This window comes from Zea mays, chromosome 4, assembly GCF_902167145.1.
Source record: "Zea mays cultivar B73 chromosome 4, Zm-B73-REFERENCE-NAM-5.0, whole genome shotgun sequence".
Taxonomy (NCBI): Eukaryota; Viridiplantae; Streptophyta; class Magnoliopsida; order Poales; family Poaceae; genus Zea; species Zea mays.
The window spans coordinates 126,087,588-126,159,676 of record NC_050099.1 but is presented as its reverse complement, the minus strand read 5'-3'; positions in this window follow the sequence as shown (position 1 = coordinate 126,159,676).

Below are 72,089 nucleotides of genomic sequence, written 5' to 3'. Positions count from 1 at the left end.
TTCCTAGAGGAGGCCGTAGGACGTTAGCTGTGCATGCTAACTTCCTACGGCCGCCTCTAGGAAGTTAGCGGCTCGCTTGACCGCACACACGAGTCAGCATGTAAAAGCTAACTTCCTACAACTTTTATAAAATACCGTAGGAAGTTATGTTTATTTCCTAGAGCTACCAGTTGCCTCTCGGAAGTTATTTATTTCCTACGGTTTGTTATAAAAGCCGTAGGAAGTTAGAAAACCGTAGGAAGTGTATGATTTTGGTGTAGTGACCGTTGGACCAAAGGGTCAGTGCATTACCACTAACCACCATTCATATAGTGAGAGAAGATATAGCTGGGGCTTCCAAGACAAACTCGTAGTCAACATGGCCCATGGGGGACAGTCCTATCAAAAGCCATATGATAGTCGATTTGACTACAACCCATTCCCACAAGGGACAAGGATACCCGAATTTACAAAAATTTTAGGTGACTAGAGCAGGAGCACACATGAGCATCTAGGCCAATTCCTAGCCCAATTAGGGGAACTGGCTGACTAAGAAGCATTCTATGTGCTTTTATTTTCATTATCACTAACCGTTATTGCTTTCGCTTGGTACGTCCCCTTGCCACCCAACTCTATTTATTCCTGGGGACATTTAGAGCAAAAACTCCATGATCATTTTTTCTCTGAGGAATACGAGTTAGACCTAGTCGATTTAGCAGCCCTACGACAAGGAAAAGACAAATCAATTAATGATTAATGATCGTTTATCTCTAATGCATTCAAACACCCCTAACACCTTGACATCCTTGATCTTAGCGCGCGGACATCTCGATGCAGAATCCTATATATTCTAATAAGATTTATTGTTAGGTCCTTACAGGTGGGACCAAACTATTAGAAGTACCTAGCGCAAAACATTGAGACAAGCTAGGAAGGCAGGAATAGTGTTGGGGACTCGTTCTCAAATGCTATGAATTAAGAACAAGGCAACATAGAATGTTAAATGTTAATGCCCTTCGTCCGCTGAAGCATTATTCCCTTAAGGATTTAATGAACTTCGGACGAAGGTTAAGGACGGAACAATTACGAAGGTTGAATCTTCGTAATTGTATTCTAATGGATTATATATAAAATAATTCGAGATATGAAGCATCAGAGATAAATAAATTATAAATGAACAACATCACTTTCATATTGTATCAACTTAATGTATTTGAATATTAAATACATTTATACCTCTGCCTTGGCAAAGAATAATTCCCGAGTGATGCGATTGCAATTACAGGAATGCGTGAATAGTAAAGGAATACTGTTCACTATTTATAGGCACAGGACACAACCTGTGAGGAATTACAATCATGCCCCTCATAAAAGTTTACAACAACGACTCAAACACTTATGGACTAAAAGGTCATTCTACTTTTAAGTCGGTTTGTAATTCCGAAGCTTCATGAATAGCAACCTTCGGCATCACGTGCAGACAGCTTCAGCCGAAGCTGTTTCTTCCTGCAGGACCTTCAGCGACGAAGCATGGTCCCAACAAATAGTGGTTCACAATATCCAGGCGGGTTCCTTGCGGTTTCAGCACAGCAGTAAATCGAAACATTTTCGATGGTCAGGGTTATTTCTTGCAGCCTAGCTCTGGATGCCAAAAATAAGAAGCAATTTTTCATCGGCATCCGCAACCGTCAAAAATAAAGAATAAATTTTGGCTTTCCTGGTCCAGATCACGAAAAAGCTAATTTTCAACGCCCCCAATAACCACAAAAATTATCGTTTTATAAAGTGATAGTCGGTCCTTTTCACTTGCTTCTCGCTCGCTGCTACTTCGTTTGAAACCCACTCCGGCGCTCCTCTCAGCCATCATCGAGTCGTCCCGTCGGTCGTCCTCCGCCTCACCCACCCGACAACACAACCTCCTGGTGCAGGCGCATGCCGGTCCCCCATAGAGCTTCCCCTCCATGGTAGCGTGTCTCGGCTCCGCCACACATCGTCTGTGGGCCGCCACAACATGTTCCCGGCGTCGCCTCACCCCGTTCAAGCTCCGACGAAGCGCTCCGGTGTCATCCAGTTATGTGAGGTGATTGTTTTTTTTGTTTTCAGTCGTCGTTTTTCATTAACCACTGAAACCATTGAATGGTACCATATACAATTAGTCGTTGATTAGGGTTAGTTATAATTAGTGGTTGAATAGTACCACATGTTCAAACATTAATGTGTTGAAAATAGTAGTTTGATTTTATTAATATAATGTTTAACTTAAAAATTCAAGTAAACTTATTTGCTTCCATGAAAAGCTATGATCTTAAAGTCATATTTTTTTATTTACTGGTTCGAGATATTTTACTTTAATTTATATTAATATGAATTATTGTTTAGTTTTAGAAGTGTGTTATAGTAATTTTTACTCCTTATCTACCATGTGTTATAGTATTGTTTTAGTAACGTAACCTATGTCTCGCCTGTTTTAGACATGCTCGTCTCACCTGCTCGATGCATGTGAGACATACATGTCTGGAATTTTCCCCATTATAAATAGCCTCAAAGTGTCGGATAGAACATGGTATTTATGATGGCCCTTTGGTTCTGAGGGAGATTTCGATGGCATAACCATGTTGTTCTCCATAGCACTATATTCGCCATACAGCTAGAGAACAATAAGATTATGCTACCAAAATTTTCTTCGGATCCTAAAAGATTATCATAAATTTGTGTTCTGCCGGTCACTGTTGGGTGGGTTTAGGACCTATCCTTTCTATAGATGTAGGACCGATGGACCTGAGTAAGTTGAATGCTCTTTTTACGACATGGCTTGTTTTAACAGCCTCGGACATGACTAAAGATCATAAATGGATGTACAATGGTTGCACTAATACTAAACGTCATTCAGATGAGTGGGTAGCCAAGACCAAAGAGTTTGTAGACCGTGTGTTCTTCTTATCTTTAACTGGCAATGTCATATGCCCTTGCAGGCGACATGAAAACAATATATTTCTTAATATGGAAAGAGTTAGTCTAGATCTTTGTTAGTTTGGATTTATGTCTGGATATGAGGTGTGGGAACATCATGGTGAGGTAGTATCCAATATAAATGTAGAAGAGGAGGATAATGATTGGGCAGGCGGTGATGCGATGAATGAGAAGCTAGATTCGTTGCATCTAGAGTTAAACTTAGCTGATGATCCTCCCACATAAGAGGTTTTAAGATTTTTAATGTTCCTAAAAGATTTCGAAGAGCCGTTGCATGAACACATAGATGTGAGTATACTCGTTCTCGTGACCCCATAAGTTGCGTAAAGACATGTACCATTCAAAGATAATTATCAAAGGTCTTGGTATGGATTATGAAAAGATTGATGTGTGCAAATATAATTGTATGCTTTTTATGAAGAAGCATGTGGAAGAGAAATATGACTGAAATATGGACAATCGAGATTCGTCGAAGTTGTTAATGACGAGGGTGACAAGGTGATGACAGAAGTTGCCCATAAGCAACTTTGCTACTTGCCACTAACACCTCTAGTAAAACAATTGTTTCTATCCAAAAAATTTCCATGCACAAGCGATGGCATAAAGGTGTCCGTGAGAACGATGAGCTAAGGGTGCACCCTTCAGATGGGGATGCTTGGAAGGCTCTCAACACATTTGATCTAGACTTTATCGCTGAACCGAGAAATTTTTTAATCAGGCCCGTGACCGATGGCTTCACACCTTTTGGTTTAATGTCATCATCATACTCACGTTGGCCCGTCTTTGCTATTCCATACAACCTTCCACCTTCTCTTTATATGAAATATGAATTTATGTTTCTTTACTTGATCATACCTATTCCAAACCATCATGGAAAGAAATTCATTGGCATGTTATAACTCTTGATTGAAGAGTCGAAGGAGATTTGGATAGGGGACGAAGCATATCATATTTTTAAAAGGCATAATTCAACCTTTGAGTCATGTATTTGTGGTTGGTGCATGACTTCCCAACGTTTGGTATTGTTTTGGTTGAATTACACATTGTAAATTGAAATGTCTGAATTGCGGTTTCGATAAAGATTGCTTTCATCTTACTTATGGTCAGAATATCACTTACTTTGATTATCATTGACGTTGGTTGCCCAGGAAACACCCCTTTAGAAGTAATAAGAAAACTTAAAGAACATTGTGGTCACGAAAGGATCGCCAAAACGTCTAAACACACTAGCAATTTATGCTCAGTTGAATAACCTTGTCCTAAATGAAAAAGGGAACAAGTACCAAGGTTTTGAAGTGGAGCACAATTGGACACATAAATGTGGTCTATGGGAGCTCCCTTATACAATGTCATTGATTCTTATGCACAACATTGATGTCATGCAACAAGAAAGTAATGTTTTTGAAAGCCTCGTAAACACCTGCATGAATTTTGCAAAAACAAAGGACAATACAAAAGCCCGAAGAGATCTAGCTAGCAATGCTTTGTGACCGACCAACCCTAGTGCTCAATGACAACGAGAAACCGCCACATGTCGTGTTCTGTCTTACCCCTAAGGACAAGATTGAGGTGATGATATGGATGAAAAAATTGAAATTTTTTGATGGGTACGCTGCGTGCTTGAGGCGAGTTGTGAATTTGAAAATGGGAAAAATAACTGGGTTAGAGAGCCATGACTACCATATACTAATAGAGAGGATTGTCACTATAATGTTTTGTGGTTACATGCCTGACGCCATGTGGCAAGAAATAGCTGAGCTAAGCAAATTCCATAGGAACAACCATGCTAAAGAAACCAGTAAAAATATGATGGAGAAGTTAGAGAAAGAAATATAGGTGTTAGTATGCAAGCTAGAACAAATATTTCCACATGATTCTTCAACCTAATGCAACATCAACTTTAATTATTTAATTGTCGTACACTAAGTTTGACGAGAAAAAATAGACACATATCCATCAGCCTACAAGCAAATAGCTAGATACGATGCGGCGACATGGAAGACAACGAAGACCTAATTTTGTTGACTGCTTTCGGGATCATGTAAACTCTTTATAACCCTCAGTTTTATGTCATTTAACCTTTTAGTGAGGTAGTATTTGTCATTTAACTTCGTGTCATTTGTAGTGCACAAAGACTCCTAACATACATGAGGACTTGAGATAGCTATCTTATGGGACGGTGACTTGTAGAAGCTTTGGTCGATATGATGTCAATGGCTTTCATTTTCTTTCTGCTCAATTCAAAGATTCTTCTCCTCGTGCAACCACATGTAATACTGAAGTTATGAATAGGGCAATCGATGCACACAGGAGAGAAACTAATTATTATGGCGACATTCAAAACATTCTTGAGTTTTGCAAAGAACAAAACTATAAAAGTAGTATTCTTCCTATGTGATTGGTGATAGTCAACAAGAGGGGGTGAATAGGTGATGCCTGAAATTCACAACTTAAACAAAAACTTGAACCAAATTACATGTTAGTGCAAAAACATATCAAGTTAGAGTGAGAAGAAAGAGAGGTTCTTACACTTGATTTGTCTCACAAGATTGTGGAATTAACTTGAGCAATATCAAAAGTGAAGAATGAAGCAAGAACTAGAGAGAGGAAGAATAAATAACAAAGACTAAGACACACAAGACAAGATGATTTATCCCAAGGTTCGGTCAAGCCTCAAATGCTTGCCTCCATGTTGTGGTGTCCGAACGGACGAGGGTTGCACTCAACCCCTCTCAAGTGATCCAATGATCAACTTGAGCCCATAGTCTTCCTTATACTTTCTCTAAGCAAGGATTTCGACAATATGGAGTCCCTTACAGTCGTACATAGTTTGATGAGAGTTACAACTCTTAGAACAACAAGAGGGAGAATTAGAACACACTCAAGAGCGAAAGAACAACACCACAAAGTCACAACACAAATGCACGACAGTAGTATAACACTATCTCACTAGAACAGGTGCTCGGATCGCTTCGATGTGTCTCACAAATGTGTAAGAGTGAAGTACTAGCTCTTGGTATTCATGGTGTTGTGTGGAGGTCGAAATGAGGGCCTATTTATAGCCCCAAGCCTCCAAATAGCCGTTGAAGAACCTGCTAAAAATCAGCTCTACATGGCGCACCAGACTGGTCTGGTGCACCGTCGAACCGGGAACAGTAGCACGCAGCCTAGGATTAAGTTTGGTGGCTTCCTTTTCTGGCTGGCACCATACCGGTTCGGTGCACCACCAGATCATCCTCCACGTCAGCTAGCTATTGGATGCCAGTTGAAGCCCGAAGTAGCATTACTGTAGGAGTTCTGTGCACCACGAGACCATGATCCATTGATTTTTAAACTAATCCTAAGGCTGAACAGTTCACGTATGGAGGGGGTCCGATGCACAGGACTGAGGTCCATGTCACACCCAATTTTAGAAGGCAAACCGAATGCGAACCATGTACGTTCCAGGATCAGAAACTCACGTACACAACGATTACATAGCTAGACATCATCACACATTGCTCAAAATAAATAGCGAAAATAATACTTTATTACATAAAGATGAACAAGACATCCACAGATTCATTAACATAAAATAGTCATAAACATGATCAAAGTGCGGAAAACGAAACGTAGAGATAAGGCCTTCACAGGCAACTGACTAGGGGTTGCCACTAACACAACTAGAACTCGTCATAGTCCTGAAACTATTCGAAGTCCTCCATGTTGCCTGCATCTCCTTCTGAGCACTGATTGCAATGGGGACAACCTGGGGTGGGTGGTTTTTAAAGCAAGGGTGAGTACACATTAACGTACTCAGCAAATGTCCTGTTTGGCTAAAGTGGACTAGTTGTATGTGGAGTTAAGGTTAAAGCAATTGCTTTTAGTTGGTCAAGTATTTATTACTGGTAGTAAGCCAAGTTTTAGTAATAAACCCAGTTATACCCAAAAGTACTCCCTCCAAGTGGAAATACCAGAAACCACAGTTATATTAATCATCAATTACCCTCATCATAAAAGTATCCAAAGTTATTCTAATCAAAGAGGATCCCAAGGTTGCTCTTAACCACGAGCACGACTGATATACCAGTTTCTAACACTCTGCAGAGGTTGCACACTTTACCCACGAGTCATGATCCCTTTCCAGCCTAGGTTTGCAAGACCCGATCTTCACTACTGAGGTGAATGGCCAAGGATATACTACGTAGCCTTTACAAAGATTTTGCAGAGGTCATAGCCGCCTGTTAGGTTTCTCTAGCTTGATAAACACATTACTTCTCCCCACAGGAAGGGTAACTAACAAAACCAAATCGAGAGAACCTCGGCAACTAGCCTCGGCAGAGAAAGTACTGTGCCCAGACCCCATTGACGACCCTACAGCAAAGTCGACTACATCTCAAGTTCCTCTAATTAATCAGCTAAGGGCGTCCTATTCCACCCTCATGGTTGTACTGTTATCCCGGGTGGTCACTCAACAAACAGGTCCTTACGGAGAGGTACTTAGGAAACATCCTCAGTCCCCTAAAGTATCATAAGATCATCATCAAGATAACATCATCGTATCATAGATATTCACATCATGTTCGTTGATTAAAGTAAAGCAATAACATAAAGCTAACCATAATAACCCAAAAGGTAATCAAGGAAAAGGTAAATACAGACTTGTCAATCCTTAGGTTTCAATTAAGTAATGCAGGATAGTGAATTATAAAGTAAGTAGGACATAATGGGGTAGAGGACACTTTCCTTCACCAGGTTATTGCTCAGGAAGATCTTCGGCAACACACTCAGGAACCACGGACTGCTCGGTGTCTAAACAAAACGATCATGCATTCAATACATTTGGATAAAGACAAAGGAACAATACACCAAACATGTATAAACAAGTGAACACAAGCTCGAAAGAACAGTATAAACACAAGAGGTAAACTTAGGTTCTAGGGTGGACTAATACACCTAGAGGTTCGTGATTCTCTAAGTACTGCCTATCTCTGGGATCGCATAACTTAAATTCATTTAACTTAATGAATTACTAAAATTATACCAGGAATGGGTTCATATGATATTAAACTCACAACGTTAATCATCTAATTACCATTAGAGTTTTCCTTTTATTTTCCTATTAATGAATAAACCATCAATTAAACTAACCTATAGCCTAGACATAAATTAATACACGTAAATAGTGAATGATTATAACTTTAATAGATGGAGAATAATCTCATGAACATTTTGCAATTTGAATCACTCAATTTGGAGTTCATATGTAAAAGATATGAAATAAACAAGTTTTGGAATTCAAAATACAAAACTAGGTCTAATTCTGCAATAAAACAAAAGGGCGGGCGGTTTTCTGCAAATTCTTAGGGGCCTGCGCGCGAAACCTAGGGATGTCGGGTTGAATCTCAGAAAGCTGAGGGTCTCTTTAATGAAAAGACCACACGAAGGGGTATTAGTCCTGCTAGCCGTCAGGTCCACGATCGACGACCAGGATTAGATCTGGCGGTCGGGTGCTTGGGCGCGCGGACACGAGCACCTGACAGGTGGGCTCGGGGTGGGTCGAAGCACTAACACGCGGGCCCATGAGTCAGCGGTGCGCTGAGGGCGTAGGGCGCACTGGCCACTAGATCTCAGATCAACGGCTCTGGTTCCACAAACCACGCGAATCGTTATTCGCTCATCTGAGCCATCAGATTGAGGTTGGATGGTTAGGATCGGGCACCAAGGGTTTTATCTTCTTCGGCCAGCCATGGGCAGCGCTGTTCACGGTCGTGGCGTTAGGGTGGTCTGGGTAGCTAGAGAGGTTGGGGAGGACTCGACAAGCACTATGTTGAGGTCGGGGTTGCAGGAACAGGATTGAGACGGGCAGACGGTGGAGGGGGAACCTCGGGCGGACCAGAGGCCACTCCAACGAGCAATACCCATCGCGGTGAGGGATAATCTAGCGCGCTAAGGCCAGCATGGGATTCGGGGAGAGGGTAGGAGTGCTCTACACCTAGGTTTGGGCTCGAGGAGGGGCTGCGATGGCCGAACGCCGTGAAGACATGGCAGCCGGATGAGGGGCGACTTCGACGAGCCGAAATTACCCATAGTGAGACGGAATTAGCATAGAAAAGGGTTGTGGAAAGGTTGCTTACCCAAAGACGGCGGTTGGGACAGCTTGGCACGTCGTTAGAGGGCTTTGGTTGGCCAGACGACGGGGAACCGCGACGGCAGCGAACTCTGACCTACGCAGGGGAGAGGTTGAGCGCGGACCGAACAAAGGAGTCGAAGAAAGGGGAAACCACCGCAGGTTCCCAGTGCGCAAAGCTCAGGTGAAGCTCGTCGTGGCCAAGGCACTAGCAGAAGCCCAGCGACGACGGCGGAATGGCGGGGCAACAGTGGTGGTGGCGCTGCGAGCTGGGTGAGTGCGAGGGCAGGGAGAGGGCGAATGAGGGCCAGGTGTGAGCTAGAGGAGTGCATGGTGTCTTCACCTAGCGCTCGGGCGACGTGGGCGAGTCGTGGGGACGTGGGCGCGGTTGTACCGCACGCGAGGCGCACGCCTTGGGCGCGGACGCGGTGGTTGCCGGGGGGACGTATCTAACGAGCGGGACCCGTGAGCCAGCGAGAGCGGGCGCACGCGAGCGCGCAACGGCGCTGATGGGGCAGACCCAATGGTTAGAGAGAGAGGATGAACGAATGAGCGCGTGCGAGCGGGGCGCGGCGTCCACAAGTGGGACCCACCTGTCAGCGGGCGCAGGCGCACGCTCGAGTGGCTAGCTGGGCCAGACTGGGCTGAACGGGCCGAAATGGAGTTTTCTATTTTTCTGGAATTTTTAATTGCTTTTCTTTTTATTTTCTCATATTGAATTCAAATCAAATTCAAACCAAATTTAAATTCAAACTAATCCAAACATGTGCATCAAACAAAAGAATAATTTAGGCTCATCATGATGCAACATTTCATGACTCACATAGGTTTTGCTATAATAAATAAAGAGTTAATCCCCTATAAACTAGACATAGCTCTAATAAAAGAGAGAGAGAAGAAGTCTAGGGAGAGAAATAAGAGGTAACACCTGAATTTGGTAGATATTAGAGAAGAAATTTTATACTCCCAAATTCAGGGTGTTATAGTCCGATGCCCCAAGCCCTAAAGTCGTTTATCTAGGTTGTCTGTGAACTCTGTCTGGTGCACCATCGGACCGGTCCAATGAGACCCAAACTATTGTGCCCAAGTCCTTTTTAGGCCAACTTTCTGACTTGGTCAACTTTCTTGGGATCTTCCCATATATTAGAGTATAATCCAATTCACTAAGTCATAGGTACTCACGTTTTCCTTGCTCTTTCACCAATATTTCTGATTTAGCTCAAACTAAGTCCAAAACACATTTTTCTCAAGAAACTGAACTAGAGATCAAACCAAAGTGATAGAAACATTGTAATGGGCATATGTAACATATCTAAAGTTTTAAACCTCACAGTTTTACCCCTTTGCACAAAGTTGCATTTCTTGGCCTATTTTAAGCTCATTTGGACTTAGAATCTTCAAATTGCATACCAGTCAACCTGTAGTATTACACTTAGCAAATAAGTTAGTCCAGGATGTTGTGTTGGACATTCTATCACCAGGACAGGTAGAAATGGTTAACTTGCCCATTTCTCTTTCAATCTCACCCTTTTTTAGTGATTTATGCAAACAAAATCAAAGCAACTAGAATATTACTAAATCAAATGCCATATGATATAAAAGTTGTAATTTGAAGTTGAAACTAAGGTGAAATGACAAATTCTCAGTTTTTCAATGATTTGGCATATTTGGACCTTTAAACCACCACTTGTTTTTGATTTTGCAAATCAAAACATTTTTAACATGTTCTTTTTTAAGTCAAACACACTTTGGGCTTTGCAAATCAAAACACTTTTGACCTAAAGCAACTCTCTTTGATAAAAAAACTCAACTTTAAGAAATTTTTTACAATAAGAGAGCTCCTCTTTGCTATCAAGAGGGTTTTGGATAAAAAGACAAGTTTGAAATTCAAAACAGTTTTAGAAACTCAAATGGTGGTCAGTCCATTTGCTTTGGCCTCTAATTTGTCCCCCTTTGGCATTAGGAACCAAAACATAGAAATCCACATGGCCTTTTCCGTTGCCTCACCAAAAATAGAGAAATTAAGAAATAGAAGCAATGAAAACCAAGTGAATGTAGACAAAGAACCTTTGATACCGAAGTGTAGTGGAAGGGCCCTTTGAAAGTCGCCTAGAGGGGGGGGTGAATAGGCGGAATCTGAAAATTATAAACTTAAGCACAACTACAAGCTGGGGTTAGCGTTACAGATATAATCGAGTCCGAAAGAGAGGGCGAAAACAAATCACAAGCAAATGAAGAGTGAGACACGGTGATTTGTTTTACCAAGGTTCGGTTTTAGCAAACCTAGTCCCCGTTGAGGTGGTCACAAAGACCAAATCTCTTTCAACCCTTTCCCTCTCTCAAACGGTCACTTAGACCGAGTGAGCTTTCTCCTTATCTCACGGGTCACTTTTCACTGTTCCTATGCTGACGACCGTTGGTGTTGTTTAGTCGTTACTCCCCTGGCACACCGGACAGTCCGGTGCTACACCGAACAGTCCGGTGAATTATAGCGGAGTGGCTCCCAGAATTCCCGAAGCTAGCGAGTTCGAGAGAATCCACCCTGGTGCACCGGACACAGTCCGGTGGCACACCGGACAGTCCGGTGCGCCAGACCAGGGCAGCCTTCGGTTGTCTTTTGCTCTTTTTATTTGAACCCTTTTTTGGACGTTTTATTGGTTTGTGTTGAACCTTAGGCACCTGTAGAACTTATAATCTAGAGCAAACTAGTTAGTCCAATTATTTGTGTTGGGCAATTCAACCACCAAAATCATTTAGGAAAAGGTGTAAGCCTATTTCCCTTTCAATCTCCCCTTTTTGGTGATTGATGCCAACACAAACCAAAGCAAATATAAAAGTGCAGAATTGAACTAGTTTGCATAAGGTAAGTGCAAAGGTTGCTTGGAATGAAACCAATAATTATTTCTACTAGATATGCATGGACGGTTTTCTTCTTATTTAAAATTTTGGACCACGCTTGCACCACTTGTTTTGTTTTGCAAATGTTTTGGAAATTCTTTTCAAAGTCTTTTTGCAAATAGTCAAAGGTATATGAATAAGATTTCGAGAAGCATTTTCAAGATTTGAAATTTTCTCCCCCTGTTTCAAATACTTTTCCTTTGACTAAACAAAACTCCTCCTCAATGAAATTCTCCTCTTAGTGTTCAAGAGAGTTTTAGATATTAATTTTGAAAGGGGTTATACCAATTTGAAAATTCTATCAAAAATAAGCAATTGATAAAACTTTTTTAATACAAATTGAAAGACTACAAATTTTTGAAATTGGTGGTGGTGCGGTCCTTTTGCTTTGGGCTAATACTTTCTCCCCCTTTGGCATGAATCGCCAAAATGGATACTTATGAGTGAAATATAAGCCCTTTTGAAACTTTCTCCCCCGTTGGTAAATAATATAGGAGTGAAGATTATACCAAATTAGAGAGCGGTGCGGAGTGACGGTGGAGGATGAATAATTCGATGGAGTGGAGTGGAAGCCTTGTCTTCGCCGAGGACTCCATTTCCCTTTGAATCTATGATTTAGCATGAAGTATACTTGAAAACCACATTAGTCATAGCACATGAAAGAGAGATGACCAAAGGTATATAAATGAGCTATGTGTGCAAAATATCAATCAAAATTCCTAGAATCAAGAATATTTAGCTCATGCCTAAGTTTGGTAAGAATTTTCTCATCTAATGGCTTTGTAAAGATATCGGCTAATTGTTCTTTGGTGCTAACATATGCAATCTCGATATCCCCCCTTTGTTGGTGATCCCTTAAAAAGTGATACTGAATGGCTATGTGTTTAGTGCAGCTGTGCTCAACGGGATTATCCGCCATGCGGATTGCACTCTCATTATCACATAGGAGAGGAACTTTGGTTAATTTGTAACCATAGTCCCTAAGGGTTTGCCTCATCCAAAGCAATGGCGCGCAACAATGGCCTGCGGCAATGTACTCGGCTTCGGCGGTAGAAAGAGCTATAGAATTTTGTTTCTTAGAAGCCCAAGACACCAGGGATCTTCCTAAGAACTGACAAGTCCATGATATGCTCTTTCTATCAATTTTGCACCCTGCCCAATCGGCATCTGAATATCCTATCAAATCAAAAGTGGATCCCTTGGGGTACCAAAGACCAAACTTAGGTGTATGAACCAAATATCTCAAGTTTCGTTTCACGGCCCTAAGGTGAACTTCCTTAGGATCAACTTTTCCGACTTTGAAGCCATTAGCGATAAGAAAATCTCTTAGGCATTCATATCATGCTCTTGGGGCTTGCTTCAGCCCATAAAGCGCCTTAGAGAGTTTATAGACATGGTTAGGGTACTCACTATCTTCAAAGCCAGGAGGTTGATCAACATAGACCTCTTCCTTGATTGGTCCATTGAGGAAGGCACTTTTCACGTCCATTTGATAAAGCTTGAAGCCATGGTAAGTAGCATAGGAAAGTAATACACGAATTGACTCAAGCCTAGCTACGGGTGCATAGGTTTCACCAAAATCCAAACCTTCGACTTGTGAATATCCCTTGGCCACAAGTCGGGCTTTGTTCCTTGTCACCACACCATGCTCATCTTGTTTGTTGTGGAAGACCCACTTGGTTCCTACAACATTTTGGTTAAGACGTGGAACAAGATGCCATACCTCATTCCTTGTGAAGTTGTTGAGCTCCTCTTGCATTGCCAACACCCAATCCGAATCCCTTAATGCGTCTTCCACCCTGTATGGCTCAATAGAAGACACAAAGGAATAATGTTCAAAAAAATGAGCAACACGAGATCGAGTGGTTACCCCCTTTTGAATATCGCCGAGGATGGTGTTCATGGGGTGATCTCGTTGTATTGCTTGGTGGACTCTTGGGTGTGGCAGTCTTGGACCCTCATCATCTTCCTTGTCTTGATCATTGACATCTCCTCCTTGATCATTGCCCTCCTCTTGAGGTGGCTCATCTTCTTGATCTTCATTTTCATCCTCTTGAGCTTGATCCTCATCTTGGGTTGGTGGAGATGCTTGCATTGAGGAAGATGGTTGATCTTGTGCATTTGGAGGCTCTTCGGATTCCTTAGGACACACATCCCCAATGGACATGTTCCTTAGCGCGACGCATGGAGCCTCTTCATCATCTAGCTCATCAAGATCAACTTGCTCTACTTGAGAGCCGTTAGTCTCATCAAACACAATGTCACAAGAGACTTCAACTAGTCCAGTGGACTTGTTAAAGACTCTATATGCCCTTGTGTTTGAGTCATAACCAAGTAAAAAGCCTTCTACAGCCTTAGGAGCAAATTTAGATTTTCTACCTCTTTTAACAAGAATAAAGCATTTGCTACCAAAGACTCTAAAATATGAAACATTGGACTTTTTACCAGTGAGGAGTTCATATGATGTCTTCTTGAGGATTCGGTGAAGGTAGAGACGGTGGATGGCATAGCAAGCGGTGTTGATTGCTTCCGCCCAAAAACGGTCCGAAGTCTTGTACTCATCAAGCATGGTCCGCGCCATGTCAAGTAGAGTTCTATTCTTCCTCTCCACTACTCCATTTTGTTGTGGAGTGTAGGGAGAAGAGAACTCATGCTTGATGCCCTCCTCCTCAAGAAAGCCTTCTATTTGTGAGTTCTTGAACTCCGTCCCGTTGTCGCTTCTAATCTTTTTGATCCTTAAGATGAACTCATTTTGAGCCCGTCTCAAGAATCCCTTTAAGGTTTCTTGGCTTTGTGATTTTTCCTGCAAAAAGAACACCCAAGTGAAGCTAGAATAATCATCCCCAATAACTAGACAGTACTTACTCCCGCCGATGCTTATGTAAGCTATCGGGTCGAATAGGTCCATGTGGAGTAGCTCAAGTGGCCTGTCGGTCGTCATGATGTTCTTGTGTGGATGATGAACACCAATTTGCTTCCCTGCTTGGCATGCGCTATAAATCCAGTCTTTCTCAAAATGAACATTGGTTAGTCCCAAAATGTGCTCTCCCTTTAGAAGCTTGTGAAGATTCTTCATTCCAACGTGGGCTAGTCGGCGATGCCAGAGCCAACCCATGTTAGTCTTAGCAATTAAGCAAGTGTCGAGTTCAGCTCTATTAAAATCAACTAGGTATAGCTGACCCTCTAACACTCCCTTAAAAGCTACTGAATCATCACTTCTTCTAAAGACAGTAACACCTACATCCGTAAAAAGACAATTGTAGACCATTTGCATAATTGAGAAACAGAAAGCAAATTGTAATCTAATGAATCTACAAGAAAAACATTGGAAATAGAATGGTCAGGTGATATAGCAATTTTACCCAATCCTTTGACCAAACCTTGATTTCCATCCTCGAATGTGATAGCTCGTTGGGGATCTTGGTTTTTCTCGTAGGAGGAGAACACCCTTTTCTCTCCTGTCATGTGGTTTGTGCACCCACTATCAATGATCCAACTTGAGCCCCCGGATGCATAAACCTACAAAACAAATTTAGGCCTTGTTCTTAGGTACCCAAACGGTCTTGGGTCCTTTGACATTAGAAACAAGCACCTTGGGTACCCAAACACAAGTCTTTGACCCCTTGTGTTTGCCCCCAACATATTTGGCAACTACTTTGCCTGATTTATTAGTTAAAACATACGAAGCATCAAAAGTCTTAAATGAAATGTTATGATCATTTGATGCAATAGGAGATTTCCTTTTAGGCAATTTAACATGAGTGGATTGCCTAGAGCTAGATGCCTCACTCTTATACACAAAAGCATGATGAGAGCCAGAGTGAGACTTCCTAGAGTGAATTCTCCTAATTGTGTGTTCGGGATAACCGGCAGGGTGTAAAATATAACCCTCGTTATCCTGAACCATGGGAGCCTTACCCTTAACAAAATTAGACAATTTCTTAGGGGGCATTAAGCTTGACATTGTCTCCCTGTTGGAAGCCAATGCCATCCTTAATGCCAGGACGTCTCCAACTATAGAGCATGCTTCTAGCAAATTTAAAATTTTCATTTTCTAAGTCATGCTCATTGATTTTAGCACTAAGTTGAGCTATGTGATCATTTTGTTGTTTAATTAGGGCTAGGTGATCATTAATAGCATCAACATTATTGTCTCTACATGTAGTACAAATAGCAACATGCTCAACGGTAGATGTAGAGGGTTTGCAAACATTTAGTTCTTCAATCTTAGCATGTAACATGGCATTTTCATTTCTAAGATTGGAAATAGTATCATTGCAAACATTCAAATCTTTAGCCTTAGCAATTAATTTTTCATTCTCAAAATTAAGGCTAGCAAGAGAGACATTCAATTTATCAATCTTAGCAATTAAACTAGCATTATCATTTCTAAGATTGGCAATTGAATCATCACATACATTTAATTTCTCAACCTTAGCAATTAATTTAGCATTTTCATTTCTAAGGTTAGAAATAGTGTCATGGCAAGTGCTTAGCTCACTAGTCAATTTTTCACATTTTTCTATCTCCTGAGCATAACCATTTTTAACCTTAACATGTTTTTGTTTTCCTTAATAAGGAAGTCCTCTTGGCTATCTAAGAGTTCATCCTTTTCATGAATAACACTAATCAATTCATTTAATTTCTCTTTTTGTTGCATGTTAAGATTGGCAAAAAGAGTAAGCAAGTTATCCTCATCATCACTAGAATTATCCTCATCACTAGAAGTTGCATACTTAGTGGAGGATCTTGATTTTACCTTCTTCTTCTTGCCGTCCTTTGCCATGAGGCACTTGTGGCCGATGTTGGGGAAGAGGAGGCCTTTGTTGATAGCGATGTTGGCGGCATCCTCGTCGTCGGAGGAGAAGGTGGAGCTCTCGTTGGAGTCCCACTCCCGGCAAACATGGGCATCACCACCCTTCTTCTTGTAATACCTTTTCTTCTCCTTCTTCTTCCCCCTCTTGTCGTTATCCCTGTCACTATCACTAGATAAAGGACATTTAGCGATAAAATGACCGGGCTTACCACACTTGTAGCACACTTTCTTGGAGCGGGGCTTGTAGTCTTTCCCCCTCCTTTGCTTGAGGATTTGGCGGAAGCTCTTGATTATGAGCGCCATTTCCTCGTTGTCGAGCTTGGAGGCGTCGATTGGGACCCTACTTGGTGTAGAGTCTTCTTTCTTCTCCTCCGTTGCCTTGAATGCAACGGGTTGTGCCTCGGGTACGGAGGAGGCGCCTTGCTCGATGATCTTCTTGGAGCCTTTGATCATTAGTTCAAAGCTCACAAAATTTCCTATCACTTCCTCGGGAGACATTAGTTTGTATCTTGGATCACCACCAATTAATTGAACTTGAGTGGGGTTAAGAAAAACGAGTGATCTAAGAATAACCTTGACCATTTCATGGTCATCCCATTTGGTGCTCCCGAGGTTGCGCACTTGGTTCACCAAGGTTTTGAGCCGGTTGTACATGGCTTGTGGCTCCTCCCCTTGGTTGAGCATAAAGCGACCGAGCTCCCCCTCGGTCGTTTCCCTCTTGGTGATCTTGGTCACCTCGTCTCCTTCATGCACGGTCTTGAGCACGTCCCAAATCTCCTTTGCACTCTTCAACCCTTGCACCTTATTATACTCCTCTCGACTTAGAGAGGCGAGGAGTATGGTGGTAGCTTGGGAGTTGAAGTGCCGGATTTGGGCAACTTCGTCCGAATCATAATCTTCATCCCCCGGCGATGGTACCTGTACTCCAATCTCAACAACATCCCAAATGCTAGAGTGGAGTGAGGTTAGATGGTGCCTCATTTTGTCACTCCACATATTATAATCTTCACCATCAAACATGGGTGGTTTGCCTAATGGGATGGAAAGTAAAGGAGTACACATAGAAATGCGAGGATAGCGTAGGGGGATCTTACTAAACTTCTTGCGCTCATGGCGCTTAGAAGTTACGGACGGTGCGTCGGAGCCGGAGGTGGATGGCAACGAAGAATCGGTCTCATAGTAGACCACCTTCTTCATCTTCTTTTTCTTTTCACCACTCCGATGCGACTTGTGAGGAGGTGATTCCTCCTTCTTGTTGTGGGACTCTCCCGATGGAGCCTTCCAGTGGCTTGTAGCGGGCTTCTCGCCGGTCACCATCTCCTTCTTGGTGTGTTCTCCCGACATCATTTCAAGCGGTTAGGCTCTAATGAAGCACCGGCTCTGATACCAATTGAAAGTCGCCTAGAGGGGGGGGGGTGAATAGACGGAATCTGAAAATTATAAACTTAAGCACAACTACAAGCTGGGGTTAGCGTTAGAGATATAATCGAGTCCGAAAGAGAGGGCGAAAACAAATCACAAGCAAATGAAGAGTAAGGCGCGGTGATTTGTTTTACCGAGGTTCGGTTTTAGCAAACCTACTCCCCGTTGAGGTGGTCACAAAGACCGGATCTCTTTCAACCCTTTCCCTCTCTCAAACGGTCACTTAGATCGAGTGAGCTTTCTCCTTATCTCACGAGTCACTTAACCCCGCAAGGATAACCACACACTTGGTGTCTTTTGCCTTGGTTAGAAAGAACTTGAAAACAAGAATAGAGGAAGAAGAAAAGCGATCCAAGCGCAAGAGCTCAAAAGAACACAAAAGTCTCTCTCTCTAGTCACTAATTTGTTTGGAGTGATTCCAGACTTGGGAGGGAATTTGATCTCTTTGTTTGTGTCTTAGAATGAAGTCTAGAGCTCTTGTATGAGGTTTGATGGCTGAAAACTTAGATGCATTGTGGTGGTTGGGGGGTATTTATAGCCCCAACCACCAAAATGGTCGTTGGGGAAGGCTGCTGTTGTATGGCGCACCGGACAGTCCGGTGCGCCAGCCACGTCACCCAACCGTTAGGGTTCGACCGTTGGAGCTTCTGACATGTGGGCCACCGGACAGTCCGGTGGTGCACCGGACAGGTCCTGTTCACTGTCTGGTGAGCCATCTGATGCCTGCTCTGACTTCTACGCGCACAGGCGCGCACTGTAGCGTTTCACTGTTCCTTTGCAGACGACCGTTGGCGCTGTTTAGCCGTTACTCCGCTGGCACACCGGACAGTGTGGTGCTACACCGGACAGTCCGGTGCTACACCGGACAGTCCGGTGAATTATAGCGGAGTGGCTCCTAGAATTCCCGAAGCTAGCGAGTTGGAGAGAATCCACCCTGGTGCACCGGACACTGTCCGGTGGCACACCGGACAATCCGGTGCGCCAGACCAGGGCAGCCTTCGGTTGTCTTTTGCTCTTTTTATTTAAACCCTTTCTTGGACTTTTTATTGGTTTGTGTTGAACCTTTGGCACCTGTAGAACTTATAATCTAGAGCAAACTAGTTAGTCCAATTATTTGTGTTGTGCAATTCAACCACCAAAATCATTTAGGAAAATATGTAAGCCTATTTCCCTTTCACCCTTCTTTGTCGAAATTCACCATTTCTCTATCAAATGCCTTGAGACTACACACATGGTCAACTCAAAAATATTGTTAGTCTCAAGGAGGTCAACTTGTAGACTATCCTACCCCTAAATGTGTGCATACAAAGAACTTGGACTTATGAGGTCTGATGATGACTTTCTATAGATTGACCATGATAAACACATGAATATGATAGGAAGTACAACCAAATGATATAAAATACAACATGATCAAGGTATAACAAACATATGCAAGTGTGCAATACTTCAACCCACGTTCCGAGAGTCTAAGATATCAAGCTCACTCCTCAACTCACAAAATCACTTTTCAATCAACTTCTTGGTGAGGATAGCGGCCAATTGGGAATGTTTGCTCAAATGGTCTATAACAATATCTCCCCTTTGTTGGTGTTCTCTCAAAAAGTGATGTCGTATGTCTATGTGCTTAGTGTTATAGTGTTCAACCAGATTCTCCGCCATGCAGATAGTACTCTCATTGTCACATATGAGTGGGACTTTGCTAAGATTGTAGCCAAAGTCTCTGAGGTTTTGCCTCATCCAAAGTAATTGCGTAGAATAGTGTCCTGTGACAACGTACTCGACCTCAGCGGTGGATAGGGCAACAAAATTTTGCTTTTTCAAGATCCAAGGCACTAGGGATCTTCCCAAAAATTGGCAAGTCCTAGATGTAGACTTCCTATATGCCTTACATCCGGCATGATCAATATAAGAATATTAAACCAGATCAAAGCCCTTTGGATACCAAAGCCCAAAGTGAGGTGTGTGAACTAAATACCTCAAGATTCTCTTCATGGCCCTTAGGTGGCATTTCTTAGATCGGATTGAAATCTTGCACACTTACAAACAGATAACATGATGTCGGGTCTAAATGCACATAAATAAAGCAAGCATCCTATCATACACTAGTATACCTTTTGATCTACGGACTTACCACCAATGTCGAGGTCTAGATGTCCATTTGTTCCCATCGTCGTCTTGATGGGCTTTGCATCCTTCATCCCAATCCTCTTAAGGATTTCCTATGTGTACTTGGTTTGAGAGATGAAAGTGTCGTCTTAGAGTTGCTTTACTTGAAATCCAAGGAAGTAGTTTAGCTCACCCATCATTTATATTTCAAACTTCTGCACCATAATCCTCCTTAACCCCTCACAAGATTTTTTATTAGTAGAACCAAATATAATGTCATCTATAGGAAATGTTGACGCCGAAGATGGGGGAGTGAATTAGGGCTTCTAAAACTTCTTTTTAAACTAGGACACAAATAAATACCTAGAACAAAACTTATGCAAATAACTTAACTAGATTGTGCAAACTAGGTTTTGTCTATGTGTTGTTATCTTTACCGCAAAAGGGGTTATGCAACCTAAGTTCCAATCCTATACACTCTACACTAAGAATAGTAAAGATTGTAACTTAAGTAGACAGAGAGAGTAAATGCGAAGATTAAGGATCTAGTAGAGAAAATAAACTCTCGTGGATGGTGCCGATATTTTTATCATGGTATCTGAAAACCATGCAATGTCCCGACTAAATCTTGTTGGCGCCACTATGCAAAGGGTAGCCCACACGAGGGCCAAGCACCACGGATGAGTAACTCCATAGAGAGCCAAGGGCCTTCTTCACGCGCAAGTGGTGCTCCGCTTCTGGCTCCTCTCGGACGCTCCCCGTCGTCTTCACTATTGAGCTTTTGGTCAAAATGTCGCGGGCCTCGTTCCCTCCGGTACATGGTGGTCACCAGGACACAAACTCAGTTGTTACTGTCTCACAAGATTGGCTCGCACAAGAGCTAAGGGTTGTGGTGGGTTTTTTCTTACCTCACCCAACTATCTAGCATTACACTAGAGCAAGCACAATAGAGGTCTAGCTAGCCTAAGCACCTCACAAAGCACCTATACTAATCACTGGATGAATCTCTTATGCACTTGCATGTTGGAGCTCTTGGAAATGTGCATCTATGCTTGGGATAAGTTTCTTGTGCTCCGCACACCTCAAATAACCGGATAGGGGGTATTTATAAGCCCCCATTTCAATTGTAGTTGTTGAACAGAAAACCGACTTTTCTGTCTGCGAGCACACTGGACATGTACGGTGCCTCTGCCACTTCAACCGACCGTTGAAAGGAGGCGATGTCGAACATTGGGAAATTTGCTGCCGATCATTGGTGTAAAACCCGGGATCCACAAACACCCCAGAATGCTACTAAACTACACATCTAACATTCATGTATAAAATTTTGACAACATCTTCTTTGAAAATTGCATAAACAGGGAAGCAACAAAGTATAAATAGATATCATGATAAGAAAACATAATAGACATTAATAATCTGCTAGCAATAGGAAGACAACCAAAATGGCATGAACTAAATTAACTAGTGCGCACAACTAATTAGAAACAACATCCTTTGACTAGAAGTTTCTAATTAAATCATGACTGCGCCTAAGCAGCGTTATTATGAGAGTGAAGGTGGATGTGCTGCTACTTCCCTCTTCTCTTGATGAGCAACAAGCACCTGCATTAAGTAATGCAAGAGTGAGATGAAACATCTCAGCAAGCGAATTGTTTTGACGAGATATTTAAACCACAAATTGAATTAATCAACATTTTTAAAAGAATCACAATTAAGATTAGAAATACTTGTAGATATAGAACTCAGTAGTCTCAATATAACCAATACCATCTCATTTCCTCGAACAACCACAATAGGTTGTATAACACTTCCTTGCGTCAACAATACCTGCAAATATCACTTCAATGTATGCTTAGGAACGCAATGTGTAGGTGCTCTGTCTTCATACCTCTAAGGGTATAAAACCACATCATCTGCAAATATCACTTCAATGAATGCATATGAATGCAATTCATATGTCATCTGCCTTCATACCTCTAAGGGTATGAAGCCGCATCGTACCCCTCCTTTGGCAACGTACGATGCTAAGTTGTACCAGTACGGTCGGACCATAGGTCACGACCCAACTTCAGATGCAAGTGAATCATGCAATGTATATGGCATGCTGCATTTATCAATATACTTCACTTTCTTAACATACAATACAAACCTTAAATAATACTTCATTTACTTTCAGATACAATACAAACCTCAAATAATACTTCATTTACCTTCAAATACAATACAAACCTCAAATAATACTTCATTTACCTTCAGGGGTGTGAATTAATCTCATGAGTCGTACTCGAATCATAATCATCATCAATATATGATTGAGCATCAGGATAATGCAAGCAAGTAAAGCATCACCATGGAGTCCAATTATGAAGGAATCCAATAATTCTGAATATTAGAGTGTAGGCGATAGAAATAACAGGTCAGAATGGAAGCAACCACCCCTACATTCACTTGCCTTTATCGAAGAAGAAAAATGTACTAGGCATGATCTGGAGTATAGCCACCTACTAGCGGGCATAAAACTTAGTACAAATATTTTATAAACATTTGCCAACAATCAACAAATCGTTCCTACACTTGAAACCAAGACCTGGTGGAAAACCTCCCACCCTGAACTACATGCCATACATCAGCAGCGCTGTTTGTTAATTTTGTATCTTTAAAATTATAACAGTGGTGATATCAAACAAAGACTCTAGGAGTATCTACACAAAATACTCTACAACTTCGGTATTCAATAGATAATTAAATTCTGCCATCTATAAGTTCTAAAACATCTGACAAGATAACTGACTGAATCTGTTTCAGACAGCAGCATAGTTAACTTTAAAATTTCAATATCTCACAAACTACTCAACCAAAAATCATGAAATTCTTCTGGAAGTAAGAACTTTTATCTCTCTACAAAAGTCTCCATAGTTGGGAGAGCAAATTCGGCCATTTACCTGATAAAACCTACCAGTGAACAGACCCGCTCATTTTTGTCAGGCAAACAGGAACAACCACAGTAAAACAAACATAACTAAAGTTTTATAGTTTATATGAATGCACTCTTTAACAATCTGGAAATCTTATGAAATTACCTACAACTTTTCTTACAAGCCCAAGGTTTAATTCTATTGATAAAATTGCCTAAATCTTAAGAGAACAGAGTCTGCACAGAATTATGAGACTGAAAAACTGCTATAATAAAACTGCAATAACTCTCTGATCTGATGTCCTATTGAGGTGTTCTTTACGGCCACGGAAAGATCTACAAATTATATACGACTCATATATAGACTTTGTATTTTTTTGAGGCCACTAAGGCCATAGAAAACTGGCATGAACAGAAACTGTCGAATCTGCCATTCTGCAGAAAACTAAATTCGAGATCAAAACCTAACCCCACATCTAATCCAACCTCTAATCCTTTAATCCCCATGATCCACAACCTCCAAAAGAACGTAATTACAGGGAGGAACAAGGATCTCATCCATACCTAGGGTTTCTCCAAGAAATTCTGGAAGAAGAGATGGGGAAGAACATCTCCTTGATCCTCTCTTCCCCTTCAATTCAACGTGCTCCTCTTCTTGATCCTTGCTACGTGGGGGGAGATCTAGAGGGACGAGGAAGCCGTGAGAGGGGCTGCCATGGGAGGAGAGGACAGCCAGCCAAAGGGGAAAGGGGGGAGGGGCGGCCAAGTGTGGGGGGGAGGGGGTGGCGGCCAAGTAGGGGCAAAAGGGGGAAAAGGCCACCACTAGGGTTTCTTTGCGGGAGAAAAGAAACAACGCCACAAATGACTCTGACTTAGCATCCAACGGCCCACAACCCTTTTCCCACATCCACGCACCGAAGATCAACATTTGGCAACATTTTTTTGGGATATTACAGTTGGCCAGACTGTCTGGTGCTCCAGCACCCATGAGCTCTCTGCGCATGCTATCCGGTGCACACCAGACAGTCTGACGGCTTCATACCGGATAGTCCGGTGCGCCACCAGTACGCTGGCTGATTGCCCTTTTCTTGTATTCTTTAATCTTTTTCGTGGGCTCTTTTGGTCTTCAGTCTTGGACTTGTGCTTGATATTTGTTGATCTTCTAAGTATCTTTTAGGTCTTCTTTTGAGGTGTTGCATCCTTAGAGCCTAAGTCCAATCCTATTTTACATCCTGTGAACTACAATCACAAACATTTGAAGATTATTATTGCACAAGGTTATGTTGATCATCAAAAACTAAAATAACTTAGCCAAATGGCTCGAGGTCCATTTTCCTTACAATCCCCCCTTTTTGGTGGTTGATGACAACCCAACCAAAGCAAGCAAATAACAAATACTTGATGTAAAATGCAATGTACTTGCTAGGATGCATGAATATCCCCACAATGTGAGATTATGAACTTATGCCTCCCCCTAACACCATAATCCACATACTTCTTATTTTGGACCAAAACAACATAAGCAACCACTTGAAAAGATCAAAATTTTAAATTTGGTGGTTTTGGTATTTGATATACTTTTGAATTGATTTGGTGCCTAAAACTTCTCCCCCTTTGGAATCAAACACTGAAAAGGAAGGCATTAAAAGCATATAGGAATCAATAAAAATACTGACCCTATTCAAAAGAATTACTCCCCCTAAAAGAGATCTCCCCTTTGAAAGAGTATTCTCCCCCTTTGTATGAAAGAAGACATACTCCCCATATCGGAGATCCTCTATTTAAGAAAATCTCATGAATATAAGAGGAACCAAGACATGATTGAAAAGACTAACTCCCCGTAAAGTTGTTCATAGGTAAGAGATGATTTTAACAACATATGTATATAACGCAACATGGGGAGCATAAGATGAAATAATGACATAGTCTCATCAAAATTCGGAGAAGACATGTAAGTGATACCGATCATGGAATAAAACCACTTGTGAAACTTGAAAGAACTAAGAGATTTGTAGTTGAAGCTTATTGTCTTTCTCTGGTACTCCATTTTTATTCAATGAGACTACTACACACATAATAGACATGAAAACGAGTATTAATCTCAAAGACTTAGATTATAGAGTAAGCTCCCCTGAATGTGTGCATACAAGTTTTGAATACTTGTACGAGACATGCACTTTGATTTTGATATCAAGAGGGGAAAATTATCTATAATCCGAGCTTTGGCACATATAAGTCAAAATGGCACCACTTGAATGATATAAATTTGGAAGCAAAACAAAAGTGCCACTTATCTAGGAATTTAAATAAGCTATGTGCCTTGCTTAACTAAACATTTTAAACCATGTAGGTTTTCTCAAGAATTTGAATTGAAAAAGAGCATTCCTACCATATGATTGTCCTAGTATGCATGCAAATCTAATCGAAAGTGAATACCACTTGTAAAACTAGGCATGTAAGGTAAAAACTAGATACAAGAAAATAGATACACATATGTAAAAACAAGGAAATGTAATAAATCTAGTTACCTTAGTCATGGGTGGGGAATTTGGGTCCAAAGTTTTAACTAACCCATTTGGCAATAGTCTTGATCCGATGTGATGCATCCCATGACATACATCCCAATTTTGCCAAGTCTCCAAATTCTCGAAGTCCTTCGGACTTCTCACTTCCCTCTTAGAACACAAACCTTCTTAGTAGTTTTCATGGTTGAGATAATCTCCTTTGGCATCCAGATGCATTTGGCCCTCTTCCCTTTGTTGGCTTGCTTGTTGGCCCTGATGGCTATCACCTTGCCATCATTTTCTTCTTGATCAAATATGATGTACCCGCCTTTTTGTCCACCTTGTTGATATAGGTATTGGAGACTTTGCTTGTTGGCCTTTTCTTTTGCTTCTCCCTGATCTTCGCCTTGCATTGGTAAGACTTGTGGCCTTGCTTGTGACAGAGCCAAAAAAAACCACGGTTTCTCCCTCCACGGGCTTGTTCACTCCCACAACGGCGTTATCCTGAGGAGGTTGGGTTTTTTTGGCTTTTCCTTTCTTATCCTACAGGCCCTTGCTAAGGCGAGCCACCTCTTGCTTCAACAACTCATTTTCCAAAGAAACCTCTTCGAAACATGTGTCTATAACAACATTCTTTACAACAACTTGGTTGTAAGGGTTAGAATCATCAATCAAATCTAAGCAAGAAGTAGAAGCATCCTTTTAAATAATTTCAGGAATTTCAACTAAAGATGCTCCTAGGGTGCTACAATGTTTTCTAGCTTAGTAATTAGCTTATTATTTTGAATGCTAAGAATTTTCATTTTCTCTAACAAATTTTCAATATATCTTGAGAGCTAGCTAACTTTGCTTTAAGTTTTTCATTCTTTTTAACAAGACTGTCATCGACTGTTGAGGATGGAGCCTTATACTCTAATTGCTCAATTTTAGTTGTTAGCTCACAATTCAAATTTACATATGTTTCAAATTTTTCTAGCAAACATTTATAATTTGAAAGCTAAGCAACTTATTTTTCAAGGTTCTAAGTTGAGCCTTTTGTTTAGTGCAAACATCCTCAAAACATTTAACGGCATGCGCAAGTTCATCTAAGGAGGGCTTTCCCTCACCATCACACTCATGATCACTATCATCACTAGAGAATGAGATACTTTATTTACCTCTTGCAATAAGGCATTTGTGAGATGACCATGAACAGCATGATGAAGAGCGGTGGCTGCGAGTCCTTGGAGGATCATCTTCGCTTGAAGAATGATCCCATGTCTTGATACTTGTAAGCGATTTGTCGTTGCTCCTCTTCTTGGGTTTGACCGAAATCGGGCAATTATCACGGAAATGGTCCTTCTCCCCACATGCGAAGCATGATATTTTTCTTTGTTTTTTCTTGTCAATGTTAAAGAGAAGATCTTCAACCTGCAGGTGCACACCCATTCGATTTATCTTGTGAACCAACCACATTACCTTTCCAATGTGCCAGACTGTTTCTTCGTCCTCGGAGGATGAGGTTGATGCTTGATCATCTTCTTCGTCATCACCATCTTCACGTTTGTCCTCTTCTTCACTTGAGGAACTTGAGCTTGGAGCCTTCTTCTTGCCTTTCATATTTTTGTGTTCATTGCATGCAAAAGCATATGGATTTGAAGAAGTTGGCTCCTCTTCTTGACCCATTTTTTGTGACACCTCAAATGCCACAATTTTCCCAATTATAATGGTCGATGTCATTTGGCTTAAGTCCTCCAAATTGCAAAGGATTGTAATGATGCTCCCATATTTCCTTTGAGGCAATAAGGAGATGATTTTTCTCACAATGTCTACATCACCTAGCTTATTAATTCCAAAATAATTGAGCTCATTGATAATTAAATTCAAATGAGAGTACGTATCTCTAACAAGCTCATTTTCTTTCATTTGAAAAAATATTCATTCAAGGCTAGGCAATGTTTTTGCTCATGGACATTTGATGTGCCATTATGGAGCTCATGTAATTTAAGCCAAATCTCATTAGCATTTTTCAAGGTGAATACTTGATTAAAAATGTATATGCTAATAGATTCACAAGCAATTTTGGCTCTAGCATTCAAATGTATATTTTTTGTCACTCGCGGTGAGCTTCTTGTGATTCTTAGATGGTTTCATCCCGTCGTGAGTGCCTCTCCAAACACCTAGATCAACCGCTTGTAGGTAATAAGCCATTCTAGCACTATAATATGGGAAGTTAGTGTCGTTGAAGTGTGGTGGCCTATGGGCATCTATCCCCTTTCTCTAAAAATTGTTGGCTCTATACGCGGTGAAACTAAAATGTTTCAAATGAGCCAAACCAGGCTTTGATAACACTTGTAGGAAACGGTGATGCCTAAGTGGGGGTGAATTAGGTCTTCTAAAACTTTTTTCTAAACTAGGCCATAAATAAATCTCTTGAACAAAACATATGCACATAACTTAACTAGATTATGCAAACTAGGTTTTGTCTATGTGTTGCTATCTCTACCACAAAAGGGGTTATGCAACCTAAGTTCAATCCTATATACTCTATACTAAGAATAGTAAAGATTGTAACTTAAGTGGAGAGAGTAAATGCGAAAGACTAAAGAGCTAGTAGAGAAAGGAAACTCTCATGGATGGCGCCAATATTTTTATCGAGATATCCGGAACCACGCAAGGTTCTAACTAATCCTCGTTGGTGCCCCTACGCAAAGGAAAGCCCACACGAGGGCCAAGCACCACGGGCGAGTAACTCCATAGAGAGTGTGGGCCTTCTCTACGTGCAAATTGTGCTATGCTTCTGGCTCCTCTCGAACGTTCCCTGTTGTCTTCACTATCGAGCTTCTAGCCCAAACGACGTGGGCCGCATTCCCTCCGGTACACTGTGGCGGCTGTGACACAAACTCAGTTGTAACGGTCTCGCAAGACTCTCGCTCCACTCGGTACAATGTTACAACGGCTCGCACAAGAGCCGAGTGTTGGGGTGGTTTTTTCTTACCTCACTCAACTATCTAGCATTACACTAGAGCAAGCGCAATAGCGGTCTAACTAGCCTAAGCACCTCACAAAGCACCTATACTAATCACCGGATGAATCTCTTATGCACTTGTGTGTTGGAGATCTTGGAAATGAGCCTCTTTGCTTGAGATATGTTACTTGTACTCCACACACCTCAAATAGCTGGCTAGGGGGGTATTTATAAGCCCCCACTTCAATTATAGCCATTGGATAGAAAGCAGACTTTTCTGTCTACGAGCACACAGGATAGTCCGGTGCACACCGGACATGTTCAGTGCCTCTGCCACTTCAGCCAACCGTTCAAAGGAGTTATTGCCGACTGTTGGGAAAGCTGTCGCCGACCGTTGGTCAGACTATCCAGTGCACACCGAGCTCCCGAGACTCCATTTGTGGAGCTCTCTGTGGAGGCTGTCCGGTGCACACTGAACAAACTAGTGGCTTCACACTAGACAGTCTGGTGTGCCACCAGTGCGCTAGCTGACTGCCTTTTTCTTGTATTCTTCAATATTTTTCCTTCGGCTCTTTTGGTCTGTAGTCTTGGAATTATGCTAGATATTTGATCTTCCTAGTATCTTTTAGGTCTTCTTTTGAGGTGTTGCATCCTCAGTCTCAGTCCAATCCTCTTTTACATCTTGTGAACTACAATCACAAACATTTGAAGAACATTAGTTCACAAGGTTATGTTGATCATCAAACATGTAGGAAATGGTGAAGTCTAAGAGGGGGTGAATTAGGACTTTTAAAACTTTCTCTAAACTAGGCCACAATTAAATCCCTAGAGCAAAACTTATGCAAATAAACAATCTAGAATGTGCAAACTAGGTTTTTTTCTAAGTGTTGCTATCTCTACCGCAGGCTAAGTTTCAATCCTAAACAATCTAATTATAAAGACAAGATTAAAACTTAAATACTTAATATAAATGCGGAAGATAAAGAGCAAGGTAGAGATGCAAACTCTCATGGATGATGCCGGTATTTTTATCGAAGTATCTGGAACCACGCAAGGTTCCGACTAATCCTCGTTGGTGCCCCTACGCAAAGGGAAGCCCACGTGAGGGGCAAGCACCTCGATCAAGTAACTCCATAGAGAGTCACGGGCGTTCTCCATGCGCAAGTGGTGCTCCGCTTCTGGCTCCTCTCGGACGCTCCTTGCCGTCTCCACTAACGAGCTTCCAGCCAAAACGCCGCAGGCCTCGTTCCCTCCGGTACACGGTGGCGACCGTGATATAAACTTGGTTGTCATGATCTCGCAAGACTCTCGCCCAACTTGGTACAATTACAACGGCTCACGCAAGAGCCAAGGGGTTGTGTGTTTTTCTAAACTCACTCAACTAACTAAAATTCACCTAGAGCAAGCGCTAATACGATCTAACTTAACCTAAGCACCTCGCAAAGCACCTACGCTAATCACCGAGTGATTCTATTAAGCACTTAGGTGTTTGAGCACTTGGAAATGTCTACAATATGCCTTGGTATGTTGCTTGGGCTCTGACACCTTGAAATGGCCAATTGGGAGTATTTATAGCCTGCCCCCACAATTATAGTCGTTGGACAGAAGAAGCAGCTTTCTCTCGACGGGCACACCGGACATGCACTGTTCATTGTCCGGTGCCCTGCCATGTCAGTCGATCATTGGGGTCTATAACAGTCGACCATTGGATCCGACCATTATCCAGACTGTCCGGTGCACACCGGACAGTTTGGTGCTATAGCCCGAGTGCGCCCGGTGTGGGCCTCTCTGCGTAGACTGCCTGGTGTCCTATCGGACAGTTCAGTGCACACCGGACAGGTTACTGTTCATTGTCCGGTGCACCACCAATGCGTTGGCTGACTGCCCACTTCACGGATTTCTTCGTTTTTTCTTTTGAGCTTCTTTTCCTCTTGAGTCTTGGACTTCTACGCATCTTTTATGTCTTCTTTTGAGGTGTTGCATCCTCAGTGTCTTAGTCCAATCCTATTCGCATCATGTTCACTATAAACACAAACACTAGCAAACATATTAGTCCACAGGTTATGTTGATCATCAAACACCAAAACCTTTTGAGCCAAATGGTCCATGGTCCATTTTCCTTACAATCACCCCCCTTTTGGTGCTTGATGACAACACAACCAAAGCAAGCAAATATCATACATTTGAATGAAAATATGCAATCTACTTGCTATGTTGCATGAGTGCCTCCTTATGGTGAGATTATGGACTTAAGCCTCCCCCTAATTCCATAATTCACTTACTTCCTATTTTAGACAAAGAACCAAAACCACTTGCAAGATCAAAAATTTAAAATTTTAATTTGGTTATGTTTGATGTTTGATATATTTTCCATTGCTTTGGTCCCTAAAACTTATCCCCCTTTGACATCAACCACCGAAAAGGAAGACATTAAAAGCATGTAGGAAGCAAATAAAACTTGCCCTCTTAAAAGATTTATCAATTTAAGCACTAAAAGATTACTCCCCCTAAATGAGTGTTCTCCTTTTAAAAGAATATTCTCCCTCTTTGTCATAGACGAAAAAATACTCCCCCTGTCAGAGATCTTCTACTTAGGAAAAAGCATGTGAGAAATAGGGGTACAAGACATGATTTGATTAGACTAACTTTCCTTACGCATAGGTAATAGATATATTTTGACAACATATGCATTTATAGCAACATGGGAAGCGTAAGTTATGAAATATAGTCTAATCAAATATTGGAGAAGACATGTAATGATACCAATTTTAGTCTCAAAGATACCAATTGAAGTCTTGTGAGACATAAGAATACTTGTAGATCTGCAGTGGAAGCTTATTGTCTTTCTCCGGGGACTCCATTTTCCTTCAATGAGACTACTACATATAATAGACTTGAAAACAACTATTAGTCTCAAAGACTTAGATTATAGAGTAATCTCCGCTTAAAGTGTGCATAAAGTTTTGAATAATTGTAGGAGACATGCACTTTGATTTTGACATCGAGAGGGGCAAATTATCTATAATCCGAGCTTTGGCACATATAAGTTAAATGATACCAATTGAAGTATTATACCACTAGTAGTATATTAATGTAGTATATGTCATATGAAAATACCAATTGGTGTATCATTTTCTTAGAAATGTTGAATAAGCTATGTGTCGTGCTTAACTAAACATTTTAAACCATATAGGCTTGCTCAAGAGTATGAATTGAAAACGAGCAATTGTACCATATGATTGACCTAGTATGCATGCAGTTAAAATTAAAAGTAAATATCACATGTAAAACTAGTCATGTAAGGTAAAAACTAGATACAAGAAAATAGATATGCATATCTAAAAGGAAATATAGTAAATCTAGTTAACTTAGACGTGTGGGGAATTTGGGTCTAAAGTTTTTACTATCCCACTTGGCAATAGACTTGATTCAATATGATGCATGCAATGATATACATCCTAGTTTGCCAAGTCTCCAAATTCCCCGAAGTCCTTTGGACTTTTCACTTCCCTCTTGGGATCCAAACTTTCTTGTTGCTTTTCATGGTTGAGATAATCTCCTTTGGTACCCAGATGCGTTTGTCCCCTTTTCCTTTGTTGGCTTACTTGTTGGCCTTAATTGCTATCAGTGGCGGGCCCAGGATTTAGAGTGTGGGTATTCGAAAATTTTCTAGGATGATGATTTTTAAAGACTAAAGTTTTTCTACTGGCATACATAGGTAATTATTTGTATATATAACATATAATTAAGCATAAACAATATAGGCATAATTGATTCTCTGATTCAATAAGTAGTCATCATAATTTAAAATTCTAGAACATACCATAATACAAAGAGTAAAGACTAAAATAATTGTTTGATATGATAAAATGAGAAGAAAGCTTACAAATCACAATCTAACTTTCTGATCCTTCATGCTTTGAAATTGAGCAATGATGTCCTCATCTTTGACTTCCAAGAAGAATTCCCTTTCAATGAAAGTAACCAAACATCCATTCAAGAAATTTTGACCCATCTTGCTTCTTAGCTTGTTTTTTATGTAGTTCATTGAAGAAAAAATCCTCTCAACACCGGCAGTTGCAACAGGGAGAACTAGCACCAACTTAAGAAGTTTGTAGACAATGTCATACCTCAGAATCTTATCTGTTTTAACAAGCATCATAGACAACTCAGCTATGCCTTTCAAATTTTTAAAGTTTTCATCATTCCTCACATCTTCAATATAGCGATTAAGTTGAAAAGGAAGTTGTGCCTTCTCTTCAAATTGAAAATCATGAGGATAATGTCCAGCAAGTTTAACCAATTTCTCAACAAGCATCATAGACAACTCAGCCATGCATCTAAGTAACTTAGTGTTGACCTCATCAAACCTGTTATTAAGCTCAACAAGTTGCCTATCAATAACACCCAAAAACATATCAGCATGAAACCGGTGATAATTGATAGCATTTTTATAGAACTTCTTGTCTCTTTGTATAGGCTTATACTTTCCATCCATATCAACAATTTTAACTTTGTGCTTCTCACAAAAGGAATTGACATTCTTAAGAAATTCTTCCCAACCAGAATCTTTTCTTAAAACATCCAATTCTACCTTAGTGAAATCAAGAAGGTCCATTGCATTTACAATATCTTGGTCCCTCCTTTGCAAAGCATTGCATAAGTCATGGGTGTACCCAAATATTTCATTCATCAAGTGCAACATAAAAACAAACTCAAATGATTGAAACACTTGCAGCATAGTTTGAGCTCCCAAAGACTCACCTCCTTTATATTCCTTACCAATCTTGGAGAGAACTTTCTTAATTGATGGATACAAGGCCATAACATGCATTACAGTTCTATAGTGAGATCCCCAACGTGTATCACCTGGTCTTGCTAAGCCCATCTCTTGATTCAAACCTTGACCAGTTTCTATTTCACCCAACCTTAATGCTTCAATCATATATTCAGATTGAGCTACTCGAAGCATAGAGATCTTTTTACAAGACATACCAAGAACATTCAATAAATATGCAAGTTGCCCAAAGAACCAAGCACAATCAATATTCTCCTTTGCAACGGCTACAAGGGTTAGTTGAAGTTGATGGGCAAAGCAGTGAACATAATGAGCAGAAGGTGACTCTTCCATCATTAATTTCTTCAAACCATTAACATGACCCTTCATGTTACTAGCTCCATCATACCCTTGTCCACGTATCTTAGATAAGGGCAATTGCCATTCAAGAAGCAATGACTGAATTGCTTCTTTTAGTGTCAATGATGTAGTATTTGCAACTTTTACAAGACCAAGAAATCTCTCAACTGGCTCTCCTATTTTATTGACATACCGTAAGCAAAGAGCCAATTGTTCCTGCTGATATGCATCACTAGATTCATCAGCAAGAATAGCAAAACACTCATCACCAAGTTCATCCATTATTATTTTGGTAGTTTCATTGGCACAACAACAAATGAGTTGTTTTTTGAATCTTGTGATCTATCAACTGACAATTGTTAGGAGCATTTCCTAAAACCACCTTATTAACTTCTTCAAAGTTCCCTGCAAGCCATTGCAAAAGTTCTCGAAAATTCCCTTTGTTATTTGAATCCTTTCCCTCTGCGTGACCACGAAATGCTAATCCCTGACGCAACAAATATCTTATGCACTGAAGTGACCATGTCAAACGAGCTAGGTATTGAGCCTTGTACTCAACATTGTTTGATGCAATAGACTCACGAATAGATGACTTAGGTTTCATGAACAAATTATATTTCTCCTCAGCTTCACAATGAGCACTATTTAAACCACCAGCATGCCTTAAAAATCTAACTTTCATATTCCAGTTTCTAAACCCACCATTGACAAAACTATCTCCACCAGGAAATTTATTGTTATCTTTGAATAAATAACAAACAAAGCAATATGCAGCATCTTTATCCACACTATATTCAAGCCAATTGAACTCAGAAAACCACTTTGGTTGAAAGCGACGCATACCTCCACATTCATGTTGAGGGAAAACATCCTTGTTCATCTTTGGTCGACATGGTCCCAATGCAATATATGCTCTTCTAACTGTATCTTGGTCATTCACATCATAACTTGAGATAGGGAGCCTCAAACTAGGATCATGCTCAATGCCATAAATACCATCACGATCTCCTTCATCGCTAGAATCAAACTGGTTTAGATGGGCAGACTCAGAGTCACTACTATCTTCACCATGTTCTATTGTTGGGGGCTCAACTTCAACTCTCACTTGTTCAGACGGTGTTGTGCTTGTTCCACCATTACTCCGTTCTTGGAATATCACCAGTTGCATATGCCTTTCATTGCAAGATGGAGCAACACTTGTTTGTTCAGATTGTTTCTTTGCTGCAGCTCTAGCTAAAAAAACTCTCAAATCAGTAGTACCACTATTCTTCCTCTTCATGATTTAATCCTGCAATGCGAAGCTAATTAAACACAAACTGCATATTTGCATACAGCTAATTAAACGCAAACTGCATATTTGCATACAACTATTTTAAAACTGAAGTTGAGAGCTGACGGGCGACAGCTGACCTGCTGTGCTGACCGCGGGCTGAGCCGCTGAGGCGCCGTGCCGCACTGCCGCCGTCGTTGTGTGCCTGACTGCCTGTGCCTGTGTCGCGCCCACGCCGTCGGCCGTCGCGGCGTCGCGCTGCAGCAGTGCAGCCTGTAGGAGCAGTCAGCAGTGCTGCCGTATGGTAGGCAGGCAGCGGCGGCTGGACGGCTGGTGGCCTGGTGCTGCCTGCTAGCGTGGGGTTTTCAGAAATCAGAATGGGCCATGACGCCAAACCTAGTGGGCTGGCTTGGGTGGAGACTAGAAAAGGAACGTTTTCAGCCCAAATGAGCACAACTCCTGATTCTTTTTCTATTTCCTGTGTACATATACCATATACATGTATATTAGGATCTATTGATTTTTTTTTTGTCAAAAATAATGGGTATTCAGATGAATATCATTGAATCTAGTGGGGCCCGCCCCTGATTGCTATCACCTTTCCATTCTTTTTCATCTTGATTACGTATGGTGTAGCAGCCTTTTTATCCACCTTGTTGATGTAGGTGTTGGAGGTTTTGCTTGTTGGCTTTTGCTTGAGCTTTTGCTTCAGCTTATCCCCGGTCTTTGCCTTGCATTGGTAAGACTTGTGGCCTTCCTTTTGGCAAAGCCTACAAATCATAGTTTCTCCCTCCGTAGACTTGTTCACTCCCACAGTGGTGTTATCCTGAGGAGGTTGGATTTGTTTGGCTTTGCCTTTCTTGTCATACAAAGCTTTGCCAAGGCGAGCCACCTCTTGCTTTAATTGATCATTCTCCATTGCAATCTCATCCGAACATGTTTATATAACAACATTCTTAACAAGAACTTAATTGCACATCAAATAAATCAAATCAAGAAGTAGAAGCATCTTTCTTAATAATTTCAGGTATTTCAACTAAAGATGCTACTGGGGTGCCACTAAAGTTTTCTAGCTTAGTAGTTAGCTCATTATTATGTATGCTAAGAATTTCCATTTTCCCTAGCAAGTTTTCAATGGCTTCTTGAGAGCTAGCTAACTTAGGCTTAATTTTTTTCATTCTTTTTAACCAGGCCATCATCAGTAGCTGAGGATGGAGCACTAGACTCTAATTGCTCAATTTTAGTTGATAGTTCACAATTCAAATTTGCAAATGTTTCAAATTTTTCTAGCAAACATTTATCATCATTTTGAGAGCTAATCAACTTATTTTTCAAAGTTTTAAGTTGAGCCTTTTGTTTAGTGCATATATCCTGAAAAAATTTAACGACTTTCACAAGCTCATCTACGAAGGGCTTTCCCTCACCTTCATCATCACTACTGCTATCATCACTAGAGGATGGAATGTTCATTTTACCTCTTTCCATAAGGCACTTGCGTGATGACCGTGATGAGCATCGGTGGATACGCGTCCTTGGAGGTTCATCTTCGCTTGAAAAGTCATCCCAAGTTTTGACACTTGTAGACGCCTTGCCTTTGCTCCTCCCTTTTGTGTGTTCGGCCATATTCGGACAGCTGTCCCTGAAGTGGCCCTTCTCCACGCATGCGAAGCATCCTCTCTTTCTTTGCTTTTTCCTATCAATGTTAAAGAGAAGATCCTCGACCTGGAGAGGCACACCCATTAGATTAATCTTGTGGATCATCCCCATTACCTTTCCGAGACGTCAGATTGTATCTTCGTCTTTGGAGGATGATGTTGATGGTTGATTATCTTCATCATCAACACTTTCTTCTTATTCCTCATATTCAAATGAGGAACTTGGAGTAGGAGCCTTATTCTTGCATTTTCTTTCATCACATGCAAAGGAATATGGTCTTGAAGAAGTTGGCTCCTCTTGTCGACCCATTTTTCTCGACATTTCAAATGCCGCAATTTTTCGGATCACAATGGTCGGAGTCATTGTACTCCGGTCCTCCATGTTGTGAAGAATAGTGATGATGCTCCCATATCTTTGTTGTGGTAGTAGGGAGATAATCTTCCTCATAATGTCTGCATCACCTAGCTTATTATTGCCAATATAATTGAGCTCATTGATGATTAGATTCAAATGAGAATACATATCTCTAACAAGCTTATTATCCTTCATAGCAAAAGAATTATACTCATTTAACACTAGGCAATGTTTTTGCTCATGGACATTTGATGTGCCATCATGGAGATAATGCAATTTTAGCCAAATCTCATTAACAGTTTTTAAAGTAAAAACTTGATTAAAAATATCAATGCTAAGAGATTCATACAAGCGTTTTTTGGCTCTAGCATTTAAATGAATTTCTTTTTCCTCACTCGTGGTGGGTTTCTCGAGATTCTTGGGTGGCTTCATCCCATCACGAGTGACTCTTCAAACACCTAGATCAACGACCTCTAGGTAACAAGCCATTGTAGCACTATAATATGGGAAGTTAGTGCCGTCGAAGTGTGGTGGCCTATGGGTATCCACCCCCTTTCTCTAAAAAGCGTTGGGTCTTTTAGCGGTGAAGATAAAGCGTTTCAAATGAGCCAAACCAAGCTCTGATACCAATTGTAGAAAACGGTGATGCCTAAGAGGGGGTGAATTAGAAATTTTAAAACTTTCTCTAAACTAGGCCACAATTAAATCTCTAGAGCAAAACCTATGCAAATAAACAATCTAGAATATGCAAACAAGGTTTTGTCAAAGTGTTGCTATCTCTACCGTAGGCTATGTTTCAATCCCAAACAATCTAATTATAAAGACAAGATTGAAACTTAAATACTTAATATAAATGCAGAAGGTAAAGAGAAAGGTAGAGATGCAAAGTCTCGTGGATGACGTCGATATATTTACCGAGGTATCCGGAACCACGCAAGTTTCCGACTAATCCTCGTTGGTGCCCCTACGCAAAGAGAAGCTCCACAAGGGCCAAGCACCTCGGTCGAGTAACTCCATAGAGAGCCACGGGCCTTCTCCACGCGCTAGTGGTGCTCCGCTTTTGGCTCCTGTCGGACGCTCCCCGCCGTCTCCACTAACGAGCTTCCGGCCAAAACGTCGCGGACCTCGTTTTCTCTGGTACATGGTGGCAGCCGTGACACAAACTCGGTTGTCACGGTCTCGCAAGACTCTCGCCCCACTCGGTACAATTGGCTCACGCAAGAGCCAAGGGGTTGTGGGGTTTTTCTAAACTCACTCAACTAACTTGGATTCACCTAGAGCAAGCGCTAATGCGGTCTAACTAACCTAAGCTCTTCGCAAAGCACATACGCTAATCACCGAGTGATTCTATTAAGCACTTGGGTGTTTGAGAACATTGAAATGTCTGCAATATGCCTTGGTATGTTGTTTGGGCTCGCACACCTTGAAATGGCCGTTTGGGGGGTATTTATAGCCCCCCACATTTATAGCCATTGAACTGAAGAAGCAGCTTTCTGACGACGGGCGCACCAGTCACTTTGGTGCACATCAGACATGCACTGTTCACTATCCAGTGCCCCTACCACATCAGCCGATCGTTGGGGTCTGTAGCAGTCGACCGTTGGATCCAACCGTGACCCAGACTGTCCGGTGCAAAGTGGACAGTCTGGTGCTACAGCTCGAGAGCGCCTGGTGTGGGTCTCTCTGCACAGACTGCCTGGTGTCCCACCGTACAGTCTGGGTGCACACCGGACAGGTTACTGTTCACTGTCTGGTGCACCACTAGTGCACTGGCTGACTGCCCACTACATGAATTTCTTCGTTGTTTCTTTTGGGCTTCTTTTCCTCTTAAGTCTTGGACTTCTACGCATCTTTTATGTCTTCTTTTGAGCTGTTGCATCCTCAGTGTCTTAGTCCAATCCTCTTCGCATCTTGTGAACTATAAACACAAACACTAGCAAACATATTAGTCCACAAGTTATGTTGATCAGCAAACACCAAAACCTTTTGAGACAAATGGTCCGGGGTCCATTTTCCTTACAAAACACCAAAATAACTTAACCAAATGGGTCAGGATCCATTTTCCTTACATCATCGACATATATTTGGAACACAAATAAATCTCCATCAATAGTCTTTGTGAATACGGTAGGCTCAGCCTTCCCAGTTTTTAACAAATTTGCTATTAAGAAATATGTCAAACGCATTCATACCATGCTCAAGGTGCTTTCTTAAGCCCATAAAGCTCCTTAGAGAGTTTGTACACATGATCGATTATTCTACATCCTCGAAGCTAGGCCAATAAAATCTAAATTGATTCGTTCAGGAAGGCGCTCTTCACGTCCATTTGAGACCGCTTAAAATAGTGGTGAGTAGCATAGGCCAATAAAATCTAAATTGATTCTTATCACACCCGGATCCTTATTTGGTTCTACATAGACTTCCTCCTTATTTGGTTCGTTCAGGAAGGCGCTCTTCACGCCCATTTGAGATCGCTTAAAATAGTGGTGAGTAGCATAGGCCAACAAAATCTAAATTGATTCTTGTCACACCCGGATCCAAAACCCGGGCGTGAGATAATCACCAAGTGTGCTGGGACCAAGTCTCACACATATGATGACTCATGGTACAGAAACGAATGTCACATCTTTACTATATAATAGGATTTCTATACAAAATAAATAAATAATTACATCATATAAAGACAATGATCCAGCAACCCAAAGTAGACTGGGAGACGACGGCCTAGACCTCTCATGAACTCATCACAGCATCCTCCATGCGCCTCCTCCTATGGTACCTGTTCTTGACCTGTGGAGGGTGAGACAGCAAGAGTGAGCTCACATATGTTCATCCCTCAACAAGTTGTGGGGAATAATGTGCATGAACTCACCAAAGGTGGGAGACCATGTGAAGTGTAAGGCTTACCAAAGAGGATGGTTAAATCTGAGCATTGCTTTTAAAGTTGGTCAAAAATTTATTAGCAATTACTAAGTGTAAGTAGATACCAACCCAAATAAGTAATAGATCAAAATTGATACAACACCTGCGATGCAATGCATATGACAAATTAAGTTTAGTTCCATAAATTACTCATGTGAGGGTCTGAGCCGCTCATGACCATGAGCACGGCTGATATACCAGTTTTACACTCTGCAGTGGTTGCACATCTTTAACCACAAGTCATGTTACTCATCTGCCAAGGGGTCATGAATCCCATACGCCTCTACTAAGGTAGCGAGGCAGGGTAACACTACGAGGCCTTTACAAAGTTCCACTAGCTTTAGAAAACCCGCTACAGTTTCTAGGAAGCTCCAATACAGGGATCCCTCGCGTGACCGCCATCTCAGCAAAATCAACCCAAGGACCTCCCTACACTGACCACTCCCCTAGTACCCTTGCCCCTTTCGGGTAAGGTAGTCCTCCACTAGATTTCCTAATTAGTCAGCCATGGGCGTCCTATACCACCCTTGTGGTAGCACTGTTTTCCCGGGTGGTCGCTCCATGTTCCAATTAACATAATGATCTTATCATGAACGACAAATAACAAACTGATAATAAAAGCATGATCATGAATAATGTGCATCTCAATGCCTAAATCCACATAAAGCACTAGAAAGTACTACCCAAAAGTTCAGTGGTAAACAAGGCATAAAGATAGTCAAACTAGGATAACCTATTGGGTCCCATCAAAATTAACCTGTGCAGATCATAATGATTAACAGGAACATCATTGGGTAAATAGAAGTGATCAAGGGCACAACTTGCCTGGGACTTGAGATTCCAGGTACCACGATGATCTTCAGATGACTCGTAACCTCGCTGCTAGTCGTAGCAATACAAACAATCGTGATATAGGCAAAATTAACATCAAACCAACATAAGAACAAACTACATAAGAATAATCTAAGCGTTGTAACGAGGTCGTGGGCTCAAGAATCACTAAATTTGGAGCTATGGTTTAAAAGATATGATTTTCATAAGGTTTAGGAGTCGGGTACAAAAGAAATCAAGTGCATAATTTTAATTCATGATTCATAGCAAAGTAAAGTTATCAGAGGATAAACAATATTAGTATGAATTTAATGCAACTGGAATGGATTAAAAGGAGTTAAAATGAATTTAATATGAATTAAACAAGTTTCTAAATTTATTTTTATACTAAAAACTAATTTTCTATATTAATTACTTGATTTATTCCATTCCTGGGCTGCGGGTGCTATTAACCAGAAGCTCAGGGTCAATTCTCTAAAAACCTGAGGACATGGATTAACTACTTATATACACAAGGTGGATCGCGGGTTCATTCGCGTAAAGAGCAGGGGCTCTTTTGCAAAACCGGTGCACCGAAAGGGTATCCGCGAATCCTAGCCGTTGGATCCTGCATCAAGGGCCATGATTAGGTCAGGTTATCGGCAAACCGGTGCGCAATGTGGGCTGCCCGATCGGGGATCAGCGGGCCAGAGTGCGCCATGCCACGATCTAACTAGAGCCCACGGATAAACATCCGGTGGCCCAGGTTTTAAACGCCGAAGGGGTATGCATCTTTTTAATCGGGAGCGTCCATCGGAATCCGACGACCCATGCATCCCATCAATGGATCTAATCCTGGTTGTCAGTGCGAAGTTCAACAGTCCTCGTGTCATCTTCTTCCTCAAGTCGCCCAGGGCGCCATGCCACATGCGCCCACGGTGGCGCCCCGCACCGGCGTTCGGCCAAATCCGGCACACTACGCCCTACCCATAAACTCCCACTTGATGCACGCTCTATGGGAGATGGTGAGGACAAGAGATGGATTCTTACCGGAGTTGAGGGTAGCTTCGGCGGCGATTCTAGAGTTCGGTGGCCGAGTATACGGTGGGTCGAGCGTGGCTTACTCCCTCACCAGTTTGCGACCGCGAGTTTGGGTATCACGCGCAAAGGGTGGCAGATTGAGAAGAGGGCGCAGGGATGCCCGGGTTTTATCCCCTAGCTCCTAGAACGGTCGGCACCGATTTTTCCGGTCACGCGCGGTGCTTGCAGCGGCCATTGCGGCGATGGTTGTTGCGCCTGGCGAAAGGGGCCCACGCACCAGAGGCCGAGTGACGCGCGCGGCGCGCCAGGGCTTCAGTTGACAGGAGCGGCCCATGCAGTGGAGGAACAACGCGCTGATGCTTGGGTGCGTGCAGCATGGACAATGGCAGGTACGACCCACACGCTAGTAGAGTCTGCGTGCGAGGGAGTACGGGTGCAGCGCCAAGGTGGGCTGGTGCGAACTTGCCAAGCTGGGTCGAGGGCGAGGATTCGGCCCAAACCGAGGTTGCTTCTGATTTGTTCTTTTATAATTCCTTTCTATTCCTATTTTCAAACCCAAGTTAGATTCAAATTCCAAAAGTTCATACTGAATTTTCCTTCTTTTAAACTCTGGTTTCGAACATGAATTTCCAAGTGTCAAAATAATCCCAATGTGAATATAAACTTTATTGTTTATGATAACAATATTTATTCTTTTCCTTATTATTTATTCATGGGAGGAATAAATGGTTTCATAAACATTTGCTTTCTCATTTTCTATTTTATGTTTTTATTTAAAATTGGAGGTCAAGCTTATGTTTTCCATAAAATGCATCACCACAAAATCATCAACAAGAGGTCAACTTTTCTTTATCTATTTATTAGTTACTTAACTAATTTAAATATTATTATTTGAATGTGAGGAGGGAGAGTCCTAATAGATTTTCAAAGGACTTCAAAAACTATCACAACACTATTATATATATTTTTATTTCTTTATTTTATTATTTTATGATATTTTTTTCTACCAATTCTAGGCTTTACAATTCTAACCTAGCTACAAGAGAAAAAGTCTCATCAAAGTCCAAACCTGTGACTTGGGCATAACCTTTTTCTATGAGTTGAGCCTTGTTCCTTGTCACCACTCCATATTTATCTTGTTCGTTGCAAAACACCAATTTGGTTCCAACAACAATCTATTTCCATCAACATTGTTGAGGTCTTCCTGCATGGCCATCACCTAGTCCGGATTGTTCAAAGCATCTTCGATCCTATAAGGCTCAACAGAAGACACAAAAGAGTAATGTTCACAAAAATTAGCATCTCGGGAGCATGTAGTTACTCCTTTGTTGATGTCTCGAAGGATCTTGTCCACCAGATGATATCTTTGTATGATAGTGCAGACTCATGGGTGTGGCACTTGCAAATCGTCATCTGCATCCTCCTTTTCCTATTCATCATTGGCTCTCCCTTGATCATTGCCATCATCTTGAGCTTCTTGCTCCTTGTCTTGAGTAGGGGGTTGTGTCATTGTTGAACGTTGATCATGTTCTTATGGTGGCTCCTGTGGTCGCACATCTCTAATCGCCATGTTCCTTAGCTGTGGTTTGAACCTCCTCATCACCTAGCTCATCAAGATCAACTTTCTCTGTTTGAGAGTCGTTAGTCTCATCAAACACAATGTCACTAGGAACTTCAACTAATTCAAAGGATATGTTGAAGACTCTATATGCCCATATGTTTAAATCATAACCAAGTAAAAAACCTCCACTAGCTTTGGGAACAAATTTTGAATGCCTACCATTCTTCACCAAAATATAACATTTGCTCCTAAAGACTCTAAAATAAGAAACTGTTGGAGTGAGGAACAACGCTTGAAAAGACATTCGCGCTCTCTACTCACTGTTTTGTCATGCCACCTATCTCCATGCTTTTGAGTGCTTGGGCCCATAATTTTCCGTCCCAACATTTGGCGCCCACCTTTTGTGCTTCAAGGACCAACACCCACGATGGCTCCAAAGAAAGCGAACACTAGGGTCAACTCCACCTTGGACGAGGCCACGAAGGCATCCCTCATTGTGAAGAAAGGCAAAGTCACCTCACCAACACAATCCACCACTAGCGCTGAAAACGCCACCAACGCGACTGAGCATAAAACAACAAACTACCTTGGACCAAAGGCCACCTCACCCCAAAGGGAAGCATCAACATCTGCAGCTCCAAAAGCATGTCCAAAGAGCCTCTCTCAAACCCAAAAAGCCTCTTCATCAAGCCAATGTGTGGCCTAATCTCACAAGAAACAAGATGCCTAACATTTGGCTCGAGTTCATGCCCCTCGAACACCACCAATAGATCCCAACGTCCCACTCGGGTTCACACCCTTTGAACACCACCAACATCTCCCAACTTCACAGGGGAAGACGACATCCTGCAAGAAGGCAAGGACCTAGGCATCATTGCAGAGGACCAATTATTGTTGCACAGTCTCTACATGAAGCACATCCACCTCTAGAAGCAGAGGGAAGTTCTTGCAGTCAAAAGGCACAAAACCAGCATGCATGCCTAAATCAAATAGTTGATCTAGGACAAGGAGAAAAAAATCAAGGGCACTGCAACAAGAAATTGCGAAGTAGCAAGATGAGGGCCCCCTTGTCAAAATCCATTGAGAGCAGCTTACATTAGAATGTCGGCCAACATTTTAGGCTAGCTCAAATGCCAAGCACGTTCCAAGGCCTCAACTTTCTAGATGAGCAAAGTCCCCTCACCGACAACCCAGCCATATCTCAGTGGCCAGACTGCATACACGATGACCTTTTCAACCAAGTCTCAGTCGTTGCTCTTCACTTTCGCATCACACAATGTAGCCTCATCTTGATCATTGTCCTCGACTTCAAACTCGGGGAGTGCCACAAAGGCATGCGGCACTATGTGTAACACCCCATCCAATCCTTGGACCAGCGGTACTTACCCCTGATAGCTCTCTAGGATCATATATCGTCCCCACAGACCAACACGAGTCTTTTGTGTGCACTTTGTCCTCATTCATACGCACCCGAGAAAACTTCCCATTCGGTCACCCATCCCAAATTGCTCCAAGCCAAGCACACTTAACTTGGAGGTTCTTTTGAGATAGGCTTCCAAAAAAGAAGATGCACCTTGTTGGTATTGATACTCTATCAATTCTATTAAGCCTTGGGCCAGGATATCACCATCCCAAGGGCTAGGATATCACAATCCACCCCCCTTAAGAAGACTGACGTATTGGTCGGTCAACCCCAATCCAGGAACATCCCTTCTTAGCCTCGTCTGTGTGTCTAGTGTCATCATATGCCATGCCATGTGACCACTTCGGGCCCACATGCGCCATACACCATATACCCGAACCCCCTAACCCACACACGCCCGTGAAACCGTGAGGGTCGGCTCTGATACCACTTTTAACACCCCGTCCAATCCCTGGACCAGCGTTACTTACTCCTAGTAGATCTCTAGGATCATATATCGTCCCCACAGACTAACACGAGTCTTTTGTGTGCACTTTGTCCTCACTCAAGCACACCCGAGAAAACTTCCCAGTCGTTCACCCATCCCAAATTGCTCCAAGCCAAGCACACTTAACTTGGAGGTTCTTTCGAGATAGGCTTCCGAAAAAGAAGATGCACCTTGTTGGTATGGATACTCTATTAATTCTATTAAGCCTTGGGCCAGGATATCACCATCCCAGGGGCCAAGATATCGCACTATGCTGCTTTGTTGGTGGCTACGACAAGTCAGCCACCCACCCCATCTATTCTTGGCGCATGGCATGAATTTGTACACCTCATTTGCAGTTTTGCCAATCTTGAGCATAAAATTGAAACTTCCAAATTGGGACACCTTGTTACCCGCTGTCTTTTTTGCCACTGCATACAATAATCTTTCATGAAAACCTTAATCAAATGCCCCCTCTATAAGTAGTGGTCGCCCAAATAAACTTTGACAACGCGACTATAGTGTTCGGAGTCAGTTGATGCAGTTGCACACGAAAATGCCTCAAGACTTCGACCAGGAAACAGTGGCATGGAAATCAAAGTCCTACACCAAAAAATGCTTTGAAGACCACAACATCCCTTGGGGGTTCGGTGTCCTCTCCATCCTAGGAACTCGACCATTCCCCATCCAAAAAACCCCAGTTTCTAGAATTCGCCTGAACTCCACGGTCTCCTGGATAGCAGCGCGTTGGGCACCAGATCTGGTCACCACTGGAGACATTGCTACGAGGGGCTCGATATTGGCCAACGACGATGAGGAATAGGGAAGTGACACATACTATTGGCGGGGATGTGAAGTCTGCTTGATCCGCCAGAGCATGCGATGATAGCGATGGTGACAACAACGATGAGAATGGTGGTGGAAACCCAAAGTGAGCGTGAAGAAATGCGGCATCAAATTGTGAGTAAAAGCCAAGCCGAAAGAAAGTAAACCCTAGCCTACCCTAACCATTTTATAGTGACTGGTCGGCTCCTCAAAAATGCTGCAACCACCCGTCATCAAAAGGTGCCCCCTATGTCACATCTGCAATGTCACACTCCAACGATCACACTTCAAAGTATCGGTTCAACTTGTGATCGAGGGCAGTGTTTGTCCACCTGTCAGAAAAGATTTCAAGATCATCTCAACAAGTTGAACCCATCCCTCAGGGGGCTTGTGTTGGAGCGAGGACAGACCTACCCCTCAATCACCCTCATTTGTTTACTAATCAACTACCAAAGTGCTCGACACAGAGCGATCGACCAGTGAGAAGGCAAAGTGAGTGCTAGGAACAATGCCCTCGCAACAACCTTGATGGTCAAAGGCCCCTCCCCTTGACAGCAACAATGGCGGGGCCTGCGCCTCTTGAGGGGCCGACTCGCCACCACCATGGAGAGGCGAAGGATGCGAGAGTACTCCTCGACGAAGGGTCCCCTGAGCAAAGACTATACGTGAGCGAATTATCAAAGGTGGTGTCCACAACTCAGCCAAGGTGTGTCAGTCCCCTTGCTAGCCTAGGCCCGCAGGTCATCCTCCGCTAGTATAGAAAACCTGGTGTAACTGGGAAAAAGCAACTCCATCTTGTAATTATCCTATTGTATAGCATATTCTTGGACTATAGTAGGTAACCAAAGGCATGAGCGTACTTAGGCCATCTACTCCTGGTTACCATATAAATACACCCTTCGTGTAGCATGATGGGACACGCTTGACAAGGCATTCACGCTCTCTGCTCACAGTTTTGTCGTGCCACCTATCTCACGACTTCTGAGTGCTTGGGCCCATGGTTTTCCATCCCAACAGAAATATTGGGTTGTTATCGGTAAGTTCATATGAGGTCTTCTTGAGGAGTCAATCAAAGTACAATCAGTTTATGGCCTCGCATGCTGTGTTCACAACTTCCACCCAAAACTGGTCCAGTGTCTTATACTCTTCAAGCATGGTCCTCGCCATATCGATGAGCATTTTGTTCTTCCTTTCCACCACACCATTATGTTGTGGTGTATAAGGAGAACTCATGCTTGATTCTGTAACACCCCGGGATCCACAAACACCCCAGAATGCTACTAAACTACACCTCTAACATTCGTATATAAAATTTCGACAACATCTCCTTTAAAAATTACATAAACGGGGAAGCAACAAAGTATAAATAGATATCATGATAAGAAAACATAATCGATATTAATAATCTGCTAGCAATGGGAAGACAACCATAACGGCAGGAACTAAATTAGCCAGTGCGCACAACTAGTTAGAAACAAACATCCTTTGACAAGAAGCTTCTAATTAAATCATGACTGCGCCTAAGCAGCGTTATTATGAGAGTGAAGGTGGATGTGCTGCTACTTCCCACTTCACTGGATGAGCAACAAGCACCTGCATTGAGTAATGCAAGAGTGAGATGAAACATCTCAGCAAGCGAATTGTTTTGACGAGATATTTATACCACAAATTGAATTAATCAACATTTTAAAAGAATCACAATTAAGATCAGAAATACTTGTAGATATAGAACTCAGTAGTCCCAATATAACCAATACCATCTCATTTCCTCGAACAACCACAATAGGTTCTATAACACTTCCCTGCGTCAACAAAATCTGCAAATATCACTTCAATGTATGCATAGGAATGCAAAGTGTAGGTACTCTGTCTTCATACCTCTCAGGGTATAAAATCACATCATCTGCAAATATCACTTCAATGAATGCATATGAATGCAATGCATATGTCCTCTGCCTTCATACCTCTAAGGGTATGAAGCCGCATCATACCCCTCCTCGGGCAACGTACGATGCTAAGTTGTACCGGTACGGTCGGACCATAGGTCACGACCCAACTTCAGATGCAAGTGAATCATGCAATGTATATGACATGCTGCATTTATCAATATACTTCACTTCCTTCACATACAATACAACCTCAAATAATACTTCATTTACCTTCAGATACAATACCAACCTCAAATAATACTTCATTTACGTTCAGATACAATACCAACCTCAAATAATAATTCATTTACCTTCAGGGGTGTGAATTAATCTCATGAGTCATACTCGAAACATAATCATCATCAATATATGATTGAGCATCAGTATAATGCAAGCAAGTAAAGCATCACCATAGAGTCCAATTATCAAAAGAATCCAATACTTCTGAATATTAGAGTGTAGGCAATAGAAATAACAGGTCAAAACGGAAGCAATCACCGCTACATTCACTTGCCTTCATCGAAGAAGAAGAAATGTAATAGGCATGATCTGGAGTGTAGCCACCTGCTAGCGGGCATAAAATTTAGTACAAATATTTCACAAACATTTTTCAACAATCAACAAATCGCTCCTACACTTGAAACCAAGATCTGGTGGAAAGCCTCCCACCCTGAACCACATGCCATACAACAGCAGTGTTGTTTGTTAATTTTGTATCTTTAAAATTATAACAGCGGTGATATCAAACAAATAATCTAGAAGTATCTAAATAAAATACCCTACAACTTCGGTATTCAATGGATAATTAAATTCTTCTATCTATAAGTTCTAAAACATCTGACAAGATAACTTACTGAATCTGTTTCAGACAGCAGCGTAGTTAACTTCAAAATTTGATATCTCACAAACCACTCAACCAGTAATCATGAAATTCTACTAGCAGTAAGAACTTATATCCCTCTACAGAAGTCTCCATAGTTGGAAGAGCCAATTCGGCCATTTACCTGATGAAACCTACTAGTGAACAGACCCACTCATTTTTGTCAGGCAAACAGGAACAACCAGAGTAAAACAAACATAACTCGTGTTTCATAATTCATATGAATGCAATTTTTAACAATCTGGAAAGCTTATGAAATTATCTACAACTTTTCTTACAAACCCAAGGTTGAATTCTGTTGATAATATTGCCTAAATCTTAAGAGAACAGATTCTGCACAGAATTATGAGACTGAAAAACTGCTATAATCAAACTGCAATAACTTTCTGATCTGATGTCCGATTGAGGTGTTCTTCGCGGCCACGGAAAGATCTACAAATTATCTACGACACATATATAGACTTTTCATTTTTTTGAGGCCACTAAGACCACTAAAAACTGGCATGAACAGAAACTGTCGAATCTGCCATTCCGCAGAAACTAAATTCGAGATCAAAACCTAACCCCACATCTAATCCAACCTCTAATCCTTTAATCCCTATGATCCACAACCTCCAAAAGCACATAATTATAGGGAGCAACAAGGATTTCATCCATACCTATGGTTTTCCCAAAGAAAATCTTTAAGAAGAGATGGAGAAGAACATCTCCTTGATCATCTCTCCCTCTTCAATTCAACGTGCTCCTCCTCTTCTCGATCCTTGCTACGTGGGGGGAGATCTAGAGGGAGGAGGAAGCCGTGGAGAGGGGCTTCCATGGGAGGAGAGGGCGGCCAGCCAAGGGGAGAGGGGAAGGGGCGGCCAAGTGTGTGGGGGAGAGAAGGGGGGGGGGGCGGCCAAGAAGGGCAAAAGGGGGAAAGGGCCACCACTAGGGTTTCTTTGCGGGAGAAACGAAACGACGCCACATATGACTCTGACTTAGCATCCAACAGCCCACCACTCTTTTTCCCACATCCATGCACCGAAGATCAACCTTTGGCGACTTTTTTTGGGATATTACAAATTCCCTTCTCCTCAAGGTACTCTTCAACCTCCATGTTCTTGAACGCTGAGCTATTGTCGCTTCGAATCTTGTTGATCCTTAAGTTAAACTCATTTTGATCTCTCCTTAAGAATCTCTTGAGGGTGACATGGGTATCACTTTTATCCTGCAAGAAAATAACCCAAGTGAAGCGTGTATAGTCATCAACAATTAAAAGACCATACTTACTCCCACCAATGCTAAGATAAGCAATGGGACCGAATAAGTTCATGCGCAGTAACTCCAGCAGTCTTGATGTTGTCATGATGTTTTTCGGGTGATGACTTGAACCAACTTGATTTCCTGCCTGACAATCTACACAAGATTTGTCTTTCTCAAAACAAACATTTATTAGTCCTAATACATGTTCGCCCTTTAGAAGCTTACGAAGGTTCTTCTTCCCAACATGTGCTAGGCGACGATGCCATAGCCAACCCATGTTGGTATTTGCAATTTAACGTGCATCAAGTCAACTTTATCATTCGAAAAATCTACTAGATAAAGTTTTCCATTTAATTCACCATTAAATGCAATTGGACCATCACTCCTAAATATCGTAACATAGACATCGGTAAATAGACAATTATATCAAATAGAACACAATTGACTAATGGAAAGCATATTATAATCTAACAAATCAACCAAAAATAAATTAGAAATTGAATGCTCAGTGGTGATTGCAATTTTATCTGACCCTTTACCTTTCCTTGATTCCCATCTCCAAAAATTAAGTGTCTTGAAAATCCTTGTTTTTGACATAGGATGAGAACATGCACTTCTCACTCGTCATGTGGTTTGTGCACCCGCTATCAATGACCCAGCTTGTGCCCCCGGATCCATAAACCTACAAAATAGGTTTAGGATAGGGTTTTAGGTACCTAAAAATAAGATTTTGGTACCTAGAAACAATTGTTATTGTTCTTCTGCCTAGGACCAACATGACTACCCATAACCTTACCATATTTGCTTGACAACACATATAACACATCAAAAGTATGATATGAAATAAAATGACCATTTGATACATTCTTCTTTCTAGGTATATTAACATATCTAGCATTATGCATATGCCTACCATGAGGTGATTTAGCAAATGAGGATTTTGAAGAGCTAGCAATAATGGCATGAATAATATAAGCATCAAGAATTGAATGAGCATTATGAACAACATGAACATTCTTGTTATGCGCAAGACAAGGAATATAAGCATGATCATCATGAGCAACATACACACAAGAAAAATAAATATTTTGGATCACAAGAGCCTTTCCCTTTTCCTTAACAAATTTGGGACCATCATGGCTCATGTTTGACTTGTCTTTAGCTCTCTTTTGGAAGCCAAGACCATGCTTGATGCTAGGATGCCTACCACTCAAATAGGCTCCCCTAGAAAATTTGACATTTTCTAACTCATCATTGCAAATTTTAACTTGAGCATTTAATTTGGCAATTTTATCATTCAAGCTAGCAATGATGGCAACATTAGAATGAAAAGCATCAACATCTACATCCTTACGTCTAGTACAAATTGTAACATGCTCAATAGAGAATGGATGCAAGACATTCATTCAATTTACAAATCTTAACATTTAACTCATTATTAGCAACATTAAGACAGGTAATTGTAGAAGGACAATCAGATAGCGCCTTAGACAAAATTTTAATTTTTTCTAACTCAATAGCAAGGGCCTTTTCTACATTAACAAATTAATCATGCTCGTCAAAAAAGATCTTCTTGCTTTTCTATAAGTTCATTCTTCTCCTTGATGGAGTTGATTAATTCATTAATTTTGTCAATTTTAAATATACCAAGACCCTTAAATAATTTGCTATAATCCCCCTCATCATCACTAGAATCACTAGAAGAAGTATGTCGGAGAGGGAATTCTCCAGCCGGGTGGCGGAGTGCACCCGCCCTAAATCCTAAGATGAAGAAGGGGCTTAAGTGTTTCGTCTGTCCTGCTAAGCGATCGTTGAGCACATGAACATGCAAGGATTTAGAGTGGTTCGGGCCACCGGAGCGTAATACCCTACTCCACTGTGTGTTCGATTGCTGTGGAAGCTTGAGAGTTGAGAGTCGTCCATGTAACATCGTGTGCCCTCCCTTTTACAGCTCAAGGGGGCACGTACAGAGACACTGAACCCCGACATGTGGGCCCAGGGACATAACGAATGGAATACCTGGAGCAACTAATGTCCGTCACCTTGTGCAATCTCCATGTGCCCCGATACTTGCTGCTTGCGTAGCATTGGCGTACAACCAAAGCTACCCTGGCGTCGTACAAGTCTTAATGACCACGCCGCACGCGCGGCGGCACGGGCGTACTGCCCGCTGTCTGATTGGACAGGCACACCGCACGTAGGGCGGTCTGGTCGTTGTCTGCTAGTGGAGTGGATGGGGTACATTAAATGCCGAGACGGCACATCGCCTGTCAATAGGGCGGACAGGCGACGCGTCATCTCCGCAATAAATGCAGAGATCATGTGGCCCAAAGGCCTTACGTCAGGCTCTGCCCGATGGCTTACGTCATGGGCAATAGGCCACGTGGCAGCATCGAGTCCCCGCCCGAGCGGGGAGCGGGAGAGCACTGGACAAAGCCCTGACAAGTGTCTGCGTCGGACCCCTGTACATCCCTGACCTAGGCTAGGGTATTCTCCATCCCGGGACCTTGCCATGGGTGATCCGGACCGCCCTCAGACGGGTCCGGGTCCCATCCGGGGGATCATGGGGGTCCTGGACCGTACCCAGAGGTCCGGGCCATGTATGCTGGGGTCCGGTACTTTTCCATGGGGGTATAGATCCACCGACGATATCATGGTATATGTTACCTTCTCTAGTCACTTGGCGGCCCCGGTGTTGCCTACGCGGTGGGCTTGGGCACTATTTATCGCGCGTCTAGAGATAGACGCGCGGGTACCGCGCCTTCATACTTCAGTAAGGGGTACCCCTGTTCCAGGGTACCGACAGTGGCCCCTGCGCCCACCTTAGGGGAGGTTACAAGCCTGCAGGTGGGGTCAAAGCCTGATTGGCGTGCCATTTTTGGGCACTTGCTGACGTAGTCATCGCCAACCCCCCTTCGGTCATGCCGCCTGCCACGTCCGTCCTTGCAGCTGGCGGACACGTGGCCCCCATGCCCGGCAGTTTTGTCGGGCCATGCGTGGGGCATCTCGCTGCCGTTGCCTCTGTTAAAGATATTCCTCAACGGCCCCTAGGCGACATGCGGTCGTGCGTGACGGTTTGCTTCCCAGGAGGACGGTTCGCCTTCTTCGCACCTGGAGGCCGGTTCTCCAGGTGCGTGACATGTGGACCCGGGCCCCCATGTCGGGAGCTAGGTGAATGTGGGTACTAGGTGCGCGTCGGATGGGATTTCCAGGGGCGTGAGCGGGAGAGCCCTCTTTGAAAAGGGGATTCATCCTGCGGTCTGCAGTTACGCTTTCGCACTTTCTCTAACTGTTGCGTCCTTTTGCCTCCGAGTCCTCTGCTTTCCGTCGCCGTAGCCGCCATGGCCTCTCTGGTTCATCCCGAGCGTTACCAGACTGAGAGGAGACTCGGTACGGTGCGTCGCTTGCTCGGTTGGAGTACGCCAGCGCACGCCTGGAGGATCCGGGTCGGCGCTACTCCCCTTGGTGATCTCGCCACCGGGGAGTTTGTGCTCTTTGTCTTCTATCTTTCATGCGGGTTGGTGTTGCCGATCTCCCCCTTCTTCATGTTGTTGTTGGAGGATTTCGGTCTCCAGCTCCAGCACCTCACACCCCACTCCATCCTTCAGGCGGCCATCTTCGCTCATCTATGCGAGATGTTCGTGGGGGTGGCGTCGTGCACCTCTCTCTTCCGCCATTTTTTCGTGTTGGTGAAGTTCGGGAAGGCCAAGGACCATCTCGTTGCGTACTACTTCCAGACGAGGGCGGAATCGGCCGGCGCCTATATCTCCCCTCTCAGCGGCCCGAGGTGGGAAAACTGGCATGCCGAATGGTTGATCGCGAGTACCGAGGCCAGCGACCGCCTCGAACTACCGAGTGACGGGCCGAGGCTCGACAAGAAGCAATGGAGGGCCAAGCCACCATTGACGTCGGAGTTCGAGCCCATACTGGGAAGGATCAAGTCCCTGGCGGTCGGCGGCTTGACATCGATGCACGTGGTTCGCGACTTCTTGAAACGCCGGATTGCACCGCTGCAGGCGAGGGCTCGCCTGAGCTGCTGGTTCACTGGCCCGAACGGCCTCGGCCGGGTCCATCGCGGGCCAGGCACTGACTTGTCCTGGGATGAACTGGAGCTCCTAGTGAAGGGGATTACTGGTGAGTCTTTCGTCGCTGAGACCTTAATCCCTCCCGAGGGCATTCCTCCGCTCCGTGACGACCAAGGGTTGAGGGCAGCGATCTTGGATTGGTTGCCGACCCTTGACGAGAGCGGCATAGCGGTTCGCCAGACCGGTGGCCGGGACCCCCACCGTGGGATTCAGATCCCCGGTGTACCGGTCGGAGGTTCCTGGCCCGCCGATGCCGGTTCTAGAGCTCGCCCCGCCGCCCTCAGCCCCTCTGACAAGGGCAAGGGGGCTGTGAGCAGTTCTTCTGCCCCAGGTGGTTCCGGGAGGTCGAAGGGAGAGAGGTGGCACTGACTACGCCGCGCCGATGGGTCTTTCGTCATGGATCTGCCCCCTGATTTGGACCTCCCCCAGAAGCGCCAGAGGACAGCTGGCGGGGTCGAGGAGGCCGCCCCCAGGACCAGGGCTCACAGAGGCGCGTCAGCCCTCCACCAGCACCACCATCAGTCCCGCCGCCGCCGCCACCATCATCCGGCTCGCCACCGCCCAGGGGCAGCAGCACCAACAACAGCAGCAAGGGCAGTGGACGTCTCGCTTCCAGGGTCACTAGAAGGTTCAGGGCCCCAAGTATGTGTACCCCTTTTTATTTTCCCCATTGGTCTAGTTAGCATGTTGACGAGTAATAATCCATCCTTTGCTTATCAGGGCATCTTCTCCCTCTGCTTCCGAAGTCGCTCCCACTAGTGAATCCGGCTCCCAGCAGCAGGTGTCTGCTGGCCATGATGCCGGCGACCCACTTCCGCCTGCCACTGCCGAGGCGGCACCATCGGGCCCCTAGGTTCCGCCTGCCACTGCCGAGGCGGCACCGTCAGGCCCCCAGGTTCCGACTGCTACTGTCGCGGCAGCGCAGTCGGGCCCCCAGGTTCCAGCTGCTAATGTCGAGGCAGCGCCGTCGGGCCCCTAGGCTCCTGTCAGGGGTCCAGCAGTAGCAGCACCGTCGAAGGCTACTGCAGACCCAGCGGCGGAGGCGATGTCGTCGAATATACCGTCGGCAATGGAGGAAGACGTGGGGGGCGCGTCTAGCTCCATCCTGCCACCCACTCCAGAGGATATTCTTGGGCGGCGGCTTCAGACCGGCGCCGGGCCAGAAACGGCGCTGCCTCCCCTCCCTCGGGTGCTGTCCCGCACTCATAAGGCTCTCCAGGAGACCGAGGCGGTGATCCTGCTGGAGTGGGATGCGCTCGAGACTGAGCACCAGCGCCTTGGTGATTGGTGCACCCAGCTGGAGGAGCGTACCAAGGTCGTGTCCTACCAATTTGCCTCAGAGCGGTCCGAGCTTGAGCAGGAGCGCGAGGACCTCAAGGAAGACCTAGAGAAGGTGTTCGACCGGGAGCGGGAGGTGACCCGGGAGGAGAAGAGGCTGGTCAAGAAGAAAGAGCACTTGGACCAGAGGGAGGCGGTCACCACGGAATTCCATGAGAAGCTGAAAGCCTATAATGCGATGCTAGAGAAGCAGCGGGATGAGCAGACCGTGACCGAGGCGGCTCTGCAAAAACTGCGGCAGGAGCTTGATGACAGAGCTAGCAACCTTTCTCTTGCCGAGGAAAACCTCAAGGCGAAGGATGCCTCCCTGGAGGAGCGGGCGACGGATCTCGTCTGGCAGGAGAAGGACCTCGCCTGGAGGGAGGAGATGTGGGAGCGTCAGGAAAAGTTGCTGGCCGAGCACGAGCTCGAGGCGGAGGAGAAGGAGAAGAAACTGGAAGAGAAGGAGCGGGCACTAGAGGAGCGCGTCCGCCGGTTCCAGGCGACGCAGGCATCACAGGTAGCCTAGACGGCACAGGCGGCTTCGGGCTCCTAGGCGGTGGAGGCGATGAAGAAGACGTTAGAAGATCTCCGGGCAGAGCATCGCATCGGGGTCCAGCGTATCGCCGCATGGGTCGATGAGGCGAACTCGGCTCTGGTGCCGCTGGGGGTGAGCCCCATCCCAGTGTCGAAGCAGTCGGTGTCCATCTCTGACGTGCTCCCGGTGCTGGATTCCGCTGCCGACCGCCTCCGATGCCTAGATCAGATCCTTGGCGCCCGCCTGGAGGCTGAGGGCAGCAGACTCTGTCGGGCGGTGATAGAGTACGTCCTGACGTGCTTCCGGAGCTACGACCCAGCCATCTCCTTGGGGTTGGTGATCGCCGGCCCAGTGGCCGATACCGAAGACGCCCCCCCGGGGAGCGTACAAGACACTGTAGACGTGGTGGCCAAGCGCTTCCAGCGGGATCCCGCTGATGACGAGTAGTCGGATCTGTGGACAGAAAGCAAGCGTTCCACTGGGAAGCGGCTTATTATATTCTGGTTTTGTAAGATACTTTTAAGTATTACTTGTCAAGCAACATTGCACCTTATCTGCATGCTACTTTCCCTTTGCTATGTGTGTCGTTGTCAACTTCTTCCCTGGTACTTGGCCCCTCTAGGATGCGGTCTCGACTTGTCGAGGCTGGATGCCAGTATATTTAAGAAAGAATTGGGGACCTGGCCCCCAGGAGGTTATTTCGACTGGGACCCGGACCTGCACACAGCCTTAGCTAGGGGAGTTTCAGTAGTGCACTCATCGGACCCATTAACTGGTATCTTTCATCCTTTGATTTACGCATCAGGGCCTGTAGGATTTAGACTGGGAAGCCGACCCGTGTGTCCGGGCCCCCTGGGTTACGGTTTCTAATTACTAGGGTACTCGTCGCATGGTGGTGGAGTGCGTAGGCTTACGGTACGGGACCAGGCTAAGCGGCCACTCATCTCCCTACCTCCCCATGGGACAAGTGTCCTTTCTTTAGAGCCGGACCCCGGGTTTCCAGACCCACAGGACTATAGTTCCGGGTACTAGGACACCCGCCACCAAGCTAAGCGGCCGCACGGCTCCGGACCTTCCCAGGGACGATTATCTGTTCTCCTGGACTAGCCCCCAGGCTACACGGCCTGGCTACTCAATCCGGATGTCAATATACCAGCAACGGAGGGAATCCGTATGGGTGGGTTAGATAAAAATAATGGTTGCTAGCTTAAGCAGAATAAAACAACCATAAGGCAAATCTGGGGAGGTGGTGAATCTTCTCTTCTTAACTTGATGTTCATGAGCGTAGACCAACAGGCCGGGTTTATAAGGGCGGACCTCACCGGGTTGGCGTACATATATGTGCTACCTAGTTACAAAGGAAGAAAACTGCATTCCCCAGCTTTGCTTTTATGGGAAGAACTTACGGAGGTGCTCTATGTTCCAGGGATTGGGCAGAGGCTCTCCTTCAGTTATGGCGAGGCGAACACACCTGGATCGGCATACTTCCGTCACCTTGAAGGGTCCTTCCCAGCTAGGAGAGAGTTTATGGAGCCCTTCTTGGTTCAGTACTCGCCTTAGGACTAGGTCCCCGACCCTAAGCTCCCTACTATGCACAAACCGTTGGTGGTAGCGCCTGAGCGCTTGGTTGTACCGTGCATTTCGGATGGCTGCTTGCCATCTGCGCTCGTCGATGAAGTCCATGTCCTCACGCCGCAGCTGTCCCTGCATAGATTCTTCGTAAGCCTGGACCCGAGGGGAGCCCATGATGATTTCCGGGGGAAGACAGGCTTCGGCCCCGTAGACCAGGAAGAACGGGGTCTCCCCGGTGACTCGGCTGGGTGTTGTCCGGTTCCCCCATAGCACGGATGGGAGTTCCTGACCCAATTCGCACCATGCTTCTTCAAGTAATCGTAGGTGCGCGTCTAGAGTCCACTAAGGATCTCTGCATTTGCCCTTTCTGCTTGGCCATTGCTCCTGGGGTGGGCCACAGATGCGAAGCAGAGCTGGGTGCCGATGCCCTCGCAATATTCCTGGAAGATCTGACTTGTAAACTGGGTTCCGTTGTCCGTAATGATACGGTTTGGGACCCCAAATCTACATACGATGGACTTGAGGAAGGCGACAGCGGCACCCTGGGTGATGTTGACCACAGGGGTGGCCTCTGGCCACTTGGTGAACTTGTCGATGGCGACGAAGAGGTACCGGTACCCGCCAACGGCCTTGAGAAATGGTCCTAGGATATCCACCCCCATACGGCGAATGGCCAAGAGGGTGGAATCATCTGCATGGTCTGAGCTGGTGTGTGTATCTGTTTTGCGTGGAATTGACACGCCTTGCAGGACTTTACCATCTCAGCTGCATCCTGGAGAGTGGTTGGCCAGTAGAAGCCATGCCGGAAGGCCTTACCGACCAGTGTGCAGGATGATGCATGACTTCCGCACTCTCCTCCATGGATCTCCGTGAGCAACTCATGACCCTCCTCCTAGGTAATGCATCGCATGTGAATGCCGTTGGCGCCGCGGCGGTAGAGATCCCCTTCCACCACTGCGTAGCGCTTAGCCAACCGCACTATGCGTTCTGCGGACACATGGTCTTCAGGAAGGATATTCTCCTTCAGGTAGTCCCGGATCTCGGAGATTCATGCATCAGAACCACTCTGAGATATTGGCTGCGGTGCTAAGGGGCTGGCACGCAACCCTGTAGCACACACAGTCTTTGGTGCGTTCTGGGACGCCACCAGGACCGCTAGCTTCGAGGTGCTAGTCTCGCCCCCTTCGCCCAGTTCGGCAGGCTGGGCGGTGGGTCTCAGCAGCCGTCTTTCGAAGACGCCCTCGGGAATGGGTGCCCAAGTTGATGCCTTCACGGAAAGGTCATCTGCTGCTGAGTTGTCGGCCCGAGGAACATGTTGCAGTTCTAGGGCCGTGTAGTCTTTCTCTAGTTTCCTCACGTGAAGAAGGTAGGCTGCGAGCCTAGGCTCATTGCAACTACACTCTTCGCGGACTTGCTTGATGATCAGTTGGGAGTCTCCCTTCACCAGGAGCTGGCGGATCCCTAGGGATAGGGTTGCTGACAAGCCGAAGATCAGCGCCTCGTACTCTGCCATGTTGTTGGTGGCCTTGAACTCAAGGTGCACCATGTACTTCACTTGATCTCCGCTTGGATCGATGAGGATCACCCCGGCCCCGCCAACTTGCTGGCGGGCAGATCCGTCGAAGTAGAGTATCCAGTGGGGCTCGGTGAAGACCGGACCCCTGGGCTCCGCAGGTGTGGGGTCCGAATCAGGGCCCGGACCCCCAGGGATGCTTGAGGGGGGCGTCCACTCTACAATGAAGTCAGCCAGGACCTGACTCTTGATGGTGTGGCGAGGTCGGATGTCCCGCTGGAATTCAGCGAGCTCCGCGACCCATTTGGCGATGTTGCCTGTGGCGTTAGAGTTGTGGAGGATGGCCCTTAATGGGAAGGAGGTCACCACCACAATCCTGTGCGCTTGGAAATGATGGCGCAGCTTCCTGGACGCGACAAGCACAGCATAGAGGAGTTTGTGCGTCTCAAGGTACCTGGTTTTCGCCTCATGAAGGACCTCGCTGACGTAGTAGACCGGCCTTTGAATGGTTCGGACCCCTGCAGCCGGCCCCGAGTCCTCAGGTTCCTGGCTTTCTGGTGTCGGTCTCTCGACGACCAGCACCATGCTCACCGCTTCCGTGGCCGCCACGATGTATAAATACAGTGGCTCCTCTGGTTCCGGAGCTACCAGTATTGGTAGGGACACCAAGTGCTGCCTCAACTCCTGGAAGGCTTGCTCCGCCTCTTCGGTCCAAGAGAAGGGCCCGGACTTCCGTAGCAGCTTGAAGAAGGGCAGTGCTCTCTCAGCCAGCCTCGAAATGAAGCGGCTAAGGGCGGCTAATGATCCCGTAAGCTTCTGGACGTCCTTGACTTGGGACGGGGGCCTCATTGCCTCAATCGCTCTGATCTTCTCCGAGTTCGCTTCAATGCCCCGGTACGAAACCAGGAATCCTAGCAACTTCCCAGCGGAAATGCCAAAAACGCATTTGTCCGGGTTCAGCTTTGTGCGGGTTGCCTGCAGCTTGTCGAAGACCATGGTTAAGTCCTCCACTAGGGTCGACCTTCTCTTAGTCTTGACTACAATGTCATCGACGTTGACTTCTACTTTGACCCTAATTAGGTCCCCGAAAGTCTTACTCATTGCCCGCACAAATGTAGGCAAGGTGTTTTTCAGACCGTTCGGCATAACAACATAGCAGTAAAGCCCATCCACTGTTACAAAAGCGGTATGCTTCCTATCTTCCCTAGACATCTGGATTTGATAGAAACTAGAGTAAGCGTCTAAGAACGACAATAGGCCACATCCGGAGGTAGACTCCATGATTTGGTCTATATGTGGCAGTGGATACGGGTCCTTGGGACAGGCCTTATTCAGGTTGGTGTAGTCGATGCACATCCGAAGCTTCCCATTCGCCTTGGGGACGATGACTGGGTTGGCCAGCCATATTGGGTGATGAACTTCTTTGATGAAGCCAACGTCTAGCAGCTTCTGGACCTCCTTTCGGATGAAGTCATGCCACTCAACAGATTGTTTGCGAGGCTTCTGACTCACTGTCCTGGCGTCAGGGTTGATCTTCAGGCGGTGCTCGATCACCTCCCTGGGGATCCCAGGCATCTGTGACGGCTCCCATGCGAACACGTCAGCATTTGCCTGGAGGAAGGTGACGAGCGCGAGTTCCTATTTCTTGTCCAGGTCACCCATAATGTGAGTGGTCTGTGTGGAATCCGCAGCGAGCCGGATGGCTTTGACGGGGACACCTTCCGCTCCGGATGGTTGTACCTTTGGCGCCTTGGGGGCGCCTTGGTACCGGAGGTTGTGAGATTCCTCCCTCCGTCGTCTGGGCGAGCAGTCTCTGCCATCAGGGCGTGCAGCTTCTCTACGGCCGCAAGTGCGGTGGCATGGTCACCCTGCATGGTGAGGACCCCAGTCGGGGTTGGCATCTTGAGGACCAAATACCCGTAATGGGAAATGGCCATGAACCGGTACAGGGCCAGTCTGCCAATGATGGCGTTAAAGGGGAGGTTGACTTCCGCAATGTCGAACACGACGTTCTCCGCGTGGAAGTTCTCCTCAGTCTCGAATGTAACCGGGAGTGCGATGCTCCCAAGGGGATACACCGACTGTGGGCCCACTCCAGAGAATGGGCGTGAGGGTCCTAGACGGGACCCTAGGATTTGCAGCTGCTTGAACGCGGCATGGCTGATGACGTTGAGGCCTGCCCCACCGTCAATCAACACATGGTGCAGCCTCATGTTGGCAATGACAGGGCGGTGATGAGTGGCAGAATGCCGGCCCCTGCCATGTTGTCGGGGCAGTCGGATGCCCCGAAGGAGATGGTGGTGCTCCTCCATCGTTGATGTGGGGCAGCCTTTGGGACCCCTGGAGTTGCCGACAGGACCTCCCGGCGCAGGGACTTGACGTTCCTGCGGGAGGTGAGTTCCCAGCTCCCGCCGTACATGACGTACAGCTTCTTGCGGCGGTCGCTGTCATCCCCGGAGTCAGAATCTCCAGTGAAGACGTCCTTGAGGTCCCCCTCAGGTGGTTGATACCCGAGTTCTCGTTCTCCCGCGGCCACTTCATCATCATCGACCCTCTCCTCACCAGGCCAGCGACGAGGCGGGGAGCCATCCTTGGACGACTACTCGCGCCGCTCACTAATGCGTTTCGCGAGCTTGATGATCTCGCGGCATTCCGAGGCGCTGTGGCGAGCGTTGGGATGCACTGGGCACGAGCCGTTGTTGCCTCCCTGTGGCCGGGGGCACTTATTGCGCTCGCCCCATCCTCTAGTCGCGGCTGCGACAGTCGGAGCGGCAAACTGCGGCTTCTCATACCCGTAGTTCTTCTTCTTCCTTTTGCCATCCTGGGAGACTGCACCGGTGCCTCCCATCTGGTCGACTTCGGTTTGTGGCACTGAGTGCCATGCACGGCCCTCGGCTGCTCTGGCGCACTTGTCTGCCAGAGTGAAGAGAGTGGAGACAGTCTCCACGCCGTGCGCAGCTAACTTCTCCAACATCTTTTCATCACGTACTCCCAGGCAGAAGGCCGTGACAATAGAAGCATCTGATATACGAGGTATGGTGCCCCGTACCTTGGTGAAGCGGGAGATGAACGTCCGGAGAGTCTCCCCGGGCTCCTGCCATACCGCGTGGAGGTGGGCCTCCACACCGTGCTGCTGGTAAGCGCTAGCGAAGTTCGCAACGAACCGCACGCAGAGCTCCTCCCAGGAGTAGATTGACCCTAGGGCGAGGTTCATGAGCCAAGTCCGGTAAGGTCCAGACAAGGCGACATGAAAATATGTCGCCATCACAGCGGTGTTTCCACCTGCTGCTGTGATAGCGGTGACGTACACCTGCAGGAATTCCGACGGGTTTGACGTACCGTTGTATTTTTCCGGCAGGTGTGGCCAAAACTTGGATGGCCATGACGCCGCGCGGAGATGATCCGCGAGAGCGGCGCAGCCTACGCCGGCCAAGGGGACACCCGCCTGGGACCAGGTGCCCATTGGGGCCTGCGGTGCTACCGCAGTGAAGTCTTGATCGAGGTTACGACCCTTGATGTTTTGGCGGCGCTCGCGCGCCCTTTCCAAGGAGACCCGGGCGTCCTCTCTCGCACGCCTGCGGTTGTGTTCTGCCCGGAGGTCGTTGGTCTGTGCACCGCTCACTGAGGGTGAGCGCACAGACGTCGATGCCTCATGTTGGTGCCGTGATGATCGTGGCCTCGACCTAGTCGAGGTAGAGTGCGCCATGCCGAGCAGTCGGTCGACGTCATCCCGCTACGGCTTCATGGCCCCTGGTGAGGCCGTGGAGCTTGGAGGGTGACACAGCAACTCCCTGGCCGCTGACAATGCTCCCGGAGCCGCCCTCGACAGAGTCCGGGATGTCTACGCCGTTGTGTGCTGCCGTGCAGCGTGCACAGCAGTAGTGCCCGGCACTGGGCGGTTCGGAACCTGTGGCATAGAAGAAACAACTTCTTCTTCCACCAGGAAATCTGTTGAAGTCTCGGCGCGGTGCTCCATGATTTGCACCATCATACTGAGCAAGGAAACAAGCAAAAACCTAATGCCTAGCCCCCTACCTGGCGCGCCAAATGTCGGAGAGGGAATTCTCTGGCCGGGTGGCGGAGTGCACCCGCCCTAAATCCAAAGATGAGGAAGGCGCTTAAGCGTTTCGTCGTTTTTGCTAAGAGATCGTTGAGCACATGAACACGCAAGGATTTAGAGTGGTTCGGGCCGCCAGAGCGTAATACCCTACTCCACTGTGTGTTGGATTACTATGGAAGCTTGACAGTTGAGAGTCGTCCATGTAACATCGTGTGCCCTCCCTTTTATAGCTCAAGGGGGGCACGTACAGAGACACTGAACCCCGACATATGGGCCCAGGGACATAACAGATGGAATACCCGGAGCAACTAGTGTCCGTCACCTTGTTCAATCTCCCTGTGCCCCGATACTTGCTGCTTGCGTAGCATTGGTGTACAACTGAAGCTACCCTGGCGTCGTACAAGTCATAATGACCACGCCGCGCGTGCGGCGGCACGGGTGTACTGCTCGTTGTCTAATTGGACAGGCACACCGCCCGTAGGGCGGTCTGGTCGTTGCCTGCTAGTGGAGTGGACGAGGCACATTAAATTCCGAGACGGCACATCGCCTGTCAGCAGGGCGGACAGGCGGCGCGTCATCTCCGCAATAAATGCAGAGATCGTGTGGCCCAGAGGCCTTATGTCAGGCTCCACCCACTGGCTTACGTCACGGGCAATAGGCCACGTGGCAGCATAAGGTCCCCGCCCGAGTGGGGAGCGGAAGCGCACTGGACAAAGCCCTAACAAGTGTCTGCGCCGGACCCCTGTACATCCCTGACCTAGGCTAGGGTATTCTCCGTCCTGGGACCTTGTCGTGGGTGATCCGGACCGCCCTCAGAGGGGTCCGGGTCCCATCCGGGGGAACGTGGGGGTCCTGGACCGTACCAGGAGGTTCAGGCCATGTATGCTGGGGTCCGGTACTTTTCCATGGGGGTCTGGATCCACCGACGATATCATGGTATATGTTACCTTCTCTGGTCACTTGGCGGCCCCGGTGTTGCCTACGCGGTGGGGTTGGGCGCTGTTTATCGCACGTCTAGAGATAGACGCGCGGGAACCGCGCCTTCATACTTCAGTAAGGGGTACCCCTGTTCCAGGGTACCAACAAAGTATATTTGGTTGTGTCTTTATAAAATACCTTCTTCTCTTTTTCCATCAGGTAAGTGTGGCACTTGTAGGGGAAGAGGGATGATTTGTCGAAGGCGATGGTGGCAAGGCTTTCATCGTCAGAGTTAGAGGAGCTGCAGTCCTAGTCCCACTCCTTGCTGATGTGTGGCTCACCCTTCTTCTTATAGAATTTTATTCTTTTGCGATCACACAGTTGACTTGTCCCTTGTGGTTCGGGTTGATGATGAGTGATTGTCAACAAGAGTATTGTTTTGGTGTAGTCAGTGACTAACCAGAGTATAAGATTATGTGTTGTGTACCCATGTGTTGGTGTTTTGGATCTGTGGACCTAACAAACTAGTAAAATAATGACGCATGCCCCAGACCCAGATGGTGATGCGAGTTGACACAAGTCGTTTATCCTCGTTCAGGCTAAGAGAGGCCCTACTTCCAGTAGAGGGGGCAGGACTTATATTACTCACACCTAAGTGCTTGCAGTAGGGTTTACAAGCAGAGCGAGAAAGGGAAGTGTCCCATGTCCTAGGGGATGATTGAGGCAAGTGCCAATACTGAGTGGAGAAGACTTGTGAAGTATCCGCCTCCCTTTGAGAAGCGGTAGGATAAACTATTTATAGGCTCAAGAGGTGCTTCCTGGAGGATGGGAGTCTGCTGCATACTGTGAGAGGTTGTCTTTCATATCTTATAGACGGTATGGTATTGTGATGTGTTCATGACTTGCGCCCACTTGTTTCCCGCTGAGAGCCGAGGCCGAGGCCGAGGGCTCGATCACGTACCCAAACCCCCTGGTGAGGGGTTGCCCATACCGTAGTGCTTGACACAGTGCTAAGTATGGGAAAAGCCTCTTAAGGAATGTGTCTGCTCCACTATATTTTATGACGTTGGGGCATTCTCCGTCACAGACATCAAGGGCAGATCGGGCTCGGGCGAGGTGGATGTCCGCCTGAGGTCGGGACCGAGGCTATCCTGAGATTTAATGAAGTGCACCAGATTCACAAAGGATTCGCAGGGGAGCAGGTAGCCGAGGCCGGGCTCGGGTGAGGTGAAGTTTGTCCTGAGGGCAAGCTTTGTGTCGGGCGAGACGAAGTTTGTGCCCGAGGGATGGTCTGCGCTCATGTCATATTACATGTCCCATCAGGGGCTGTCAGGCGGAGTGCACATGTGTAATCATAGTGGGTAAATTTTTGAAAGGACCACGGTCTTGTCGTCACTGTACACCTGCAACCCTGTGTGGGCTAGGTACGTGCATTGAATGCGGCTACCCTAGTGGCCTTCATGCGAGCCCTGCCACAAGTCTTGTCCCTCTCGCCAGAGACAGGCTCGGGCGAGGCAGACATGGCTTCCCTAGGGTGGGAGAGCCTCAGTCGGGACGTAGATTTTAATCGAGCTCACGCACTGTCTGAGATCGGGCTCGGGCGAGGCGGAGTTTTGGGAAGACCCCTAAGGGGGACCTCGGGCGAGGCAGTGTTTTGGGAAGATCCCTGACCTCGGGGAACGTCATTTGATAGTGTCCTTAGGGTTTTAAGCGCTTTTTAGGGGTGTAGTCTGGGTACCCTAATTATCATACCCGACAATAACCCCCCGAGCCTTCCAAACAAGTGTTTTTGACACTTGTTTGGAGGCATTTCTGTTCTTAGTGCGCTATCTTCTCCTAAGTAGTGGAAGCTTCTTCGTTTCCGATGGGAGCACACGAGCGCACCCGTCGGGTGTAGCCCCCGAGGCCCCGAAGGAGTGGTTGTCTCCTTCAGGGTCTTAGTTTTTTACTTCTGTAGACATGGTTGACTTCGTTCGTCACTTGGCCATAGCCTGGGCACGATGGGGGCCCCTAAGCGTCTACATCAGATTGTTGGAGTTTCTAGCAAGTTTGCCGCAGCATAGGTGCAAGGGCAGACCCGAGCCTCCGCATGGGGTGAGAGGATGATCTAGGGGTGCCTTGACTTTTCTAGTTATATGCCTCTTCATCATCTCTCCGCATGGAGGAAGAAGGGGAAAGCGCCATGATACCATGATGGGCAACGAGCATGACGTCTCCAGCGAGCTGTTAATGGGTAATCTGAGAGGGGGTCCGAGCTCCATTCGATAGGAGTCGACTAGTGGTGCAGAGACACGCACCAAAAGTACCTATGAGTGATTCGCCTGGTCTCGAACCCGTTTGATGGGGTCCGAGGGCTCGATGCCTCCGTACGATGGAACACCGTCACGAGTCGCTCCCGGGGGTCTCGGATATGTCTTAGGGTACCTTGGGATCGTAGCCCGAGCCTTGGCCATGTACGGACGTACCCATAGTCATCCCTGACTCTATGCTCTGGGGAGGTTATGGAGCCCTTCCGAGGGGCCAACCATCCAAACCCTGATCAGTAAAGGGTTCAGAGCCCACGTTGTTCTAGGGTGGTTTCCTGAACCTTGCCGAGTGTCCAAGCTTCGAACCCCTCCACAGTAGGTGACTTATCTCCTCTTCCTTCTTGAAGAAGGAAGCCCGAGGTGGGGTGCCTCTCCCTGTTATCTATGAAAGGGATGGAAAAGAGGAGGAAGAGAGGGTCACACCTTTTGATGCGTAATGCGAAGCGACGCTCGCTGTCTGACGTCAGCCCGACAGGAAGGGTGGGATATAAATGCGACGAGACCCGTCGGCCTGGAGGCCGACCGTTGCAGCACGCGTGCATGGGGAATTCGAAGTGACTCAGCCCACTCTCGACCCTGAATTTGGGTGGCTCGGCCCATGCCTCGGTGACTCTGTCCGCCCGTATAAATACGTCCGAGGAGGGCTCTTTGGTTCTTTTAACTTCTGCTCTCGCTTCCCTGCCCTAGTTGCCTCCAACCTTAGCCACAGAAAACTCTTGCACTCCCTTCTCGTCTTCTTCCTCAGCACCGATGGCTGAGAAGCTATGTGTCCTTCCTCCCCGCGACCCATGGCCGATCTCCTCCATCACTGACGATGACCTACAGGCATTGGTGGACGTCGGGCTGCTCTGCCCTCGCTAAAAATTGTCGATCTTCTAACATTAATATTCTAAGAATTAATTGTCAATTACTAAATGGGACTTTTAATAACATATTCATGGTTATTACAACATAAATAAATATTTTACTAATTCTACATAATTTAAGTGCTATACTTATGAATACATTTATCATGACTAGTAACATATATATTTTTATTTGACCGGAAATACGTGGCTTAGTACCTATTTCAATTTCTTATATCACTAAAACTATAATTAAATAATTACTAACATACTATTGTTTTATGCGCTAAAATGAGAAGTTAATCGCAAGCATTTCTAGTACTAAATCACAAAGTTAATGAATCATGACATAACTTATTTAGTATTTTTACCACATGTCTACCGAATTTCGTCAAAACTATTGCGCACAAATAACATGTCTTATACACATATACTCATACACATGAATCGCCAAACCACATCATCTCAATATTATAACGATAATTCACAAAATTCATAAATTGATTCAAAACATGCTTTAGAAAATAAATTAACGGGTTGTCTTCAACCTTGGGTTCTTGCTCATGCACAGGGATGAAGGTCGGTGGGTTCGGCGATCTTGACGGGTAGGGAATGGGCGCGATCAAAGTGCTGCGCGGACGGAGCTTCGGTGGCATGGTCGGTGACGAGCAAGAGAGTGAGGAGCGCGTGAGAGAGATAGGGAGCTCGGGGAGGAAAAGAGGGAGGGAGTCCCAGTTCCATTTATAGGGAGAGGAGAGAGGAGAGGAAGAGTGAGGGGCACCGCGGAGAAAGAGTAAGGCGTGGCCGGCGTCATGCCATTGATGGCATTCATGGAGCTTGAATGGAGGGAGAGAGAAGAGGAAATGGTCGCGGCGGTTTCTGGCTCCTGACGTGGCTCGGCGGGGTGCAGGCCATCAGGATCGCGCGGTGCTTCTTGGTTGGGCTCCTAGCTTGGCGCGGTCGGCGGCTCGGTCGTTCCTGGCGGCACAGCGGCGTGCTTGGCGCGGTCCTAGGCACTGCAGCGCAGGCGCGGGGAAGGGCGCGGGGCTGCGCGGTCGGTGTCGGGGCTCGGGGCTGGGCGCTGCTCGGGGGCTCGGCTGGGTGGGATCGGCTTCTGGCGGCGCGGTTTGGGGAAGCAGAGAGGTAAGGAGAGAGGGATGGCCGGGTGGGCCCGCTGCATAAGAGAGAAAAAAAGGGGGGCGACAGCGACCAGCAAGGAGGAGGCAGGGGGGCGCGCTAATGTGCCTAATGGGTTGTTAGGGTTAGGTTAGGTTTTTTTTCTTTTTCTTTTCTAAATTCAAAATATATTTTTAAATAACCCTAAAATTCATAATAATTATACCAAAATTATTTATAAATGAAATATTTATTTTTGGACTAGTAATTATTATATTATTTATTTGGATTTTCATTTAAGAAGAACTGCTATTCAATATCAAAAAATCAATCATGAGCATTCAAAAATCATTCCAAATGCAAATAAATAACAAACACTTAAAAGAGAATTCATTACCATAACTATCATTAATAACTAAATGTATTATTTTTATTTGATGGCTTTATAGTGTTACACAACGCCGTCTTCTTGTTCTTGGGTTGCATTGGGAAGATGCCTTGGGGGCATCCTCCTTCCACTTCCTGTTGCCTTTGTCCTTGTGGAAGATGGCATCGACGGCCTCCTGTCCGGAAGCCAACATGGTGGCGATGACGTCAGAGTTGGTGATGTTGGGGAGCTCGGTGCATTTCTTGGAGAACCGGCGAATGTATTCACGCATGCTCTCGTCTTGCTTCTGCCGACAACTCCGGAGATCCCAAGAGTTCCCAGGGCACACGTATGTGCCCTGGAATTTACCCCCAAAGACCCTGACCAGGTCCTCCTAGTCGTGGATCTGGGTAGGTGGGAGGTGCTCTAGCCAGGCCCGGGTAGAGTCCGATAGGAACAGGGGTTAACTTCTTAATTGTAGCTTCGATCTCAGTGTTTCTTCCTCTCGTGTGACAGTAGAAGCGAATGTTATTTTGTATTGCACGTGTTTATAATGTTTTCCCTTGTATGGTGTATTGTTCCTTTCCATTCCAAGAATGTTGAATGTGTGTTCGCACTTGCTTAGATAACGTTCCGTCCGCAGAGTCCGAGGAAGCTTCAGAAGAATCCCATGAGCAGCAGTAGTTTGGTGAAGGCAAGTGTCCTCTGACCTATTATGTCATATTTACTTTATTATTCACTGTCCCGCATACTATGAGTAACCTAAGAATTGACTAGCTTTCTATTTATCGTGTCCTTGATTACCTTTTTGGGTTTGGGTTATTATGATCAACTACATGCTAGTGCTTTACCCTCATCAACGAACATGATGAGAATTACTTTATGATACAATGATTCATTATGATTATGATTATAAACTTGTGGCATTTTAAGGGGCTCGGGTTGTTTCCCAAGTACCTCTCTGTAAGGACCTGTTCATTGAGAGAACACCCAGGACAACAGTACAACCATGAGGGTGGTCTAGGACGCCCTTAGCTGATTAATTGGAGAAACCTAGAGGTGTAGTTTGCTTCGACGTTGTGTCGTCAATGGGGGCTGGGGAATAGTGCTTGCTCTTCTAAGTGTGGGTGCCGAGGTTCGTTCGATTTGGTTTTGTTAGTCACCCACCTTAGGGAGGGGTATTGTGTTTGTACGACTGTCGAAATCTAACGGGTGGCTACAAGCCAGGGGAATTTTTGTAAAGGCTATGTAGTGAAACCTTGCCGACTCACCTTGGAAGTTTTTGAGGGTTTGATCGAACCAAGGCAAAAAGGGATCATGACTCGTGGGTAAAGTGTGCAACCTCTGCAAAGGGTTAGAAACTGGTATATCAGTCATGCTCACTGTTAAGAGCAGCCTTGAGATCCTTTTTGATTGGAGATACTCTGGATACATTTATGTTGATGGTTTAATGATGGTGGCTATACTTATGATATCTGGTACTTTGCTCTTGGAGGAGGTTCTTTCTTTTGTGAATACTAACTTGGGTTCTATGATAAAACTTGGCTTCTACTAATGATAAATACATGACCAACTAAAAGCAACTGCTTCGAGATTAACCCACATACAGCTCGACCACTTCAACCAAACAAGGTATTTGCTGAGTACGTTGATGTGTACTCACCCTTACTTAAACACCAAACACTAGGTTGTCCCTATTGCAACCACTGCTCAGGAGAAGATGAAGGCAACATTGAGGGTTTTTAGGAGTTTTAGGACTTTAAGGAGTTCTAAACTAGATTAGCGGTAAACCCCTAGTCGGGTACCTATGAAGGCCTTATCTTACTATGTTTCATTCAACACTTTGATTTATGTTTAAGTTTATGACTATGTGGATGTTTCGAACACATGATGTAATAAAGTAATACTTCTTTCCGCTATTAGTTTGAGCATTGTGTGATGTCCAATTATGTAATCGCTATGTATGTGAATTTCTGATCCTGGCACATACATGGTTCGCATGCGGTTTACCTTCTAAAACCGGGTGTGACAACTAGGCTTGATGTCTTCTCGATCGATGCTTGTCGTGGCCACTAGTCCCGCTAATCTTTGATGTTTGATGTAATGGTTGTATCTTTCTCTTTTGACCTACAGGGCCATATTTAATAAGATAACAATGTTTATGTTGGATATGGATCATTGTTATCACTAATAATGTCAATGTATGTGTGAGTAAATTGCATAGGCATACATACAGGTGCATTCTATTTTGTCCTTAAATTCGGGTGTGACAAAAGCGATATTAAAGCCATATCGATCGTAGGATACAAACCTAGATATCTTGGGACATATAAGGACGTATTTTCCAAACTATTTTTCAAATACAACCTTGATTGTATTATGTGGTGTTGTTTATTTGATTATAAATTTTGTTTTAAAAATGTAGATGGCACGAACTTGTCTCACCACTCGCAAGGGAACTACTAGTCTTCATTTCATCAATCCTCCACTAAGGCAAGAAAAGCAACATGTGGATTATGATATTCCACAGGTGGAGCCACAAGAACAAACATCCGAGGAGGAACCCATGGAAGTAGGAGAGAACACACCATAAGAAGATCAACAAGAAGAGTTACTTATGGACCCTCAGGCGGAACAAGATGAATATGAGGATGACCCATAGTTCCATTAGGCTAAACTTTTTTGTTGTAATGGAGCTAATGGCGACAAGATGGCCACATAAGTGAAGAGACTATCAGTTCGACCGAGTCTCAACACACCTCCTGAATATCATGTAAAGGAGGTATCTAGACCTAGATGCATCGAATATTATGTAGAGGTGTTCATCTTCAATGGTTCGAGCATTGTTGACAGGTACTCCGGCATTGGCTTTCGGTCAACATTTGAAGAGGCCCTAGTTGATGTTGCTTGGAACTTAATCACTCGGCTCTACCATATTTGTCGCTGATGTTTGAAGGCATCGGTGTCTCATTGCTTACCCATCGTGACCAGAAAGTAATGAGTTCATCAAGGCTAAGGTTGCACCTCATGTGACTCCTAGGGAAACAGCATGTGCTCAATATACCCTAATGGACTTGGCTAGTCGTATGCGGTCCTTGAACAATGAGGTCAATTGGCTACGTGATTGTCTGAAGAGCTCTAAGGCGGTAATCCAAGGATATCAAAGGATAAACAAAGGGATTGATAATGACTTTTACTCGTCAAAGGTTAAGACCTAGGCTGCTACATCTTTTCGGCACCCATGGGAAAGTTCACTTGAAGGAGGT